The 71,842-nt window shown below is 43.1% G+C and overlaps 2 protein-coding genes and 1 long non-coding RNA gene across 3 annotated transcripts in view; 1 reads left to right on the forward strand and 2 right to left on the reverse strand.

The window, feature by feature from the left end:
- The window catches only part of POU2F3 (POU class 2 homeobox 3), an 88,956-nt gene extending 74,945 nt beyond the window's left edge, over nucleotides 1–14,011 (reverse strand). The window contains exons 1-2 of the mRNA XM_043991875.1: nucleotides 13,920–14,011; nucleotides 2,468–2,536 (exon numbers count right to left, since the gene is read on the reverse strand). Of these exons, the coding sequence (XP_043847810.1) occupies nucleotides 2,468–2,536; nucleotides 13,920–14,001 (151 nt within the window). The 5' untranslated portion in view covers nucleotides 14,002–14,011. The remainder of the gene's footprint in view (nucleotides 1–2,467; nucleotides 2,537–13,919) is intronic.
- A 19,210-nt stretch (nucleotides 14,012–33,221) lies between these two features.
- OAF (out at first homolog) lies at nucleotides 33,222–60,356 on the reverse strand. Its single transcript, XM_043991876.1, has 4 exons — nucleotides 59,578–60,356; nucleotides 37,131–37,265; nucleotides 35,671–35,851; nucleotides 33,222–34,316 (listed from the first exon to the last, which is right to left on the reverse strand). Exons 1-4 carry the CDS (start codon nucleotides 59,821–59,823, stop codon nucleotides 34,039–34,041), a joined length of 840 nt encoding a protein of 279 aa, XP_043847811.1. The 5' UTR covers nucleotides 59,824–60,356; the 3' UTR covers nucleotides 33,222–34,038.
- Nucleotides 37,247–42,813, forward strand: LOC122746345. Its single transcript, XR_006355534.1, has 3 exons — nucleotides 37,247–37,351; nucleotides 41,870–41,922; nucleotides 42,684–42,813. It is a non-coding gene; the product is annotated as an uncharacterized LOC122746345 (long non-coding RNA).
- Nucleotides 60,357–71,842: the final 11,486 nt, after the last annotated feature.

Below are 71,842 nucleotides of genomic sequence, written 5' to 3' on the forward strand. Positions count from 1 at the left end.
GGTTGTCATGAGATCTTTGCTTAAATCTAGCATTTAAACGTGAACAGTTGTCATTGACTATATTGTAGGCTCCATGGGGTGGGGTAGGGGAGGGGGATAGGAAGCTTGTGGAGGTTAGAGTTTATTCTTAGAATAAACTAGCTAAGAACACTATAAAATATCCCTATCCCTCTTTCACCCATCCAGGGAAAAACAAGCACCAGAGATTGGATAGGGGCTGAGAGTCAAGGCATTATAAGTGGAAAAACTCAGTTCCCTTTCCTCACTCCTTCCACTAGGTACCCCTTGGGGATTTCACTGAGCACAGAAGCTGTTCTCAGGGAGCGCTGGGGCTTTCTAGGTTGCTTTTGTTTATAGTTCCCTTAAAACCACCCCTTAATTCATGAATTGCTGGGAAGGTGATCCTGTCTTTTAAAAACCCAAAGGAAGCCTTTAAACCAAATCAGTAACCATTGTGACTCATAATAAGCCTTCCTCTGTTTAAAAAAAAAAAAGTCAGAATGACTTTCCAGGAAGTTTGGTTACTTTAATTAGCTACCTCTTTCCTCAGCCCTCAAAAACATGCAGTTAATTGGATGATCACCTCATTTTGGTTCAGCTCTGCCCTAGAGAGAAAAATCCTGCGTTCTAGAGGGCCCTCCCTATCAATTTTACTTTCATTATTACCCATTGGTTTCCTGGACAGTACAAATGATAACATCCTCCTAACAGGAAAGGAGAATCTCAGAATCATGGAATTTTGAGAGTTCCAAGGGACCTCTAAGGCCTTCTAGTTTAATCTCTTACAAGAGAATGCTGACCCCTTAAAGAGGACATGGGAGAATGAAGAAGAGAACTGCTCTGTAGCTAATAGAAGAGGAGCCCTGCTTAGCTTTTGAAACTCCAAAGCTAAGTCCCTAATGGCCAACCACTGCAGGTTACACATGACATTTTCTGATGGGATTGCATCAGAGAATGGGACATGTACCCCTTTATTCCTTCACTAAACTCCCACAGATTCTAAAGCTGTCTTTGAATTCTCTCCTCAAGCAGGAGCCAGAGTAGATACTTTCTTGGAAGAAAGAATGGCTTTGGAAAGGGTGCAAGGGCAATCAACAGATCCAAGACTGCAAATCTATTAGAAAAAAAAACTGCCCTACTACAACAAGGGTCCACACCTTGCCCAAGTACATAAAGATAAATCAAAAAGACTGCAGGAGTCTATACTTCAATCCTCCTCTCCTTTCCCCACCCCCACTTAAAAAAAAAATCAGAACATGAGACCATTCAGATGGGGATAAGGAAAGTTCATTTTCCTTCTAGATGCATCTCTGTCTCCTGATCCTGAGAGATGAGCTCTCAGAATGAAACTTTATGCTCAGAAAAAAAGGGAGGGGAGTACCTTGGGGAGAAAATGAGAAAAGATCTTAGGCCTAGGGACACCCAGGGGATTTAATAAACCTTTTTGGCTTCTTATTTCTCTGGGCCCTAATGATCCAGATGAAAGACTAATTGTAGTGTCTTTGAGATGCTCTAATAGTCCCATTACTTTACACCCACCATTTCAATCCATTTTAATAAACATTTATTAAGCACTTACCACCTGCAAGGCACTGTGCTAGGCTCCGGGAAGCAAAGACAAAAAAGAAAAGAAAAACAAAACAAAACAAGCAGTCTTCCCCTCACCCTTAAGGAGTTTAAGTTCTACCTCCTTTAGACTTAAACAAAAATTCTGTAGGAGTTTTGCAAATAAAATTTCTACCAGGAGTAAAAAGCTAAGAAGCTAGGAAAATGTATGCTCATTTCTTAGGAACCTTTTGGATGTCTTGATCTTGTTTAACACTATCACTGCTGAGCTGACTCTCCTCTATCTCCTGTGTGTCACTCTGAACACATTTGGCTCACTCCAGGTAGAAACAAAGACCAATGACAATCTCTCTTTTGCTCTTCCCTTGAGTTGGACCATCAGGCTATCCCAATTCTGCTAAATCTAGTTTTTCCTTCTTTGGCTAATTGCAGGCAGCCCGGAGTTAGGTTAGTGATGTCAGAGGCAGCAACTGAGTGTGAACATCATCTTTCACTGTTTTTTCCCCAGGTTTTGGCCTCTTTGTAAGACTAACAAACATTCCCTAACTCCCAAGTGACTGCCTTCCCATTCAGACCAGTGAAGAATCACTGAGAGACTTTAATGTTCTAGCACAGATCTCTCTCTCTGTCTCTCTGTCTCTCTCTGTTTCTCTCTGTCTCTGTCTGTCTCTTTCTCTGTCTCTCTGTCTCTGTCTCTGTCTCTCTGTCTCTCTCTCTTTCCAGGATGTAGTAAGTCTGTCTGACTGGTGGAAAAGAGCAAGTAAGAAAAGGGGATAAAATGCACACATTGTATGTTTTCTGTTACTTCCAGCTACTCTGTTCTTCCCCAGGCCTCATTGTCCCTTCTCCTCCACCCAGGCTGCTTAGGGATATTGGTACAGGAGACTGAGGATCCCCTTACCTGTCTCCACCTGGCTAAGGGTATTGCGAGTGTCCGTGGAATCTGCCACATCCCCATTCATCTTGATATCTGCAAAGAAAACACAGCTGATTTTAATGACAGGTCACAACTTGTCATGCAATGACATGTATGGCTTTAACTAAACAGCAAAAATGAATGTGTAATTACAACAACCATCAGACTTTCAAATGTCCTATTCCTGCATATACAACCATTAGAATATTCATAAGCTTGGGGTACAGCTCCCCTCCACAGTGGGTGAGCTGTGTTCTTTCCTCCTCTCTTTCTCTCTCTCTCTTCTTTCTTTTCCCCTTTCTGCAGAGCTGCTTTTGGGTCTCTCACCTTTTGTAACATTCATTTTCTATAACTCTTTATCACCAGGGCTCAGTTGGTAAATATTTTAAAAGGAGAGAGGGCACGAAAGGGGAAAGATGCCCTCTTTCTTCAAAATCTGATTCATCCTATCCTCTTCTGGGATTGGGGGGGGGGTGAGGATTGATTTTGTTTTTGAAAAAGGGGTAGAAAACATTCCTAGTCTTTCAAACCCCAGCTGCACAACCCCAGGCTGGAAAGTGATGTCTTATAGCACAATCCCAAGTGCCCTATCATCTCACCTCTCTGCCCATCTGCCCATGCCAATTCCTCCTTTGTCAGAAGAGGGTGACTAATATGCTAAGCCCCCAAATCCCACCTTGGCCCTCTCCCAGGGGATTTCTGTCCCCTAGGAGCATTCTGGCCTCTTATTGTCCTGCCCCCTTCGGTGTGTATGTGTGTGTGTTAGAGGTGTGAGGCCCCCAGCCCTATCTGAATTCCCAAAGAACAGCCATGAAATGCCTTGCCAGCTCTCCTCTCACTCCTTCCATTCATTCTCTCATATTCTCTCTCTCTCTCTCTCTCTCTCTCTCTCTCTCTCTCTCTCTCTCTCTCTCTCTCTCTCTCTCTCATTCTTTCCCTCTCTCTCTCCCTCCCTCCCTCCCTTCCTCCTCCCTCCCTCTAATAAATTAAACATTTACCCATAACTGACAGCTACCACCACCTATGAGACCTGAAGTCTCCTCCAAGGGTCAGCAGAGTGATGGGGAGAAACAACTTTGAACTAACTCACTGTGTCTCCTGGCTCCTCTCCTTATTAAGCCACCCAAATATTGAATTAGTTAAAGACAGAAGAATATTTTATTCAAATTATGCTGACCCCCCCCCTCCCTTACCCCCACCCTTTTCTCAGGGGCAGCATTTTAACTCTTTCCAACCAGGTAAACTCTGGGTGAGCTGATTTGCATATACCAGGCAGCCAATCCTAGTTGAGCAGACAGGCCTTATTTGCATCTTGTAATCAGGCAGTTAGCAGTCTGGATGTCTGTGATCTGGTGAGTGTTGGGACAGAGGGAGAAATATGGGACAAAGGCATCCGAAAGAACATGGAGAAAATGTAGCCTACCTGGCTTTATGGGGGGAAGACAGTGCTTAGTCATGTCAGCCATTGGAATGCACCATCTCTGAGGTGCAAGAGGTGGGAGCCAGTGTAAACATTGACCAGCTACTAGGGTAAGAGGAATCCCTACAGAACTAAACCTCTCTAGGAACTCCCAGGTAGGAAATGAAGTGGCTAAGTGGGGTAAGGGACCCTTAGATGTCATAGTGGTAGCTTGAGAGCTTTTAGAGTCAATGGATCATAGAAACCCAGGTATGGAATTTATACTGCCATAACCCTAACTCTGAGCAAGACCACAACAAAATTCTCTCCTGCATGCGTAGCAAAACAAGGCAGAGAAGACTCCAACATAAGAAGCAGCATGGACTAGTGGAAAGAGCTCTTATAGTCATGAGACCTGGCTCTGACAATGAACAACCTCAGGCAAGTCAAAATCACTTGACCTCTCTATGCCTCAGTTTCCTCAACTGTAAAATGGGAATTGATAATGTTTGTACTCTTCACTTCATAGGGTTGCTTTGAGGAAAGTACTTTGGAGCATTATTAATAAATATACATTCTCCTGTTCCCTTCCCCCTTTTAAAGTTCTGTATTCAAGAAGTTCTTTCTATTGTAAGTGAACATGAAGAACAGGAAGTTTTATTTCTCTGTACCCTTTGGAGAGATATCTCTTCCTATTGTTCCTCTCCTGCATGGGGCCAAGACCTTCTCAGACAATGAAATTAGCTTCTATTTCTTTCAGCCCTTGACCTGAACTTGAAGATTTGATATATTCCCCAACTCCTGCCCCTTTAGCTGAAGCTTCCCTATCAGAAACCCCAAGCAGCAGAGATGAAGGAATAGGAAGGGGGCGATCTCCTTCCATGGGGACATTTGAACTTGCGGTCTCTTCAGCCCCAATGATTACCCCCACTGCCTTCTTATATTTATCCAGTGGTCTTTGGTTCTGGTTGGCTGCATCATAATTTTCTTTAAAGGAAATAGGACATCCCCAAACAGAGCCTTTCAGGTGAAAAGCACTGTGAACTATTTCTTTTCATGAATTTATTTCAAACTCCTAGCTTAAGAAGAGTATAATGAAGGCAGCTAGGTGGCGCAGTGGATAGAGCACCGGCCCTGGATTCAGGAGGACCTGAGTTCAAATCCAGCCTCAGACACTTGACACTTACTAGCTGTGTGACCCTGGGCAAGTCACTTAACCCTCATTGCCTGAAAAAAAAAAAAGAAGAAGAGTATAATGCAATCTTGTGCTTGTGATTCTATGCCTTCACCTAGGCACATTTCTTCAAACTCTATTCAATTTGGAGTCAAGAGATTTGTATTCAAATCCTGGTTCTATGTGATGGAATAATAGTGTGCTGTAAGAAATGATGAGCAGGTTGATTTTAGAAAAACATGGAAAGACTTTAATGAAATGATGAAGAGTGAAATAAGCAGAACCACAAGAATGGTGTATACAATATCAGCAATATTGTTCAAAGAATAACTATGAACAACTAAGTTATTCTAAGTATTATAAATACTAAAATGAACTACAAAGGACATATGAAGGAAGATACTATTCACCTCCAGAGAAAGAACTGTGGGTTTTGTTTTGTTTTGTTTTGTTTTGTTTTTTTGCTGGGCAATTGGGGTTAAGTGACTTGCCCAGGGTCACACAGCTCGTAAATGTTAAGTGTCTGAGACTGGATTTGAACTCAGGTCCTCCTGAATCCAGGGCCAGTGCTCTATCCACTGCACCACCTAGCTGCCCCTGTGGTGATATATATATATATATGTATGTATATGTATGTATGTATGTATGTATGTATGTATGTATGTGTATACACACATATATACATATATATGTATATATGATTATCTGTCTGTCTATCTATCTATCTATCATCTATCTCTCTCTGTGTCAAATGGTGACCTTCTCTAGTGCAGGGGAGGGAGGGAGACAGACAGTTTGGAATTTAAAATGTAACGAAAAAATATAAATTAAAAAATTAAATTCTATTTCTGATACTTCACAAGTCAGGTGATTTTGAAAAAATCTCTCTGAAGCTCAGTGTCATTATGTGAATAATTGGGAAGAATCATATGTCATGCCATCATTGTGAGTGACCTTTAAGATCTGTTCTAACTGTTTCATTTTATAGGTGAGGAAACTGAGAAAGAGAATGACTTGCTCCAGGTTACATAGCATAGGAACCAGGATCAGAATCTAGGTCTTTTCATTCCAAATCCAACCCTTCCCACTATGCCACATTGTCTTCTAGGAAAGTACTATCCACCTCCTTAGGAAAGTACTTTAAGAACTTTCAAACATTGTAGAAACAGGATCCCCCCCCCCCTTTCTTTTTTAATACACATCCGGGGGCAGCTAGGTAGCACAGTGGATAAAGCACCGGCCCTGGATTCAGGAGTACCTGAGTTCAAATCCGGCCTCAGACACTTACTAGCTGTGTGACCTTGGGCAAGTCACTTAACCCCCATTGCCCTGCAAAAAAAAAAAAATACACATCCTCTGTTTCATCAAGAAATTAGGACTACAATAGCAGCAACATCACACTCGTTTTTTGGATTGGCTTAATATTTAGTTCTAGCTTGGCTATGGCTAAGAACACTTTTTGATGTGGTATCAGGCACACTTAACCATGACAAGGAAATGGGATTTTATAGGCATAGGATCAATGATAGGTGTGAAATAACTGTAGAGCCAGTCCCTACTGGGTAATGGGCCAATGTTAGTTAAGGAAACAACTTGTGGAGTCTCAGTCTGTGAAGGAGCCATGCTACAATTCTTAACCCTTTGCATGCAGGGCAGAATTTGCCAGGCATGAATTTAAGAAAGGTTCAGGTGCCCTATTCCCTAACTCTTCTCTTAGCACAGTCATCCATTGAGTGGGTGTCCCCAGTCACTCCTTTCCTTAGTCATGGTTAGGGAGAGATGACAAGGGGGAGAGGGTGGAGTTAGCTTCTTGACACAACACCCCCCCCCAGCTACCATTTTAGTCATCCTGGGGACATACTGGAGGTTAGTCACATACGAGCTGTCCTGAGAGCAGATAGCCACATTAGCCTCATTTAAAGCCCTCAGGAAGAGTTCTCTCTTCCTATATGTTTCTGAGAATACATATGCATTCTCTCACCAACACACAAACCTAATGAGTACCTGCCCCACCGTCCCCTCAGTATCTTATGGAAGGCTCATTTTCTAGCCCTTTTCTAAGTGGCAGGTGCTACCTGAGGTCTGAACTGCTCCTACTCCTGCAGACTATATAGCCTGTGTCTCCAGGATAGCTTGTCAAGCCCCTTTACTTTCAGGGATTACTGGAAGTAGTAAAAAGAACAGTGGATCAGGGGGCCTGATCTCAAATCCAAGCTCTGTTTCATATTACAGTCATTAACAAAGCCTCTGTATCTTTATCTGAAAAAAAATGAGGGGTTGGGAGGGGAAGGAATTGGGTGGAGTACAGACAGCAATCCAGCTGAACTCTCCCAACATTTCCCTCCAAACAACTCTAAAATAGTGCCTCAAATCAAATTTTGGAGTGTCAGAGCCAACAAAAGGTGGACATAAGACATTTTTCCAGTCTAAGACAACTTAGGAGGTTGACAGGAGAGGTCTGTGACAATGGGGGGTGTGGTGGGGGAAGCCTGGCTAGAGCACATGCACATGGTAGCAGCAGCTTTAGGAGGTGTTAGCCCAAAGATGGTAAGGGGGTCAGACAATTGGTCAGAAAGAGATTACAGGCAATCCTTTCTTGGCACTGGGTGTTAATTAGCATTTTGCCCATAAGCAGTTCTGGATTGTGGTTCCAGGGTAGAGAGGAACACTGGCAATTATTATTGTAGGAGAGTAGGAACCTGTTCCCAGTTTTGGGGCCAAGATGAACACTAGTGCTTGTGTCTACAGGGGAGCAGAAGCCCTTCTTGGGTTTAGACCGAGAGAGGAATGGTCATAACTCTCTCCAGATCATGGAAGCATTGAAAATTTTCAGACCCCCAAACTAACTCTGACACTAGTAGCATGAAAAAGCCTAACGTTTGGTAGAGTGCCTCCACACTCCAAAGTTCAAAGTCAAGAAATAGACTTGAAAATGAGCAAACAGCAAAAAAAGAACTTGACCATAAAAAGCTACTATGCTAGCAGGGAAGATCAAGACAAACTCAGAAGAACACAACATAAAACCAGCCACAACCAAAGCCTCAAAGAAAAATGCTGATTGGACCCAAGTCCAACAAGAATTACTGGAAGAAAGTTATAAGAACAATAGAGGGAAATTTTGGAAAAGAAATGAGAGTGATGCAAGAACATTATTAAAAGAGAGTCAACAATTCACCCATAAAATGGAAGTGGATAGCAGAATGGATTAGAAACTAGAATCCAACAATATGTTGGCTAGAAGAGACACTTGAAATGGAAAGACACACAGAGAGTTAAAATAAAGGGTTGGAGCAGAATGTATTATGCTTCAGTTGAAGAAAAAAGGCAGAGGTAGTAATAATGATCTCAGACAAAGCAAAAGCAAAAATAAACCTAATTAAAAGATTTAATCAGGGAAACTATATTTTGTTAAAAGTCACCATAGACGTGAATAAATAGCAAAAAATTTTACAGCAAGTTTTTCTGATAAAGGCCTCATTTCTCAAATAGGCAGGGAACCAAGTCAAATTTATAAAATTTAGAGCCATTTCCCAATATGAACAGGCAGCTTTCAGAAGAAGAAATCAAAGCTATTTATAGTCATATGAAAAAATGCTCTAAATCACTATTGATTAGAGAAATACAAATTAAAACACCTTTGAGGTACCCCCTCATATCTATCAGAAATGATAAATGCTAAAGGGGATGAGGGAAAATAAGTATACTAATGAACTGTTGGTAGAGTTATGAAATAGTCCAATCATTCTGGAGAATAATTTGGAACTATGCCAAAGGGTAATAAAACTGTGCATATCCTCTGACCCAGCAATACCACTACTACGTCTGTGCCCCAAAGAGATCAAAGAAAAAGAAAAAGGAATTATATGTACAAAAATATGTATAGCAGCTTTTTTTGGAGTGGTAAAGATTTGGAAATTAAGGGGATGCTCATCAATTGGGGAATGGCTGAATAAGTTGTGGTATATGATTGTAATAGAATACTATTGTGTTATAAGAAATTATGAGCAGGATTGTTTCAGAAAAAACATGGGAAGACCTATATGAACTGATGTAAAGTGAATTGAGAAGAACCAGGAGATCATTGTGTACAGTAAAAGCAATGTTAAAATGATGATCAACTGTGAAAGACTTGGCTACTCTGATCAATACAGTGATCCAAGACAATTCTAAGGATGAGAGAGAGAGAGAGAGAAAGAGAGAGAGAGAGAGAGAGAGAGAGAGAGAGAGAGAGAGAGAGAGAGAGAGAGAAGTGATGAATTCTAAGTGCAAACTGAAGTATAATTTTCTAGCTTTATTTTTTGTTGCTTCTTTTTGGGGAGAGAGCAATGACTGATATGGAAATGTTTGCATGATTTCATATGTATAATTGATATCATTTTGCTTGTCTTTTCAATGGGTAGGAAGGGGGCAGGAGGGAGAAAATTCAGAACTTGAAATTTAAAAAGAAAAAAATGTTAAGAGTAAATAATAATTTTTTAAGGGAGAGGGAAGGGATAGAAGCCATTACAGTCATAAATCAAAATGGAGACCGGTCAGTTGAGCACAATGATATATCCACTATGGCTGGACTGGGGGAATGGGTTCTTTGTTCTGCAATCCAATTTTATTTCAAAAGGATTTACATTGGGTAGGTGTTACTAATTTGTCTTCTTCTTGCTGAAATTTTATATGTGTATGTGTATATGTATATGTATCATATGTATCTTCATTGTTTTGATGTGGTAAGCTTTAGAAATTGTGCTGTGAACTACTCTTTGGCCTTCATGTAGATTTAAACTGAAGACTCAAAATAAGATATATAATTCTTCAACTAAAAATTTAGAATACAGTATTTTTAATCGTGCTTTAGGGACAAGGCGGCACCTAGGTGGTACAATGGAAAAAGCACCAACCCTGGATTCAGGAGGACCTGAATTCAAATCCGGTCTCAGACATTTGACACTTACTAGCTGTGTGACCCTGGGCAAGCCACTTAACCTCAACTGCCTCCCCCTGCTGCAAAAGGATTTAGGGACAAGAAAAAAATAATGGAGAGCATTAGGAGATAAGACATTATTCTTAAAATATTAGGGGTAAAGAAATTATATTAAATCATTTGCTTCTTCTTTAAAAAAAATGAGGGGTTGGATTGGGATGATCTCTAAGGTCCTTCCTAGCACTAAATCTTGTGAATCTATCAATGGCCAGAGGATCTCAAGACTTCTTCCCTCACCAGCCCTTCCCTCAGAAGGAAATCCCCTTGCCTCAACTCCCTGAGAAAAGCTAACTCCCTCCAGGATCCTCCCTAATTGAAGAGAATAGGTGAGGGGCACTTCTAGAAACAGAGTCAAACCCCTTAGGAAGGGACCTTCAACGCTTTGCTCTTCTATCATCCACTTGCCTTCCTCTGAGACCATTTTCCAAACCCTCCCAGGAGGAGAGCTAGGCAGTAAACCGTCCCAGGATGAGAGCTGGGCAATAAAAAGAGCAACTAACTTGGGTGTTTGGAGACCTGAGGTTTTGTCCTGGTTTCCCTGCTACCTGTGTGACCCTAAGCAAGTCATTTAACTTTTCTGTGCCTTAGTTTCCTTATGCGTAAGTAATTTAAGAACTCTGTAAGCCATGAACGGGGATGTGAATGTGAGCTATTATTAGAAGGGATCCTATACCCCTTGACAGTGTTGCCTTTCAGTCTGAAAGGCATTTTTGAGGTCTAACTGGCACTTCTCTGCTGAGACAACTGCTTGTCCTCTTTTGTTTGAGTTTTGATGGAAACAGAATAATTTGTAGTCTCAAGAGTGGGAAGAGGAGGAGCAGAAGTTGGAAAAAGCTCTCTAAAAGTGATGGAGGAAATATTGAACAGAGAGTCTAGAGACTTGAGTTCTCTCAACTCTACTACTAATAGTGACATACCTTTGCTCAAATCATTCTACTCTGGGCCTCAATGTTCTTATTTGTGCAATAAGATTAGACTAGATCAATTTTGGGATTCTTCCTGCTCTAAGACTGCAGGCTTCTCTGTTCTCTATCTACCTTCTCTGTGATTAGTTGTTTGGCGCCTGCTTTTCTCTGACTTGGAGAGAAGAGCCCCCCTTCCTTTGCCAGGGATGCTCCCAGGGCAGGTGACCTCATGCCTGCTCAGACTTTTGGGATCCTTTTGTGAGAGATATTCTATAAAGTACAAAGTCCGTAGGCCAGCCAAGGCTGCCGGGCTGGAGTGAATCATGGCTTTAACACTAGACTATCAGACAGAGCTGGGAGACTTTCTAGAAATGAGAAGAGAGAATGCTGGTATAGCAGGGGCTGACTCAGGGGTTACAGTTCTTTGAGTGGGGGATGGTTCAAACCTTTCCACCCATTCCCTCTAAATCATGTCCAAGACAGAAAAACAAACAAACGAAACATTCTGACTTTCCAAAATTAGCTAAAGCTTTGACAGAGGAGGATCTTCAGTGGGCACAGGAGCAAGGGAATAGAAAGGGAAATTAGCATTTACCTGCCACATAAGAAGGGCTTAATCAATGCTCTTTTGACTTACTGGACATTTACCAGGAACGATAGGATATAAGACTGTTGGAAAAGCAAAGGAGAACTTCAACCTGACTATAGACCTTGAGAAGGCACAGGAGCTCATCAACTGACTAGAGAGTGGGATAGGTTGTATTGATCATCCCAACCAAGAATACTTTAAAGTTATAGAGACCTCACAAAAGAGATGCCAAAAGCGAGGCAGACCCTGCTGATGGCTCCATAATCAGGGGGACTTCACAGAGGAGTCCTCCCATAGAAAGATATGACAAAGAATCCCATATTGTGAACCTCCCCCAACCAAAAAAGGGGGTTTGTTCATACAAAGAGAGATCTAACAAAGGGTCCCAAATGAATAAAGACTTTCCAGCGGAATTCAGACCAAGGGGCATCCCACAGAGAGTCATCAGACAGCAACCCCACAGAGGTCCCTAGATAAATGTAACAAAATCCAACCAATTCCACAAACATTTATGAAATGTCTACTAGACTCAAGACTTTGTAAGAGCCCCAGAATGTGAGAGGCCCCTATATAAGATCCTGACCCAAAGGGAATCCCACAGAGAGCTCAGGCAAAAAGTAACTCTATTAAGGGGGCCTATACTGAAGGAGATCTCACAGAAGGGCTTCCAATTGAGAGAAACCCCTCAGGCAGGAAACTGAATCAAGAAACCCTACACAGGAGCCTAGACAGAGAGGGCAACCTCACAGAGGGGTAGGTCCTACAATCAGAGATCCCACAGAGAAAATTTCATGCTTATGTTGCCTATTACTGATAAGAGCAAGAATTATCCAGGAATTCTGCACCAATCTGCACCACTTCTCACTTCCCTTTACTTCTCCTCCCTACTCCCTGTCCCCCCACCCCCATCCTCTTTGCTATGAGAAGCTATGGCACACTAATGCATGTGGAAAGAAGAATGAGATGAGAGCTCTCCTCAGGAATTCTAGAATGCACTGAATACAATGTTGTCTGTTGCTTGTACTCACTGGAACCTTCAATCTCCCTAGATCTAAGGTCAACCCCAGCCCTCCCACCCCTGATATGAAATGCCCCCAGTGTCAGCCTTGGCTCCAAGTTCTTGACTATTCTCCTCTGCTGCATCTTGGTTCTCCCTCCATCTACATATCCACTCAAGAGTCAAAGAGCTATATAAATATAGGCTGTTATCTACTACCACAGTTAGTAATCAATTATATGAGGAAAACCCTAGGAGGTCTCTAATTCTCACCCTGAAGATCACTACGGGGATTTCCCTGGTGACTACAGCCTACCCCATCTAACACTGTGATAGCAATACCTGAAGAGAATTCCAGCTTCCATTCCAAACAGAGGGGTCTTCATTTTAAGGGAGGTGGGGGGTAGATCTGCCTGCTTTCCTAAAGCTTACCCCATCGAATTAAGTGGAATCAAACCCCAAACATTCCCTGGCCACATTTTTGTAAACAAATGAAATGAAATATAGGGAAGTAGTTTGTAAACATCATGTGGAGAACTCTGCAAGTGCCAATAGGAATAATATTGTGATGGTGGTCATGTTTATTCTTTAGGGTCTAGAAACCACCCCCACCCCCAACCACCATCTGTCCTGGTCCTTGCTCTTGCTCAATTTCTACAAGCCAGCTCTGTGGAAGAGAAAGCGATTTCTGGGCTAGAATTACGTTTTTGTCCTTGGGAGTTGAGTTGGACTCCTTATGTTTTTTGTCCATGGGAGTTGAGTTGGACTCCTTAGTGGTCTTGGCTAGCTTGGCTTCTGGAACTCACTGACCATATCTCCCAGAGGGTTCTGAGTCTCTCCTTTGGTGCTTTACAGGTGAACCTCTCCAATAATATTGGGAGCTGTGGAATCCAGATGCCTTAATAACTTCCTTATTCCTGCGGCATGTGGAAAAAGGGCAAATGTCTTTTGTCGACTCTAATTTTCCACGCTGGGATTGAATAAGTGTCCCTCTGTACCCTTTAGGGCAGGGACAGATTCATCAAGAAGCTAGCTCTTCAAGCCCTGCAATTGAAAATATCATATAGTCCAGTCCCCCGACTTCCAAGTCAATGGCACTGGAGAATCAAAGGGGAAAATTGTTTGAGTTGGTATCTAGCTCTGTGCCAACTCACATTAAGATCTCTTGTCTCCTTGGCACTTTTCTCTTCCTGCCACTAGCCTAGCCTACGTAGGGGAGGAAGAGATCAAGGTGACTGGATTTGGGCTTGATCTCTCCAGATCCCAGTCACTGTTTACACAGCAAAAACTAACTCCAGGCTAAGCGTTCCCATTGACCCTCTGCCCCTACCCAAGTCATAGGAGACCCCGGGAATATGAAGGCCACCCCAGGACAGACAAATGGACACAAGTACCTACCCCACAGACCCATGTGCATGCTGTTCCCTAATCCGTGGCTCCGATCAGCTCCCACAGAGGACACAGACCCAGCCCAGAACATGCACACGGGCTCTTCGGCACCGCCATGCACTGAGCCTATCGAGCCAGCCAAGATCCCCACAGCACGTGGGCGGACACACCTCCCAACACATGCAGACACACCTCACACACATGTGCAGGCATCTTCTACCCCCGCAACCCACCACCTGACATATGGGCAAGCTCTTCAAGACTTTGCCCCGGGACACACATGTGGATTACAGTCCTCTGACATGTATGTATAGGAAGGGGCTGCAATCCAGTGCACATGCCTTGCATGCACACATGCAGATGCTCTGCCCTTTTGCAGATAGTCCCAGTAGATGCCCTCATCTCAGAAATGAGCACATATCTTCAATCCCACCCTGACATATGGGCCCATGACCTTATGAGTCAGAGGGGGTAGGTGGATTTCGTCTGTGTGCATTGGCTCCCAGCTTCTGAACCCCCTGAATCGTGTGAGCACAGACACACCTCACAGGTAGATCTCTCCCTACAGCTATCCCACACATCCTAAATCAGCCCATACAAGTGTCCAGGCAGTTTTCCCCCTTCCCTCCTGCAACATTCCCTCCACATTCTTTTTCTTGGCTCCCTTATCTCTTCCCCTGTATCTGTCCTTTTACAGTGTACTCCATTCCCCAATTTAAGTAGCCAAAGGCTGGGTGACACCATTACCCCAACTGGTGGGAGGATAAACCCTTGGCAAGTAAAGCTTTCTTTATGCCCACCCCCAGCCCTAGAGGGCTGCCCAGAACCAACAAGGAGCTACAAAAGGTGACACCTGTCAGATCCCATTCTTTCAGTCCCCTCACCTGTGTGCATGGATTCCAAATTCACCATCCTGCCTGAGATGGGGTCAAAGCCAGTACCCACCCAGGCCCTGTTTGTTCGCCCCAGCTGGTCCCCTTGGGCAGCCAGGATCCCCTTATCCTCCCAGCAACCCTTACGATCCGCTGCCGACCAACTGCTGCTGCTACCAGCCCAGAGCTGCTGAGGATTCTTCTCTAGGTGAACATGAGGCACTGCAGAAGGAGCCGCCTGCCGACTGACTGGGGCCACACCCTCCCTGGCAAGGTCCCTCGGCCTGGCAGGTGGCCCATGCAAATTGATCATTTGCATACGGGGAGCTGGGGGACCAGGTATGGGGATGAGGGCAAGGAGCTACAGTGGTGGAGGTTTAGACACCCTGGGCCAAAACCCAAGGCTAGAAGCTTGCTCTGTCTTTAAGATTCATTCCTCATCTCCCTAATTCAGGGACTCTGGATAGAATGAGAACTTTTGATCGGAGGTAAAGCAAATGTAGTAGAAAAAACAACAATGAATTTGGAGTTAGAGAATCTGGGTTCAAATTCTGGCTCTACCTCTAAATACTTGTGGTGCCTTGGACAAAATTGATTCCCATCTGGGACTGGGTTTATCTAAAATTGGGAGGTTGGGCTGGACGTGATCAGAGGTCCTTAACATTTTTATGTGTCATAGACCCCTTTGTCAGTCCAGTGAACCCAGGGACCACTCCTTAGAATCATATTTTTAAATGCATAAAATTAAAAAATGGGGTTACAGAGAAATCCAAGTCCAGTTATCTGATTTTTTTTTAACACAAGTTTATGGACTTCTGGACTAGATCTTGGCTAAGGAAACATTCAGCTTTAGATTTTCTATTAGAAAACAACCATGCAGCTCTTCCCCAAATCCCAGCTCCATCTTATTCTCTCCTCTCAAAGCCTTAAGGCTGAACTGGAAGGTGAGGGCACCAACTGCTCCCTGGCCCTGGGACAGCTGGGCCTCCTTTCTGTCCATAGTGGATTGTTAGGGACTGCTCATCTATTTCTCTTGTAGCTTCTCCCAGGACCAAGAACATTATAATAAAAATCAAAATAGATGACATTTGTATTTTGCTTTCGTTTGGGAAGCATTTTACATTGATCATTATTTTATCTCATCTGATTCTCACTTCTTGGGGAAGCAGATAGAATGCTACACTTGGAGTCAGGAAGACCTGGGTTTGAATCCTGCCTCTTAACTACCTGCATAACCCTAAGCAAGTCATTTAACATCTACTAGCCTCAGTTTCTCCAGTTATGAGGATTTGATTCAATGACCTCTGAAGTCCCTTCCAGTTCTAAATCTGTAAGTACAATTGTTGCTGTTTGATAGATTTAGAATCAAAACAAAACAAGTAAGGCTCAGCAAGGTTATGTGACTTATCCAAGATCATGCATCTAGCACATGTCAGTCTTTTGGTATCTTTAGAAGTCACATTCTTGCCAGATGCCTTAAGTAATGCTATCTTTTCCTCCCATTCATTCTCATAACCTGAGTGGGAGGTGAAGGGAAGAGAAAATAATTCTCCCATTAGTTAGGAGACAGAGAGTTAAAAAAAAAAAGGGGGAGCCAAAGATCATATGGAAATGTAGGAGGTTCAACATGTTTCACTTTGGGGACATGGAGGACCCAAGAGCCGTTCAATTTCTTCTCCCCTTTTGTTCTCCTACCAGTCCAAAGGCAGGCCCCCTTCTCCTGGACTGGCCTTTCTACTATTACTGCTGTCTCACAATTGTTAACCTTAGAAAAATGCCCCAAGTTCCTGATGGTGGCACTAATTTGCGTATAATCTAAATTTGCATGTCATTTGCATGTCAGAATTCACTGAGTGGCTACATCTTCAGTAAATTCTACTTTTGGCTCCAGACCCTTCTCCAATGCTCCCACCCCTTACTGGGTCAGCAGTGCTTTGGAAAAAACAATGAATGGGTTGGGCTCTGTCTGGGTGGGGCTGGCCTCCCTTGAAGGTGAGAGGGGCCGGTCATTGGATGGAGTGTTCCAGCCTGCAGACTGTTTTCTTGCCAGTTTGTTAAACCTGATGCCCCAGGGCCATCCTGACCAAGATAGAGTTAGGTTGGGACAGAGGTCAAGGTGGAATGTTCTCCCTACCTCAAACCTCACCCTTCTAACATGGCTATTGGCTTTGATAGAGAGGCAACATTGTATACTGAAGAGCAATGATTTCTTTTTTTTTTCTTTTCTTTTTTTTTTTTTTTTTGGTGGGGCAATGAGGGTTAAGTGACTTGCCCAGGGTTACACAGCTAGTAAATGTCAAGTGTCTGAGGTCGAATTTGAATTCGGGTCCTCCTGAATCCAGGGCTGGTGCTCTATCCACTGTGTCACCTAGCTGTCCCCAAAGAGCAATGATTTCAAATCAGAAGACCTAGGCTGGAATTCAGGTCCTACTATCTCTGTGACTTTGGGCAAATCCCTTCATTTTTCTGGGGCTCAGTTTCCTCATCTGAAAAAAAGAAGGCTTTGAGCTAGATTGGTAAGGTCCTTCTTAGCTCTGGGTCAGCCAAAGCACCAGGGTGTCAGAGACACACCCCAAAACTCAAGGTTAGGGATGTTTTATGAAGAGATGAAAGTCTTGTGGTGTTGAGCAAATGGATTCCTTTTTCTGGCCCTTAGTTTTCTCCTATATGAAAGGAGGGGATTGGAACAGATATCTCCAAGTTTCTTTGAGCTTAATGACAACTATTAGCTATTGAGGGCCAAGATTCTCTGACCCTATAATTATTTTACTTGATACAAATAATGGGAATCATCCTAACCTCACCACCCCCTTCCCCACTTTTTCCTGGACTGGAATTGCCGCGATTGTGGCCGCTCTAACCAATGACCCCTGTTAAGATCGACAAATGTGCCCTGACAGGGGGAGGGAAGAGAGATCTTCTAACCTCAAGTAGTGCATCAGAATAACAGCTAACTTTTACATAGCCCTGACTATGTTCCAGGCACTGTGCTAAGCACTTTACACTTATTTCCTTTGATTAGATCAACTAGCTGATAGCCAGGGCTCTGTGCTCTGGACAAGCTGGACTATTAGCTGTTTCCTAATGACGTCCTGCCTTCTCCCAACCACCTCAGTGCAGTCACAAAGGCTGTCCTTGAGACCTGCAACATATTTCATTCTATAACTGAATCTGTTGAGGTTTTTTCTGTCCCCTAGCACGCAGCTCGAGGGCCAACCACCTTCATGAAGTTTCCTTTGGTTCCCAATCCTCCTGTCCCCCTCCAACTGAAGGTGTTTTATACCTTCTAATTTCCCTAAAGTGATTGGTCTCTTTTTCCTCTTTTTTTTCTTTCACATACTATCTTGTATTATTGTTATCTGTGTTCATGTTCTAGTCTCCTAAATAGATTGTAAGCCTCTTGAAGGCAGGAACTAGGCTGTTCTCATCTTTGATTCTCCAGTGCCTGGCATAGTGCCTTAAATATAGTTTCCTCTTAATATTTTTTTCCTTTGCATTGGGATGTAAAGGAAGGAAGGGCAGAAGGAATGGGGTCAGGACTATCTAAACTCCTTTTCTTTAGTCAGGATTTGTCAGAGTACGTGAGGCACCCCCATCAAAGCAATGGGCACTGAACAAAGCAATGGGGAAAGGAGATGTGAGAAGTAAGGGAGATGGGGGCTGTACCAGATCTTCTCTGGGCATCTTTAATGATGCTCTCCTATTCCTGAATATCAAGGCCTACCTCTTCCTCCTCTTCCTTTTTCCAGAATCACAGGATTTCAGTATTGGAAAGAACCTTAGAACCCATCTGCTCCAACTTTTTATATATATATATATATATACATATATATATATATATATATATATATATATATTTGTGTGTGTGTGAGGCAATTGGGGTTAAGTGACTTGCCCAGGGTCACACAGATAGTAAGTATTAAGTGTCTGAGGCAGGATTTGAACTCAGGTACTCCTGACTCCAGGGCTGGTGCTCTATCCACTGTGCCATCTAGCTGCCCCCCAACTTATATTTGAAGAAGAATCCCCTGATATCCTCAACAAGTTGAAGGCCTCCAGGGAAGGGGAGCCCCTCACTTCCAGATACAGCCAATTTCATTTTTAAATTAGTTAGTAAGTTTCCCTTACATCTGTCTCTTCTCAATGTCCACTCATTGTACCTGGTTCTGTCCTCAGGGGCTAAGCATGAAAAACAAATCCCTACAAATATTTGTATACCGTGGTAATATCCTCACTTAAATCTCTTCTTCTTCACCCTCACTTCCTTCAAGGGATACTCACGTGCCCCAGTTTCAAGGCCTTTTATCATACTTATACCCCTATTATGGACAATTTTTTTTTTTTTTTTGCAGAGCAATGAGGGTTAAGTGATTTACACAGGGTCACACAGCTAGTAAGTGCCAAGTGTCTGGGACTGGATTTGAACTCAGTTCCTCCTAAATCCAGTGCCGGTACTTTATCCACTGTGCCACCTAGCTACCCGGATAATTTTTAGCTTACAAGTGTCCTTAAAATGTGACTCTCTGACGTGAACCCAATACTCCAGAGCAGAGGACACAGGTGGAGCATCCCTCCTCTAATCTTTGCAGCCAGGCCTCTCTCTTTTTTTTTTTTTTTTTTTTGGTGAGGCAATTGGGGTTAAGTGACTTGCCCAGGGTCACACAGCTAGTAAGTATTAAGTGTCTGAGGCTGGATTTGAACTCAGGTCCTCCTGAATCCAGGGCTGGTGCTCTACCTACTGTGCCACCTAGCTGCCCCAAGATATGCACATTTTTAATAGCTTTTTTTTTTTTGCAGGGCAATGAGGGTTAAGTGATTTGCCCAGGGTCACACAGCTAGTAAGTGTCAAGATTTGAGGTCAGATTTGAACTCAGGTCCTCCTGAATCCAGGGCCGGTGCTCTATCCACTGAGCCACCTAGCTGCCCCAGCCAGGCCTCTCTTAATGCAGACCAAGATTGCATTAGCTTTTTAGTTGTCATTTTACATCGCTGACTCATTTCGAACTTGCATTTCACCAAAACCTTTAATTCTCTTTTCAACCTGTGTTTCCCTCATCTTTTCTTCCCCAAGTCGATGTCTGCACTTGAGTGCAGATCTTATAAGATTTAGCCCAATGTTATAGCCTGTGGAGGTCTTTTGGGACCCTGATGCTGTGTTACCTATTGTGTTGATAGTGTCTCCCAGCACTGGGACATCTGCAAATTTTGCCAAGCATAAAATCTATGTCTTTAACCAAGCCTTGAATTAAAATCTTAAACCTAGATCCCTTTCTTCTCTTTTACCCTCATGCCCAAAGTGGTAGATGTGGCTAAGAGTGGGCTAGTGGAGTCAGGGTTTGAGAGGGCCTTGGAATCATAGGATTTTAGAGTTTGGTGGGCAGCCAGGTGGCTCGGTGGGTAGAGTGCTGGGCCTGGAGTCAGGAAGGCTCATCTTCCTGAGTGAAATCCTGCTTCAAACACTTAACTAACTGTGTGATCTGGGGCAAATCACTTAAAACTGTTTGCCTCAGTTTCCTCATCTGTAAAATGAGCTGGAGAAGGAAATGGCAAACCACTCCAATATCTCTGCCAAGAAAACCCCAAATGGGGTCACAAAGAGTGGAACACAACTAAGAACATTGATCAACAAGAGTTGGAAGAGGTTTTGTAGATAATTGGAATAATAATAATAATAATAGGAATAATCCAATTCCTTATTTTACAGGAAAGGAAACAGGTTCAGAAAGGTTAAATGACTTGACTGAATTATACAGCCAATAAGTAGCAGAGATGGGATTCAAACTGCGGTCTAGGTACTCCAAAGTCTGTGTTTTTCTGCTACGTCTGTCCATCCTTCCTCCCTGAACCACTGGTAGGGGCAGGGTCTCAGTCAGGATGGAGAGTATGGACAGGATTTGGAGGTGAGAATTAGCTATTTCTGTATTATTTTCCCCAAAGTTAAAATTCTATAATTGATTGTAAACTTGGCAATGTTTCCCTGGCTGTCAACTTCTTTCTCCTTCTCTTCCCTCCCTCCCCTCCCTATCGTTTTCTGAGATGATCATAATTTTCAGATCTAGATTGGAGAGATGTTTGTGGGCAAATCTAGTGGTAGGGATATGTAAGGTTTGGTACCTCTTCTTCATTTGGGATACTTGAAAGGGGAAAAAAACAGGAAGGGAAAAGGAGCAAAGGCTGGAGAAATTTCAGTGGATTTAGACATCAAAAGAGCCCTATGCAAATGAGAATGCAAATGAACATGCGAATAAGTGAGTATAAAAAAATTTAAGTCAATAACTGGAAGACTTTTTTTCAGAAAGGGACAGAAATGCTGGCTTCAGGACATTACTGATCAGACTTGCGATGACGTTTGACCCGTCTGGAGCTTTCCTGGTTCCTCCTTGGGACTATTAGTTCCCTAACTCCATTTCTTCTTTTCTCCCTTTGCTTTATCCCTTGCTGGTTGATGTCCTCAGAAAAAGGAGATTCCAAGAGACTGATCATCTCCTGCTTTGAGGCACATTTACTGGAGCAGCAGCTCTCTTCTAAGACGAGGGCAAAGCAAGTTCCCAGAAACCTCTCTCTCTCTCTCTTGCTCTCCCTCCCTTTCCCTCACAGTCACCCCATCTGGGAAAGCTGCCTGTCTTGGCCACTGGCCCCTGCCACTCATTCCCGTTTCCTGTCATGTCAAGTCGATTGAGTTGTCAGACCAAGGAAGGAGTGAGCAGGGAAGGGCCCTGGAAGGCTTCCCATGCAACAAGTCCCCTCTAGCTCTGCCAGTCTGCCAGCCAAACCCTAAGGTTGGCAAGTGTGGAGGTGGCAGGAAGGGGAAATCAACTCTAGCATAAGCGGGAGATTTGGGAGAGGGAGTCAGGACAATACGATCACCTTCTTGCAAAGGTGGCAAAGGAAGGTTTGGATGCCAAAAAGGACTTCCTCTTTGGGAAGACTGAGTGATTGGGGATTGGAGGTTCTAGCTCATGTTCTAATGGAAAGAATGCAAGATTGAGAATCAGAAGACCCAGCTTCTAATCTTAGTTCTGTCATTTATCTGCCTTTGGATGATTGGCCTTGTTTCTCTGGGCTGCACTGGAGAAAAAGCAGTATATATAGTGAATCAAATGTTGGACCTGAGTTCAGGAAGGCCAGGATTCAAATTTCTGCCACTTATTAGCTGTATGACCTTGGGCAAATAATCTTAGAGCCCCAGGTAATTCTCTTTTTCCTTTTTTTTTTTTTTTTTTTTTTTTTTTTTGCAGGGCAACGGGGGTTAAGTGACTTGCCCAGAGTCACACAGTTGGTAAATGTCAAGTGTCTGAGGCTGGATTTGAACTCAGGTTCTCCTGAATCCAGGGCCAGTGCTTTATCCACTGTGCCACCTAGCTGCCCCCTTTCTTTTTCTTTTCTTTCTTTTTTCTTTTCTTTTTTTTTTTTTGGCGCCCAGGTAATTCTCTAAGCCAGTGGTTCTAAGTGTGGTTTAAGGACTACTGGGGGTCTCTGAGACCCTTTCAGGGGACCATAATGTCAACATTATTTTTATAATGATGCTAAGATCTTAGTTGCCTATTAAAATATTCCTCCCTTTTTCCAGGTACATATCTGTTTGGGTTGGATTTTCTTCATATCCTTCAAACAAAACAATATATTGTAACAGCTCACATGCAGAAATAGATGTGGGGATTCAATTGTCTTCAAAGCCAGATATGAAAGAGATTTACAAAATTATGTAAAATAACACCATTCTTTTCACTAAATGTTATTTGGAAAATAGTTACTTTCATGAAAAATAAATTATTTATATGAACACATGACAGATTTAACATTTATTTTTAATAAATATGTATTTTTAGAATTTCAGTTTTAATTTCTAGTATAGTAAATTTTCTAATTTAAAATCAGTAATTAATAACTTAATAATTTCTAATACAGAAAATATCGATAGATATTTTGGAGTCAACTCAACCTGGCTCCTGAGAGCCAAGTGTGAGCATTTATACCTCAAAAATGAGTAAATTCTTCAAAATAGGGTTTCATTTATTGTTTTGTTTATTGTCTAGACAAGAGAGGGATGAAGAAAATGTTAATAATGCAGATCAAGCTTAAGTATGTGTCCTGTGTACATTTTTTTCCACAAGAGACCTGGCTGTTAAATATTTGACAGCACATCTCTGAATATAACCCACATAAATGAAAACTCTTTGGGTACTCAATAAATTTCCAGAGCATAAAGTTGTCCCAAGACCTAAAAGTTTGATAATTACTTCTCTATAGCATTTACTGACCTACCTGCCTTCCTGGCTCTCCTCCCTCTCCCTTTCCCTTTCCCTCTCCTTCTGTTTCTCTGTCTCTGTATCTCTCTCTGTCTCTCTGTCTCTGTCAGTCTGTCTCTCTGTTTCCTTCTCTCTGGCTCTCTCTCTGGCTCTGTCTCTCTGTCGCTGTCCCTTTCTGTCTCTCTGTCTCTCATTCCCTCAACCCCTATTAGTGGTAGGAGTTCCTGGACTGAGAAATTCAGATTCTTGGCTGATCAGTGTAGGGCAGGGTTTTTCTTTTCTTTTCATGTCACATGTACAGTCTTGAATGGTTCTTTAGGGGGAGTGATACAGAATGACAATCTGGAGACTTGGAGGTTTGAGGGGCTGAGGGGAGGAGGAGACAGTGCTCAGGAGGATAATTGTGCTGATATTGCCGAATGACTCTCTCAGGATTGTCAAAGTGGTTGCAGGGTATCTTTAGTCTTCGCTGAAGGCAGCCTAGGATAGTGGTAGAACACTATTTCTACCACTTACTAGCTGGGTAATCTTGGGCAAATAACCTTAAAACCCCAGGTAACTCTAAGGCAGGGGTTCTCAAAGTGAAATTCCAGTATCCCTGGGGGTCCCTGAGATTCTTTCAGGGGGACCATGAGGTTAAAACTATTTTCATAAAAATACTAAGATGTTATTTGCCTATTAAATACTTCCTTTACTTGGCCTCAAGGCCTCTGGTTAAAAAAATAAAGCAAATACCTGGGTTCATGATTTCTAGGAAACTGGTAATCAGGGAAACAATACAATCGTTTTATTGTTATGTGATGCATCAAGCAGGCAAAGAAATATATCTATATCTATATCTATATATGTATATTTCTAAATACAATGGATATATAATGTGTATATGCATATATATGTTTATATATGGTACCACTATAGCATACTATATATGGCATACACACATACATGTATATGTATATATATGCTCTATGGCACTATATATGTAGTGTATACAGTGGATATATGTATATGTATGTGTTCGTACATACACTATGACAATATAAGCAAACAGTCATTTGTCCCCACATGCAAGAAATTTACCCTGGACAGGAGGTGAGGGAGACATTTTGGGGGCAGAAAGTGCTCCAAGTTGGAGTTCAGGTGACAAGATCATACACCCTGAAAATGGGCTTGGTTAAGAACAGCTAATTGGTGCCAGATGTTGGAGAGGGTATTCTTAATCAGATCCAGATGTGGTGGAAAAATTCTGAGGGTCCCTAATCTATGTCAGACTTGGATGAAGTTCTGGTAAAGGGAACTCTCTTTGTCTTGACCACGAATTAGTGGAGGCTTTAATGTGAACTAGGGTAGCAGAAGGAGGATGACTCAAGACCCCACTGTAGTAGGTCAAGAGTTCATCCCATCCAAAACAGCAAGCCTTATCCATCTGTCATGGAATAAACAGAAGAAAAGTACAGTTGTCTGTTTTGCCTATGTGTTTCAATGGGCATTAGGACCACTTAGCCTAAGTGACTCCGTATTAGAGTCATATCATTATAATATGGCATCAAATAATAACCTCAAACAACATTAAGCTTTTAATAATCACAATACCCCTCACTTGAAGAGCTAGATTTGAATTCAGGCTCTGATACTTCCTCATCTTGTGACCACGGTCAACTTACTAAACTTCTCTGAGGCTTAGTAAAATGGCAAAAATATTTGCTATATTTCCTACCTTCCAAGATTGTGGTGAGGAAGGAAGGAAGGAAAGAAGGAAAGAAGGAAGGTAGGAAGGAAGGAAGGAAGGAAGGAAGGAAGGAAGGAAGGAAGCAAGCAAGCAAGCAAGCAAGCAAGCAAGCAAGCAAGCAAGCAAGGAACATGAGGCTGTTGAGGAAGACCCAGCTGGAAGTAACCTTAGAGAGCCCCTCATTTTATGGGTGTGGAAACTGAGGTCTAGACAGGCTAAGTGACTAAGTTTCTGGCATGTCTTTACTCTGGAAACCCCAAGCTCTGGCATTCCTTAGCCCTCTCAAAAGTTATATGCACAGGGGCGGCTAGGTGGCGCAGTGGATAAAGCACCGGCCCTGGATTCAGGAGTACCTGAGTTCAAATCTGGCTTCAGACACTTGACACTTACTAGCTGTGTGACCCTGGGCAAGTCACTTAATCCCTACTGCCCCGCAAAAAAAAAAAAAAAAAAAAAAAAGTTATATGCACATTTTCCATTGCATAATTGAAGATCTAGAAGTAGATCATGCATTTGAAAAGCTCTCAGGATTGGCTTTCGAGCTCCCAATACCATCCTCCTCACTCCCCAAGCACTTGGCTAATATAAGACTGGACACATTTTAGCAACAACCTTTGTTCATAGTGTTCAGGACAATCAGGTGCCCCCTTTCTCTATTCTACAATTTGATTGAAGCCATGTAGTACTTCATGGCTGCATATCTGGATTTCTGGTGCCCTCTTGTGGTATTTGGGGAAGGAAGATTCTGACTTGAGAATTCAGTGAACAAGATATTTTAGAGATTTTCAGAGTTGTAAAGAACTTTGTTGTTGTTTTGTTGACAGGTCCTTTTGGTCACGTCTGACTCTTTGTGACACCGTTAGGGGTTTTCCTTGGCAAAGATACTGGAGTGGTCTGCCATTTCCTTCTCTAGTTTATTTTACATATGAGGCAAACAGGGTTAAGGGACTTGCCCAGGGTCACACAGCTAGGAAGTGTCTGAAGCTGGACTTGATCTCATGAAGATGAGTCTTCCTGATTCCAAGCCCAGTGCTCTATCCACTGTACCACCTAACTGCCCAAGGAACTTTAGTATTCGTTCAATAATTAACAATAATAATAATAATATCTAGCATTTGTATGGTGCTTTCAGGATTGCAAAACTCTGTGATTTTATTATTGGATCCATTTGGTCCAACCCATACTGTAAAAAAAAAAAATCCTCTCTAAAAACTTCTTAAAAAGCAGTCATCCAGTGATTGTCTAAGGACCTCTAGTGAGAAGAAAGTCAATACCTATGGAAGCAGACCATTCCATTTTTGGTCAGCTTTAATAGAAAGACCAGAAATTAAGACTATCTCCAAGGACCAAGCTGTGTCAATTGATGCAGTGTATTTTTTTAATCTATAAAGCAAAGGAAATAGTGATAGGGTGAAAACTTTCTATTTCAAAGCAAAATTATAGTGAAGTTATGGCATCAACTTATGTCGCTGGTCCTTCCATTAAGTGTAAGGAAGTTTTTTCTTTTGTCAAACCTAAATCAGCCTCTTTGCAACACTTATGGGAATTTCTGGACCTACCTTTAATGTAGCTAAGGTAATTCACATCACTGTAGTTCTATAAATCTTACAAAGCTCTTTTCTTCTTCAAAGTAGACAGTACAAATATCAATGCCCCCATTTTACAGATGGTGAAACTGAAACTCAGAGATTAGCTCAGAGTTGCCCAACTTGTAAACTGCAGAGTCAAGATCCAAACCCAGCTCTTCTTGACTTCAAGTTCAATGCTCTTTTCAGTTACAATGCTACCTATCTCTAAACAGAGAAATGCTTGTTCTCTTAATGTGTCCTAGAATTTTTTTTTGGTGAGGCAATGAGGTTTAAGTGACTTGCCCACGGTCACGCAGCTAGTAAGTGTCAAGTGTCTGAGGCTGGATTTGAACTCAGGTCCTCTTGAATCCAGGGCCTAGAATTTTGAAGAAATTGATGGTGTGCATGTGAGCTCTGTTTTGTGGATGGGAGAATCTATAGATAAGGGTTCTTTTTCAAGTCATTGAGTAGTTGAGATAGCTAGCTCTTTTTGTGTGCATTTGAGTGTGTGTGTGTTAGAACTCTATTAATTCTGTTCCAATCTAGAAGAATAGATCATATATTTGGGGGACTTGAAAGGAAGCTGGGAGATCATCTCCTTTATCTTACAAATGAGCAAAGTGAGGAGAGTTGGATTGACTTAAGCAGCCTCGTGCAGCTTGCTAGTGGAAGATCCAAGGGCTAAGACCCAGGACCCCTGACTTCCCAGTCACAGGATCATCATGAAGCAAGTAATAGTATGATAATGATCACTACTACAACTCAAACAAGCATCATCACTATAATATTATTACCGCAACTCTAGAACCTGATGCTTTTCAAAACGCCATCCTTCCAATAAACCCAGAAGGTAGATAGGTAGAGCAAGCACTTTACCAATGAATACAGTGAGACTCAGAAACTTGCCCTGGGTCATATAGATAGTAAGTGCAGGAGCCAGGTGGCACAGTGGATAGAGCACTAGACTTGGAGTTAGGAAAATCCATAGCAAGTCACTTCACCCTGCTCACCTCTGTTTCCTCATCTGTAAAATGAGCTGAAAGAAATGACGAACCGCTCCAGAATCTCTGCCAAGAAAACTCCAGATGGAGTCACAAAGACTGGAACACGACTCAACAACAACTTCTGGCTTCAAGCTTAATGTTCTTCCCACTCCTCCCACTTTCCTACAGACTCAGAGTCTTGAGGCTGAGAAAGGACCTCTTATAATCCATCTAGTTCACAAGTCCTTTACTTTGTTGTGTCTTGTGTCCCTTTAGAAATCTGGTGAAGCCTATGGAGTAATGCACAAAATGAATAAAATACGAAATGAAAATACACAGGATTAAAAAGAAAGCAACTCATATTGAAATATAGTTATTTTTAAAAGTTCCCAGATCACTGGTTAAGTACCTCTGACTAGGGAACCTCTACCTAGATTCTTATGATGCAAAGGATTAGAGGCAAAGGATTTGGGTTCAAATCTACAAAACAAAGAGATTAGTTTAGTGAATAGAGTATTAGGCCTGGATTCAGGAGGACCTGAGTTCAAATGTGGCCTCAGACACTTGACACTTCCTAGCTGTGTGACCCTGGGCAAGTCACTTAACCCTCATTGCCCCACCAAAAGAGAGAGAGAGAGAGAGAGAGAGAGAGAGAGAGAGAGAGAGAGAGAGAGAGAGAGAGAGAGAGAGAGAGAGAGAGAGAAGGAAATGACAAACCATTCCAGAATCTTTGCCAAGAAAACCCCAAACAGGGTCATGAAGAGTTGGATCAGACTCAACAACAAAAGGGCAGGCATTCTTTTTTTTTTTTAAGTGGGGCAATGAGGGTTAAGTGACTTGCCCAGGGTCACACAGCTAGTAAGTGTCAAGTGTCTGAGGTCAGATTTGAACCCATGTCCTCCTGAATCCAGGGCCAGTGCTTTGTCCACTGTGCCACCTAGCTGCCCCTAGGGCCGGCATTCTTAACATTTTTTGTGTCATGACCCTTTTTGACAGTCAGCGGAAGTACTTATGGGCCCCCCCTCAGAATAATTTTTTTAATATATAAGATAAAGTATATGTGGTTCATCATGCATAAATTCCAAGAGACAGAGTTTTCATGTATTAAAATAAATGTATTAATTAGGCCAGCCAATAGTCAAGAAATTGATGGTTAGGGTCTCTTAATAATCAAAGACAAAAAGGCAGGATCACCACTCACTTCAAATGCTCATCTGTCTTCCTGACAGCACAGTAACAAAAAGGCAAATCTAATGGGTGGACACTTAATGAGGAAGTGGGCTGAGTCCTCAGCCCTTCCCAATTATTTCATTGCTGAAGAGGGGAGATCAGCTGAGAATGTGGCTCGTTTTGAGGGCTCTCTAACAATCTGGGTGCTTCACCACGATCTCTCTGGCCTGGTTTCTTGTTCATGAGCCAGGCCACCCCAAACTCTGATGAACGGACCAAGGACACACAGAGTAAACAAAAGCCAGGGTCGCATTTGGGTGGTGTCCAGCCCAAACTAGTATAGCGGCATATGACTTGGGGGCAAAGAGTGTTCACATTACTGGGTCATGCCCTTCAGAGACTGACTGGCCTTTTCAGGAGTAGGGGTCTTGATGAAAACAGGAGGAAAATGGATGAATCACAAATGAATAATTGGTTATTAATAAAATAGCATAATATTAATTTCCCTCAGATTATAAAGGAAACCAGTTGTATTGAAATCATTATAAAAACTTTTTTACAGAGTTAACAGACCCCAAATTAAGAACCTCCTTTGTGGTCTAATCCCCCCAACCCATTTTACAGAGGAAACTGAGAACCGAGGAGGCTTACCAAGATCATAGGAATAGTAAGTGATAGAGCTGGAGTTTGAACTCAGCTCCTCTAGCTTCAAATTAGAGCTCTTTCCATTGAACCATACTGCCTCCCCAGCCATTTTTTTTTCTCTCTGTGGTTCAGTGTTTTCATCTTCTAAAATGAGAATAATACTTATTTCTTCTACCTACTTCACAGGATAGTTGTGAGGATCAAGTTTGCAAACTATAGAAGTATGAGTTATTATGATGATGATTCTCATGGATGGGAACTCAAAGATCCTGGGTTCGAATGCTACCTAATTCTACCTAATTCACTAGCTATGTAACCCCGAGAAAAGCTATTTCCCTTCCTGGGTCTCAGTTTACTCTTTTCTAAAATGAGGGGGCTTAGATGAAATGTTCTCTAAGGTTCCTTTCAGTCCTCTTGAGTCTGGGGATGTTACAAACTGCTTTCAGCAGAATAGCTCAGAACAAATCCTTACACATACTGTCAAATTGTGCAGCCTCAGCCAGAGCCATATGTCCTGTAAGGTCCTAAAGTCCCTCCCACCCAAATATCTCTGCTTCCTCTTGTCTGATGCATGAGTAGGTAGCTAGGTTTTGTAGAGCAAAGCTTCTTAAACTGTGGGGTCATGTAATTGAACGTGGGGGTCGTGAAAACTTTGGCAACAATAAAAGGTTATGTATACATATTTTATGTACCTATATACCTGGGGTCGTGTAAAAATTTACCAAAAAGGGGTGGAGAGTAGACAAAGTTTAAGAAGCCCTTTTGTAGAGGACAGAGTGCTGAACCTCTAGTTAGGAAGGCATAAGTTCGAAACCTCTCTGAAACACTTATTACCACTAAGCAAATTAAAGTAGGTTTCTCCTTCTGTAATGTGAGGAGAACAATAGCTCTCATGCTTATATCACAGAATATTTGGAGGGGGGTGAGGATCAAATGAGATAATATATGGAAAGTGTTTTGGAAACAACCAAGCACTCTATAAATGTGTGTGACTATTAAATAGTAGCCTAGGACATAAAAATACTTAGCTTAAAAATACATCATACACTGCAGAATGACCCTTTCAGAGGATTCCCTTACATCTGGGCTTGGAAAATTTGTCCTTGGTAGATCTAGCCCCATTTTCCCGATCTCTGCCCTCCAGGTGATCGACTTACCTGCTGTAGAAGTTGGCAGGTTCCCCCTAGTCTGTTCCTGTCCTCTGGGATAGGGACTGGCACTTGGGTGACCTCTCTGGGGATGTGAGACCCAGAAGGGAGGAAGCTTTGATCTTCCTCTCTCAGTTCCCAGAGTCTTCCTGACTCCTTTGGGCCCAGGAAGCTTCCAGTGACCCCCCTCCCCACTGTCTGCCTCAGCCTCTGTAGGTGTCCCTTTCCCCCAGTCCCCACTATCCAATGTCCACATTCTAGCTCAGAAATTCTAAGGTAGCGACTGAGGTCCAGCAAGAAGGAACAGAGCCCAGAGAAGCTCTGACTGCCTGATAGCGTAGTTAGAATTGAACTTATAAAGAACCTGAGAATGCATCACAACGTGGGGAGACTGGAGGTAGATGCAAATGAGATGCAGATTTATGTTAATATAGCCAGGCCCCCTTGATGATTTCTTCCACCTGGATGCTACTCTCGGGGAGTCCCAGTGGAGACTGGAATCACCACACTCAGGTTCTGAGCCCCGAGTAGTTGCATAGGTTGGGGGGGGTGCGGTGCAGAGGCTGAAGGAAAGGGTATTATAGACAGCCCTACCTTGTCTATACAGGCTTTGCTTCTCCATTACCTTTCTCTTTCTTTTCCATGCTCTCCCCTACTCCAAGCTCCTAAATACAATACCCTCAAACTGGCCCCCACTATGGGGACATACCCCCCCAAACCCTGAATTATCCATTTTCCCCCTCAGGACCTTGATCCCTGCTAAGTCACAGCTGGCTAATCAGATAAACCAATTTAGGTTAGTGGGGGTTGGTGGATTAGTTTGTCACCTCTCCCAGGTAACGTACATCATAGAGGCACTTCTGGAGACAGTACTGCACTACCCAAGTGAATAACCCTACCCTTTAGACACCATAGCCCTTAGGTTAAAGAGAGGTTTGGGAGGGGGAGGGGGCTTTCCCATGCTATTGAAAACATTCCTTATAAATGGTTTCCTGCTTGGCTACATATAAGGTCGTATAAGGTCTGCCAGGGTGGCACGAGGAAAAAGTAGGGGCAGAATACTCGAGTTACTTGATATCACCTAAGGCAGCCCTATGTTTAGGGATTTCTGAGGCCCCCGGCTTTGAGTCTTCCCTTGTTTCCCCTCACCTCTCCTAGGCAATTAATTGGCTCTGGGGTCCTGAGATTTGTGATTGCTGTGGATTGGTCCATGGAGGGTACCAAAGAAATCCTCATACTCATCTGAACGGTCCTATGTTGGGTTGAGTGCCCTCTCCTCAGCCTGCCTTAGGCCTAGTTCCCCAGTTCTATTGCAGTCTTTATGCCTGGTAAGGTCCATGGTAGGCCAGCTTCCTCATCTGGGGGACCTTTAGAGGGTTTTTGTTTTTTGTTTTTTTGCGGGGCAATGAGGGTTGACTTGCTCAGGGTCACGCAGCTAGTAAAAATGTCAAGTGTTTGAGGCTGCATTTGAACTCAGGTCCTCCTAAATCCAGGGCCTGTGCTGTATCCACTGTGCCACCTAGCTGTGTCCTTAGAGTTTTTCTAAGCAGCTACTCTATATTCACCAGGGAAGAAGATGTGAATACTTTGAAGGTCCTTGGCATCATTGATGTGAATATTCACTCTGTTAATCCTGATTATATCCCTTTCAGATGGTTTCATCAGCCCGGGGCCAGAAGACCTCTCTTTAACATAGGCTGTGTGACCTGAGGCAAGTCAATTAGCCTCACAGGCCCAGGCAGCTCTCTAAGACCTCTTCGTGGCCAGTCTCCATCAGCGGAAGGCATTTCCATACCAAGAGCCACACTTTTTGGCCTGATAGTCCAAAAAACTCCAAACCCAAAACAAACATAAAAACTTTAGCATTTCATTAGGAGGAGTTAGATGACCATTTGTATTAATGCAAATAGAGCCTATACTTTCTCCCTAAAATCTGCCCTGTCTAAACTTGAGTGCAACCTATAAATTGCAATGTTTTTTTTTTCAATGTACACCTATATGTAAGCATAAAATGGATACACACACATCTACACGTGTGGATTACACACATGTATGGTACATAAGCACACGTGTGCACAGTCTCTATATACTTTTTCCTCTTTCACATGGATTTCAAGCATTGGCTTCAGAGGCAGAGGGCCTGGATTGGAATTCCAATTCTGCCATTTACTAAGTTGGGTGCTTTCCCTACTCTGGAGCACAGTTTTCTCATCTTTCAAATGATGACTAGATGACTTCCAACTCAATCTATGATCCTCTGAGGAGAGCCCATCTTCAGCCCAACATGAGACATCATCTTGTGTTGTTCACTGCTATTTCACCAGCAGCTCCTGCTACTGTAAAGTGGGGATGCTAATGGCTCCTACCTCTCAGTTCATGGTGAGGATCAAATGGGAGAATATTTGCAACTCACTTGCTAGATGGCAGTGGGTAAGAGCACCTGGCTTGGAGGGAGAAAGAGCTGAGTTCAAATAGGCCTCAGGCACTTATTAGCTGTGTGTGACCTAGGCAAGTCACTTAATAATGGTTGCCTCAGTTTTCTTAACTGTAAAGTGGGGAAAATAATAGCACCTACCTCCTGGGATTGTTGCGAGGATCAAATGAAGTAATAATTGTACAGTGCTTAGCCCAGTGCCTCAAACCTAGAGACACTATATAAATGCTAGCTATTATTATAATTATAATCTTCCAAACTTAGAGCCCAGATGCCTGCTTAAACTTCCTTGTGTATCTTATATAACTCCTAGCACAGTGTGGGCACACAGTAGGTTTTAATAAAAAAAATAATAAAAATATTTCATAGTTGAGGAACTTTTTTTGGCTCAGCAGCAGGTCTGCACAACATTCTTTGAACACCAGGTGGCGGCATTGGCCCAAAGTTATGTCAAGTGTGTGTAGAAACAATGGGAGAGACTCCACCCAAAAGTGTACAGATCAATCATATTGATAAAGTAAAAACTTCATTTATTTCTGGTACAAATGATAAATACTTTGCATTAAAAATCTGGAATTCAACCCTTCCCCTCCCACCCCCCATTGTTACAAAAATAATTTTATGCAATGGAAAAAAATATTGCTGGTAATCACACTGGTTAGCTGGAGGATAAAGGCACTGTGGTTGGGTAGGGGCAGGACTGGGGAGATCTCTCCACCCCACCTTACCCCTTGTACCCATATTCCTGACTTCCTAAGGGGTGGGGGCTATGGCTTGTGATCCACTCTGGCCCTCATCCCTCTTTCCTTCAGTACCACTGAGTAACTCTTTGATATCACCTGCTACCCCTACTCCCATGCCTTTAGAGGGGGGTGTCCCCAAAAGTTCTCTTGCTGGGGGGGGCAGAACTGTCAAACAGAAGCTCCTTGAGGAACGGATTTGTATGGGCTCCTACTAAGGGAGGGAGGAGAAGTATGAGTGTGGGGAGAGAGGGGCAGAGCAGATGGGATTTGTTATATTTCCCTTTCCTCTCCCCCCACCTCAGCAGGGTTTTCTTGAAAGAGGTAAATAAAAAGAAACGGTCACATTCTGGTTACTTGAAAATGACATACCTTAAGGGAAAGGGACTGGTATGGGCTCTTCCCCTTACCCCAGTAAAGGAGTGGGGAGCAGGGACTGGGGAGAAGGGGTGCTCTGAAATCAGCTCTGGTGTTCACCTCATCCCTTTGACAGTCAGAGAGCAGGGACCTGAGGCTCCAGCTGGGATGAGTGAGCCTCTTTCTCTGCCTCACCTCACCCCTCCCCAACTCAGTGCCCTCCCCCACCCTGGCTAGGCATCCTCATCCCAAAGGCAGAGTTGTTTCTGGGGCACATAATAGTCAAAATTATAGCTCTTCTGGCAGCTGCGGATGCCACACTTATAGGAGGAAAGGCGGCCACTAGGTTCCCGACTGTGGCAGTACTTGAGCAGGCAGGGGTACCAGGCCAAGCTGAGTCCGTAGTGACAGAGGCAAGGCTTCCATCGGTCGCCTACCTGGCGACAGCGTCGGAGGCTAGAGAGGTCAGCGGGCTGTGAGGGCAGCATTTCAAAGATGGAGCCGTCCACACCTGTGAGACAGTGGGATGGAAAAGAGGAGGAGGAGGAGGCTGTGAGGAGAAGGGCCTTCCCTCCACCCACCCCCAGTCATTTCCTGGTCTTCTTTTATATACCAACATCAAGGCTCCAGACCACCCCCACCTCAGCCAGGAGTCCAGAGCACCGATTCAAAGGAGGGGGGAAACTGACCTATCACCTTTGTGTTAGGGAGCGTCTAACTCAACCCTTGCCCTGAAAGCTGAGGTGTTAAGAGTCCTGAACTGGGAGTCAGAAAACCTGAGACTGAAACCTGGCTCTTATCTCTCACTCCCTCTCACGCTCCTCTTTCTAGTTTTAGATCCTATGAACTCCCTGAACAGCCAGATCCTGAATGTGAGGAAGGTGGGGGTAACTCGGACTTACAATTGGAGTTAGAACTGTTGCCATCTCAATGTCTCTTTTGCCTCTCTATGGAGAGAGGAAGGTAGCCAGAATCTGGGGCTGGGGTGAGGATGTGATGGGCACCCAGAAATGCTGGGAGGGTTTAGAGACAGGAAGAAAGGAGCTGAATTCAGAGAGGTGGGAGCAGGGAAAGATGGGGTTCAGTGGGGGTGATAAGAAGGGCCTGGTACCTGCTACTCTCCAAAGGAGTGGGTTGGGGGCAGCTAGGTGGCACATTGGATAAACCATCAGCCCTGTATTCAGGAGGACCTGAATTCAAATCCAGCTGTAAACACTTGACACACTAGCTGTATGACTCTGGGCAAGTCACTTAACTCTCATTGCACTGCAAAAAAGAGAAAGGAAGGAAGGAAGGAAGGAAGGAAGGAAGGAAGGAAGGAAGGAAGGAAGGAAGGAAGGAAGGAAGGAAGGAAGGAAGGCAGGCAGAAAAAGAAAGAAAGAAAGAAAGAAAGAAAGAAAGAAAGAAAGAAAGAAAGAAAGAAAGAAAGAAAGAAAGAAAGAAAGAAAAGAGAGAAAAAGAAAGGAAGAAAACAAAAGAGTGGGTCAGTGAAGTCTCCAGCCACAGTGAAGGTAGACATGGTCCCTAAGGTTCCCCACAAGTCACTGCTCCCACTTGCAGCAGCCTACTAGCACATGTCCCTGTTGTCCTTCTGAATCCTGCTCAACTCTTTCTCTAAGAAGCATTGTTTTCTCCTTTTTTCCTCCCTAGGCACTCACTCTATGACCATCTCCTTAGTACTTAGGGACTGTTTTTGTACTTTGTCTTTCTGCATGAATTTCACAAGTCTCTATTGTTCTTGATTTGCCTGGCTGCATGTATAGTCCCCACCCTTGGACAGAGAGTCCCCTGTGGCCTCCTTCCTTGTTTTACATAGCCTATGACTGGAGCTCCAGGCTCAGTGCTGGAGAGGTGATCTGGCTGACCTCTCTGTAGCCAGAATCTGACGTCCTCTTCCCGAGTGTAGATGGCCTCTCGGGCTTCGGCACACACGTTATGGATATGGGGGCTCAGCCATGCTCCCATGGTGAAATTGACAGCCATGTCCATGTGGAGTTGTTCCAGACCCCGTACCTCTTCAGCTTGACGTACCGCTCGAGGATTTTTCTGTTGGGGGTGAGTGGGATGGGGAGCAAAAAAGTGGGGTAAGGGTATCTGTGGTCTCACATGGTCCCTTTTCCTTTACAGAATTCATACATCCTCCCCCAAAAGCCTCATCTGTGACTCACCATCATCTCTCACCATTTGGATTCTGGGACTTCAAACTTTCAGGGGCATAGTTCAAGGAGGTAATGTGGTCCCTTCTCCCTGCTACTCCTCTTCCCTAGACTTGGATGGGTTTTGGAGGGGGAGAGAGGTGAAGTGGGTTGGACACCCCCAAGATGAACCTATTCTCAATATATTAGGTCACTAGTGGGATTTATAAGAGCTTCTGATGGAGTTGGAAAGTAAGAGATATTTCTACTTCCTTTTTTTTTGCCCCACATCTAAATAGCCTGGAGAACCATCTCATTAGACACTGAGAGAAGATTCTTATGTGTGGTCCTGAGGGTTGGAGAAGGGCTTGAAGGAAGGATCCAGGGATTTGAGAGACTAAAAAAGGATGGACAGTAGGGGCATTTGGTTGAAATTAGGAGTATTGGTTTATTTATTTATTTCTCTTAAACTCTATTTATATGTTTGTTCATTTATTTATTTATTTAGAATTTTCCCCAAGTTACATGTAAAAAACAAATTTTTTCACATTGATCTTTTAAAACTTTGAGTTCCAAATTTTCTTCTTCCTTCCCTCCCCACCCCTTCCTAAGAAATCAAGCAATTTAATAAAAGTTCTACATGTGCAGTCATGCAAAACATCTCCACATTAGAACTTTAGAAAGAACTAAAAAAAAAATTATACTTCAATCTGTATTCAGATACCATCCGTTCTTTCTCTGTAGATGGATTGCATTTTTCATAAGTCCATCTGATAGCATCCTGCTCATCATTTCTTTCACAGTTACTACTGCTAACTGTATTACCCGCCATCCTAGGTTTTTTTTTTTAATTAATTAATTAATTAATTAATTTTTTGGTGAGGCAATTGGGGTTAAGTGACTTGCCCAGGGTCACACAGCCAGTAAGTGTTAAGTGTCTGAGGCCGGATTTGAACTCAGGTACTCCTGACTCCAGGGCTGGTGCTCTATTGACTAGCTGCCCCCATCCTAGTTTAATAGTAGAAATGAGGACTAGAGTATTAGGATAAACTAGATTGAGGGAGAAGTTTGGGGTCCCAGGTTTTGGGGACCAGGGTGAGTTGGAAGGCTGGGCCTGGGTGGGTAGTTGGGCTGTCATGGATCTGGGCTCTGGTTAGTGAGGCAACAATAGTCTGGATTTGGGCTCTTACCTGCCTAAGTTTAGCCATGGCCTCACTGGGAATAATCTCGTTGTGATGTAGCCTTGTGATGAAGCAGAGAGCCTGGAACTGACTCTGGCCCTTCTCCAGCTCACCCAGGATCAAGGCTCGGAAGATCTTTACATCCTAATTGAAGAGAGGAAGAAGAGGGTGGGAAGAGAAAGGTAGAGGTCAGTGGGCCCCATCTTCCTTCTCCTCCTCAGATACCCCAGGTGAGCACCCATTTCAACACTTGGACAAGGATGTCCTAGGGGCCAGAGAGTGGTCCCTGCTCAGCTGTAGGAGAAGGCGCACATCTTGTCCAGCCTAGCTAAGTCCCAAGAGACTCCTCACTAGGTTGATCAAAGGGTGATGCATTTCTTAATGACAGCAACTTATGAAATGGTTTACTGAGGCGGGGGGGGGGGGGCGGCGGGGAGTGTTATGATCTGCCCATCCAGGCAAATTCTATTTGAAACAAGAGCTAGAAAAAACCTTAACACTTCCAAGCACTCCAGATCCTCCTGGGCCAGACCACGCCACAGGCTTTTCAGTCTGGAAATTTTTCCAATGAAATCATTTAAGAGGGCAAAGCTTCCAGCAGAAGAAAATATTTCATTTTCCAAGTATGTTCTATTCCATCATTGAGACAATCTCTAAGGTCCCTTCTGGTGCTAAAATTCTATGACTCTATAACTTTCAATTATCTGCATATCAATTATTCATAGCAAATTCATTCACTCAACAAACATTTATTTTACTCGGGGATTGGGTTCCCCACCTCCCTTCATCACCCTGCTCAATGTAGCTGGAGGGTGAAGAGAGGTCAGGGTGTCTTAGGCAAAGGGCAAGACAGGGTTTAAAGTGCAGAGACGGGCAGGTGTTGCAGTTGCTGCTTTCCTTCCAGCCTTGATATCAGAGTCAGTCACTTCAGAGACAGAGCTGGTATAAATGACCCTTCCTTCTCCTTCTCCTTCTCCTTCTCCAGACGGGGCTGTTAAGGGCATTAGCAGCAGGTCAAGAACTCTTTCCCATTCCTGATTCATGGTCTGAATTGTGACCCTGGATAAGGGGCAGAAGAAGGAGGGCATAGCTAGGGGCTACAATCTCAGCTTCTTAGCCTGACATTCAAGCTCCAGCTCACTTTTTCAGCCTTGACAGAAACTACTTTCTTACATAAATCCAGATTTTCTAGCCAAATTGGTTTATTTTCTCCAATATTTTCAGTGTATTCTGGCCTCTGGGGCATCATTCATACTTTGAATGTCTCCCCCTCCACTCGTCTGAATTCTAGTCATCCTTCAAGGCCCAATTCAGGTCCACCCCATCCACAAAACATTGGCCATTTTCCAAATCTTTGCTGAGGCCTCATTTCTGGTCTCCTTTGTCATCCTTGTATGTACCACAGATCTGGCCTTTAGCACAGGGGATTCATAGGATTAAGACTTAGAAGGGACCTTCGAGGTCCTCTGGTCTAAGCTTAGAGATGAGGAAAATGAGATCCAGGGGTGTTAAGAAACTTACCCAGGGTCACAAGCTAGTAAAACCAGGGGCAGGATTTGAACCTCTGTCTGCCTCATTTTCCTCATCTGGAAAACGTGGATAATAATAGTACCTACCTCACCAGGGGCTTTGTGAGGAAAAAAATGAGATAATATTTGTAAAGTGCTTTGCAAACCTTAAAGGACTATATAAATGTCAGCTATTATTATCCTTACTGACCTTAACTTCCCCACAGACTCATGTTTTCTATGACCATATACCCTTTCCCTAGCACTATATGCCTTTGTTCCAATGCCCCAGATCACTTCCTGCTCAGATCTCACCAAGCTCACCCTGTGCCAACATTTGTGGGCATGGGCCCCTCCAGACCCCTAGATGCCGGGTTGGCACAGCTACTCCCATTGATTGGCATCTGTAAGGAACCCTGGACCTTCCTGTCTGTCCCGATGCTTAGTGTCCTAAGGAATACTGGGCCTTTCCATCCAGTGCAGCTAAGCTCTTCCCTTATCTGTGCTGTCTTCCCTGATTAGAATGTGAACTCTCCGAGAGTGGGAACTGTCTCATTTTTCTATTTTTATTTCCAGTGCTTGCTTGGCACACAGTAAACACTTAATGAACGCTTTCCCACTCCATTCCACTGTGCCTAGCATGCCCTGTGAAATGATTGTTAATGATGATTCCATAGGAAATGTCAGTGGGTGGGGGAAGAGACAATTACTGTAAACCAGTGAAACCTAGTTTATTTCTTAAGTGCTATTCACTTCGGGGCTACTTTTAACCTCACAACATTCCTGGGAGTGTGGGAGCCGTGACTTTTTTTTTTAATTTTTTTTTTTTTTAGTGAGGCAATTGGGGTTAAGTGACTTGCCCAAGGTCACACAGCTAGTAAGGAGCCGTGACTTTTTAAAAACAGTTTTAAAGACGGTGAAACTGATGGCCAGCCAGAGTTCCCTTCCCTCTTCCCTCCCAAGGCATCCTAGCCAAGACAATCTGTCTCATACAGAAGCAAAGGTTCCAAGTCCCTCATGATCCTGGGGACCTGAGAAGAAGGTGAATCAGAGCTGAGGCTTATCCTGGCCTCCTCTCAACAGGAAATCCTTTCTCTGATAACCAGCTCCTGGAATCTCCCTGTCCAGCCAGGCTGAGCCATCTGATCTATCTCTCTCTCCCTTCATTCAGATCGGCAGGAGTGGCAAACAGGGGCAAGCCACTTGAGATGGCTAGATTTCATTTCCAGGGCTCATCTCTTGCCAGGTGAACACAGAGCCAGATTTCCTATCCTAAGACTTAGGCCAGAAGGCTATACCAAGTGGTATCAAAAATCCATCTCAGCATTAATTTCAGTTCCTTCCCTTTAAAAATAACTTCTCAATATATTTATAGCATTTTAAAATAGTGCTTTGGGTGCATGCAAATCATCTGAGGCACAGGGAATATGGACTGACCACATCTCTTTGTGATATCATCCATCTTTCCCAGCCTGGAAGAGGCATCAAATGAATTTTAGATTAGAGGGTGCACAGAAGAAACTAAATTGTCTTGTTCTCCTGTTTTGTTAACAACTCTTGCAGAAAATCTTAGCCCCCTTAGGACTCTGCTGGGGGCATAATGACATTTTTTTAGGGCAATTGGCCTTTTCTTTTCCTAACTCTAATTTAAGATATAAATCCCTAATGTTATTGACCATATAGCCTTCTGTCTTTATGTCCTCTATTGTTCTGTGTAAATTATTAATAATCTCACATGTACATAGTACTTTTTTGTAGTACTTAGTACTTAAAGGATTATAAAACATATTGCTCACAACAACCTCAAAAGGGGCTCAGAAGGGTTAAATAACCTGTTCAAGGTCACACAGTTAATAAGTGTGACTTGAACTCAGCTCTTCTGTTTCCAAGACTAGTTCTATATCATGGTGAACTTAAAAGTTACTATTTGAGTATATGTATATTGAATAATTCCCCAATTAAGTACTTAGATGAGGATTCTGAGGAAGATGAGACATCCCAAAATGTCTCTTCAGAGAGAGGACTACTTGCCTCATTCTAATTCTACTTCCTCCCCTAAGCCTTTCCAAACACTTGAAGCCATTCCCTTTTCTCCTCTCTTCCCCAGGGAACCAGTGATTCCCCCCTGAAGAACAAGGCAGTTACTGCTTTTAAGGGAAATAAGTTTGGGATCTATGCCTCGCCATCCTTGCTTGTCTCTGAAGCCTACCACCCCCTTCCCCCATGAAGTTTTCCCTCCATCACTAGTACTAATTTCCTTCCTCACAAAAGGACCCCAGGGACACTCAAAATATCTGGCTGGATGAAGATCTTGCTTGGTTCCCAGCCTCCCACAGGGCTCCCAATTTCCTTCTTGATGGGGATTTCCCAGGGCTGATTTGGAGGGAAGTAACCCCTGAAGCCCATGCCAGGTAACACTGATAGAAGAAGTGGGTGGTTTTTATCACTAGAATACAGCAGATAGTGTGCTAATTTTCTACCTGACTGTAAGGAGAACACACCTGTAGGCAGGTGGGAAGGGCTCCATTAGCTCTCGTTTCCCAGACATTTCCAGTCTTCTCCATAACAGAACCATATGGACTTTGTGTAATTGGGAAAGACTACCAAGGGAGTAACCAAATCAAAGCAGAGGATGGAAGTGTAGATTTTACCCAGGGATGAGGTTGGGTTGTTAGGTATTATCAGTATAATGGGAGTGAATCTCCCCTTAATCCCCCATCAGTGTGCTCTGCAAGACCATGCCCTGTGGAGGCCATGTGGAGCTGAACTGAATCACCTGGAGGAAAGACGGGAAAGGGAAGAGAGAACAAGCATCTATTAAGCACCAGTACTGTGCTAAGCACTTTACAAATACTACCTCATCTGATCCTCACAATAACTCTGGGAGAAACTGAGGCAGAAAGAGGCTAGTAAGTATCTAAGGCTGGATTTGAATTTGGGTCTTCCTGACTCCAGGCCTAGCAGTAAGTACTCTATCCACTGCACCACTACCTAGCTATCTCCCTGGGTACATCAAGGGGTCAGGAATTCTAGTTCAATGCTGAAGGACTTGGTATTTCGGGATGATGAAATGATACCCTTATAATGGCCACTTAGCAAAGAAGATCCACCTACTTAATAGATTTTAAAAGGAGAGAAAGCTCTTGCTTAGATCTCTTCTTCATGTCTCTAGAATATACAATATGGAACTGTCTCTCTGGGAATTCTCTGACCTTCCTTCCTTCCCCTACCCCCCACCAGGTTTAACTAAGGAGCCCTCTTGTACTTGGTACCTAGAATATATGCAAATCCAGGTGAGTCCGAGTTCAGATCTCAAGGCTAGAGCTATATTTTCTGCTTTGTGTCCCGCCCCCCCCACCGCCCCAACAGAGGTGATTAAACAGTGATCCTGAGATCAACATTTCCATCTTAGAAGGAAAGCTCATGAATTTGAGGTCTGGAGCTTCTGGGTCCCTCATTCAGTACTGGCTTCATTGTAGGAGGTATTCTCTGTAAATATTGCAAATTTCTCAGAGAACATGACAAGAGGATGAGCCAAAACCCTGATATTTATTAAGCACCTACTATTCATTCATTCATTCATTCAACATTTATTAAGCACCCACTATATGCTAAGCATTTTACAAATATATGATCTCATTCAATCCTGGACTCTGAGGAAGTTGTTTGGACAGTGAAGAGTTGTTGTGAAAGTGAAATGCCTATTTGACAGTGCCACTAAATGTCTTATATTTTAATATTTTAAGTATCAACCTCAGAGGAGAGTATAATAAGAGTTATAGGTTACTGTATTGTGTTTTAAATCTTTTTTCAATGTGTGCTTATGAATCTTTTGTGTTTTGAGCATTTCTTTTTAGTGGAGGAAATAAATAACTGTCCTCTGCCTGATCTATATCGTACCTTGGGTACCTCGCTAATCCCTTTTAGGAGGGAAAACCATAGACAGGAACCAAACCTAAACTTTCTTTAAGTGATATTTCTTAGGACTCCCAGGGTGGGGATGCAAAGAGATGACAAGAAAGAAAATAACTGCTTTTTTTTTTTTTTTTTGCAGCTAGGTTTCACTGTTGATTGAACTTGGTCCAAACTTGCACATAGAATGGGGGGCTGCTCAGGGGACCAGCCCTGTGCTCAGCGCTAATCTGTTTATGCAATACTTTAAATGATGTTAAATAGGGGAGGGGATCATAGATTTAGAGCTGAAAGGAACCTTAAAGACAATTTCATCCAATACCACATTTTATAGATGAATAGAGGTTCAAAATGTCAAATAACTTGACCAAGGTCATATAGGTAAAATGACTTTTAAAACCAGGTCCCCAGATTATAAATGAAGGCCGCTTTAGAGTATACCAAGAGGTATATTCTAAGAAATGCAGTTCTCCTTACAGAAATAACATATCTCTGCATTTCTGCTGCTTGGTTCTCAAAAGTTAAAAGCACATGAATTGAAATAATCATCAAATCTATTTCCAAAAAACCAGGAGTTCACTGAATTCCATTGAATTCCAAGAGTTCAAAGAGGTCCATCAATGGGATCCAAGAAGAAAAACAGCTGGGGGCTAAGCACTCCTTATTCTTATAAGAATTATTGGGGAAAATGGAAAGCAGTTTGAAAGCAATTAGGTTTAGAACAACATATTATACTACACACCATAATAAGCTCCAAATGAATATATAACCCAAATTTAAAAGGTCACATGATTTTAAAACATTATGAGGGATGCTGCACCACCTCAGGGAAGATTTCTTAAACCAAGGATAGAAGAGATCATAAAGATAAAATAGACCATTTTGGTTATCTAAAATTAAAGAGCGTTTGCAGGAACAAAATGCTGTCAAATAAGAGAAGAAGCTATTGATTCAGAAAAAATCTTCACATAAAAATCAGTTAAGGTCTGCTATCCAAAATACTTGCAAAAGGGATGAATTTAGAGGGGAAAATAATGACTTGTGATTATAAGAACAAGAAACATATTCCCAGGAGATAAGCAAAGAATATAATATTTTTCAGAAGAAGAAATGTAAACTATCAACAAAGAATGCTCCAAACTACTTATAATAAATTAAAATGAAAACAATTCTAATGTTTCACCTTCATCCATAAGATTGGCAAAGAAGAAAATTGAAAATGAGAAATGTAATAAAAATGAAGACATGTAGTAACAATGCACTGCTGGTGGTGCTGGGAATTCGTTCAACCTTTCTGAAAAACAATTTGGAACCATACTAGAAAAAGTCACTGAACTGTACATACCTTTTCATTCCTGTGATATTAGTAGTGGACATATATCCCAAGGCAGTCAAAGACAGAGGGGAACAGTCCAAGGGGGTGCTTATCAAATGTGGAAAGGCTTAACAAAGTGTGGTTTATGAATGCAATGGAATATTATTGTGCTGTAAAAAATGACAAATAAAAAGAATTCAGAGAAACTTGGGGAAACCTTTATGAACTGATACAGACTTCAGTAAACAGAACCATGAGAACAATTTATACAGGATTATGAAGGAAAACAACACTGAAAAATATCAGAATTCTGATCAATGCAATAAACAATTACTGACTCCAGAAGACCGATGGTGAAACACACCCCTCTCCTCTCACTGGAGAGGTATTTGACTCTAAGTGCAGAAAGAATCATAGGTTGTAAGATGACTTAATGTGCTGTTGATTTGTTTTGCTTAACTATATTTCTTTGTTATAGGAGAGGGGGGATTCTATTGGCAGGGAGAGGGTAGGATGGGGGTGAGGGATGTCATTGGGAAGTGATGTAAAACAAAAAGAATCAAAACAACTTTTTTTTTAAGTTCACAGACCTTTGCCTTCATTACAGACCTTCAGTAGGAGCAACTGAAACTCAGAGGATAATCAACATGGCACAGGTCACACAGTGAGTCCGTAGTCCAGAGGTGAAAACACGAATGTTCAGTACCAATAACTCAGATTTCCATGGTGTTTCAAGGTTTATGAAGCACTTTGCTCACAACAATCCTGTGAAGTAGGTGGTTCAAGTATTTTTGTCCTGGTTTTTACAGATAAGGAAACTGAGACTCAGATATAAGAATTAGGTACCACAACTACTAAGTGTCAGAGCTGGTAAATGACCTCTAAGTTCATCTCTCTTTCTATTATGCCATTCTGTACCCTAAAGTCCAGGTCTCCACAGCAAAATGCCTCCCCCCTTTTTTGTGATAGACAGGGATACCCATCACTATGTTCAACCATTCCTTTCCATTCTGGCCATGTAGACTTATCTAACCCACTGCTGAACTTACAGCCCTACAACACTCCCAATTTCCCCACATGTCCACCCTTGCCAAAGGGTGAGCAGGCTCAGATCATTTCAGTCTCCGTGAAGAGGACTCCTTCCTGACTCTTTCCTTTCTGTCAATATTCTAGTGCCTTTCCTAAAGCCTCAAAGCTAGCAGTCTCACAGTCACCATTACATCTTGTTCTGCCATCCCTTCCTGCCCTGAAGCAGTGGCTTCATGGGATCAATCCCATGCTCCCAATATGGGGAGAAGCTTTCTCATCTCCTCCAGCCTACAACAAGCAGCTCTGTATCAAGGTCTTTCCCAGTTCAAATGAACTTGCTAAGGACATGGAGTCAACTTCTTCCATCTTTTCTGCACTGAAGCTCTTTTCTTTTTTTTCTTTTTTTTTTTTAACGGGGCAATGGGGTTAAGTGACTTGCCCAGGGTCACACAGCTAGTAAGTGTCAAGTGTCTGAGGCCGGATTTGAACTCAGGAACTCCTGAATCCAGGGCCAGTGCTTTATCCACTGCACCACCTAGCCGCCCCTAGCTCTTTTCATTTTTAGAGTAGAGGCTATATTCTGGATCAGCCTTTTCACAAAACTGCTTGATAAACTCTTACTGCCTTACACATGAGCACCCATGTGCATGTGCACGCACACACACACACAAACGCACACACACACAGAGTAACAGAATCTGTGTCTCCATCTTTGTCTATCACACATGCACATAACTTTTTGTTGATACCTTTTGCTTTCATGCCACTTTCATCTTTCAATATTTCCCTCTCCCCAACTCAGAGAGCCATCCCTTTTTAATAAATAATCAAAACAAAGAGGAGGGGAAAAAAGCACTTCAGTAAAATGAACCAACACATCAACTGAGTCTGACAGTCTCTACAGTATTTCACACCATGGTGGCCCCTCCCACCTGTGCAAGGAAGGGAGGGAGACCCACGCTTATCTACATGCTCTCATAGCCATGCAGCCTAACACAGAAGGTCTCTAACGTTTTGTTTCAGAAACAGTCTTGCTTCATCCAGTCTCTCTCATGAATGGATTCACGTTAATAGCCCATCCACGATTCTTTCACCCTCCTACAGATAGTCTGTTTCATGTTCTTTCTCAGAGATGATCTCTCTCTTGCACGAGTTCTCTCAAAGCGTTTCTCTCATAGTGTCTCAAGCACACACTGCCTCCGACACAGTCTTTCACATGTAGTCTTTGTTGCAAAATCTCATATAACTTCTCTCTCTCAGTCTGTCTCATGCACATTCTCTCTTCTGCAACATCTCACTTTCAAAAAATTTATCTCAGTGATAGATTCTCTCAAATACAACTGGGCACTCTCAAATACTTTTTTTCTTTTATGGTCTCATCTAAACATCCTTTCTCCTCTTTCATACTCTGACTCTTCTGTCTTCCTTTTCAAATACCCCCAGGTGCTCCCAAACATACTTTATTTCTCAACCGGTTCTCTCTCAACTGTCTGTCTGTCTCTCTCATTCCATTAGTTCCACTCAAACAGATCTCTCAGCCCCTACACCTGTCCCCTTACTCTGTTATCACCTCCCCTTGCTTGGAGCTAACCCCTCTCCCTGCCCCAATTATTCTCCTCTTTCCGAAAGTCCATTCTAGTCCCAATCCTCCAGAAAACCCATTCTGATAGACAATAGCTGGAAATAGGGTCTGTCCACCATAGATACATCATCTCACAAACAAACTTTTGACAAAGGAGTATCAGATAGAAAAGGGGTGCTTGGAATGGGAAGCCCAGGTCAACTTGCTATAGTCCATCTTGGGGAGTATGTGTGTGTGTGTGTGTGTGTGTGTGTGTGTGTGTTTGTCTGTGTGCATGCACATGTGTGTCTCCCTACTTACAAGCCACCATTTGGTACTGAATGCCTGGGTGGGCTGGGAGCCATCATGACAAGGCCCCCACCATGCATTGGGCCCAACTTTCCTTTCCCTCCCCCTCTTCTGTTCCCCTCCCCCTCCAGCTTTTCAGCAGCAATTCTCTCCCCCTGGGAATCTTCTTTGCTGTCTTGGGCTCCTTCCCATCACACTGGAGCGTGTGATTTCTGTGCCAGAGTTGAGCCAATCTAAATATTTATTCACTCTTTTCTGGGCTGGGGCTGCTTTATAGGCTGGAGAGGTAGAATGGCCAGGGGCCTCTCTTGGGGTAGATAGCTATAGTCAACCTAACTGGGTGGTGACAGGGAGGTAAGAGGGAGTCCCAAGTACAGTCCTAGGCAGAACTGAGAGACACATGGGACTCACTGAGTGATGGGCTGGCAGTCAGTGGGGATGGCAGCTGAGTTGAAGAACATAGAGACATCTTTTCAGATAGTTCTGCTCAGCCCTTTCCAGAATGGATAGAATGAAGTTCAGGACAGATTGCTCTCCCAAGGATGCCAGGCTACTAGGACGAGTGTCTATGAGCTCAGGTCACTCCTCATCACAAAGCACAAATGTCCACACAGCCTCGGGCAGTCTCACTCTGGACAGAGGCTCTTTGTAAGGAGGCTGTGCCAGGATGAGTGGTGTTTCAGAGACAAGGGCCTGGAGTGGTGCCCCCTGGCCTCAAAAGAACTTCCCCACCCCCATACCCCAGTGCTCTGTCAGCCAAATCCCAAAGGTCGCTACTGTCCAGACTGCTTTGTCAAACAATGTAGGGCTTTATGTGGATCAATTATGCCCCATTGTCTTGCTGACTCAGGGCTTCCCAGATCAAGGCCTTCACTTTTCTCTCTTGCCCAGATTCCCAGCATGGAGGCCCCATGCATTCCCTGCTGAAGTGACTTGAAAATTTCCAGTTAGGCAAATCTGACAATTTGTTGATCTAACCAATCTCTCACCATCCTAGAGGATGAGCCAAACAATTCCAGAAAAAGAAGCTACAACTTCTAAGGTCCGCATCGACCACATAATTGCCAATAAATGGCCTTTTCTCAGTCATCCTCTGCTATGCCCTTTCGGTAACATCTGATATATTTACCACCCTATTTTTACTACTCTCTTCTCCTTTTGGTTTTGACAAAGCTGCCTTCTCCTGGCTCTTCTATCTGTATCTTTCTTGTCCTCATTCCTTGGTTCATAGATCCTTTAATGTTAGAATTGCAAGAGGCCTTCTAATTTTTTTTTTTTTTTTGGTGAGGCAATTGGGGTTAAGTGACTTGCCCAGAGTCACACAGCTAGTAAGTGTTAAGTGTCTGAGGCCAGATTTGAACTCAGGTCCTCCTGAATCTAGGGCTGGTGCTCTATCCATTGTGCCACCTAGCTGCCCCCTGTAAGAGGCCTTAAAAATCATCTAATCCGACCCCTTTATTTAACTTGACCATTATTAAGCATCTTTTATGCGCCACACAGGGTGACAGGTGCTAGGTATGCCTAGAAAAAAAGGAACTTCCTGCCTGCAAGAAACATACATTCTAATAGGGGAAATCACATGGACACAGATATATTGGTACAAAACATATGGAAGGTGACTATAAAAGCATTTTTTTTTTTGGTGGGCAGAAAGCACTAACAACTGAGTGATCAGAAAAGGTCTTATGTAGGGGGTGGCACTTGAGCTGAGTCTCTAAAAAAACCCCTTCCACATTAAATATGTTGTGATTTTTTTTAAAGTAAGAAAAATAAAGAGAAAAAAAGAATATACTTCCATCCAGACTCTGAATCTATCAGTTCTCTTTTTTGAAGGTGAATGGTATTTTTCTTCATGAATCCTATGAAATTATTGTGGATCATTGTATCAATCAGAGTACCTAAGTCTTTCACAGTTGATTTTCATTACAATGTTGCTGTTACTATGTACAAAGTTCTCTTGGTTCTGCTCACTTCACTCTGCATCAGTTCATATAAGTCTTTCTAGGTTTTTCTGAAACCACAATGCTCATCATTTCTTACAGCACAGTAGTATTTTATCACAATCATATACCATAACTTGTTCAGCCATTCCTCAACTGATAGGCATCCTTTCAGTTTCCAATTCTTCGCCACCGCAAAGAGAGCTGCTATAAATATCCTTGTAAATAGGAGTCCTTTTCCTTTTCCTTTGATCTCTTTGGGATCTGGACCTATTAAGGGTATTGCTGAATCAAGGGGTATGCATAGTTTTATTGCTCTTTCATCATAGTTCCAAATTTTTCTCCAGAATGGTTGGACCAATTCACATCTTCACCGTGTGGTAAAAAATGGAAGTTTTAGCTGAATCAATGCTCTTATATCCAATTTTAAATCTCACAGTCAATAGTGTACTTCCCACATCCCTGCCAGAATTTGTCATTTTCCTTTACTGTCATCTTAGCCAATCTGATGGGTGGGAGGTGATACCTCAGAGTTGTTTTAATTTTCATTCCTCTAATTATTAATGACTTAGAACATTTTTTCACTTGACTATTATTGCTTTGACTTCTTCTTCTGAAGACTGCCTGTTCATATTCTTTGACTATTTATCAATTGGGGAATAATTGAGCTGAGCCTTGGAGGAAGATAAGGCCTCCAAGAATCAGAGGTGAGAAGAGAGAGCATTCCAATCATGGGAGACAACTTGTACAAGGACATAGAGTTTGGAAATAGACTATCATGAACAAGGCCAGTAATTAGGATAGTTTGGCTGGAAGGGAGAATCCATGAGGGGAAATAACAAAAATTAGCCAGGAAACAGTTTAGTGTCAAATCATGAAGAGCTTTAAATCATAAAGGGAATAGGGAGCCACTGAAGTTTTTTTGAGCAGAGGAATAATATCATATGGCCTGTGCTTTGGAAATATCAATTTCTCACAGTTAGCATTTATATACTGCTTTAAGGTTTTCAAAATGCTTTACATATGTTATCTCATTTGATTCTCACAAAAACTTTGGGAGGTAGATGCTATTATTACCCCAATCTTACAGAAGAGGAAACTAAAGAAGAAAAAAGTTAAATGACTTGCTTAGGGTCATAGCTAGTAAATGTCTGAGGCAGGAATTGAATGCAGGCCTTCTGGACTATGGGTAACTAGGTGGTATAGCAGATAGAGTGCCAGGCCTGGAGTGAGGGCTCTCTGCCTTTTCAAATTGCCTTCTATTTTTGTATCTTTGTGGCTCTCCCCATTAAAATGTAAACTCCTGGGGGACTCTTGTTTTGTTTTGATATCCCTGGAGATTATCTCAGTGCCTTTCACATATTATATATGCTAAATAAATGTTTGTTGAAGTAGAATAGAATGGCGGTGATAGAGGAGGAAGACATATGGGAACAAGAAGGGAGGAAGGAAGTGTGGAAGGAAGAAAGGGAGAAAGGAAGGGAGAGAGGGAGGAAGAGAAGAGGAAAAGGAAAGAAGGGAGAGAAGAAAGAGAGGGAAGAAAGGATGCAGGGAAGAAATAGAAGAAGAAAGGAGAGAGGGAGGAAGGAAAGAAAGGAGAGAAGGGAGAGAGGAAAGAAAGAATGCAGGGAAGAAATGGAGGAAGGAAGAGAGAGAAGGAAGAAAGGAAGGAAGGAAGATGGGAAGAAGGGAGAGGAAGGGAAGGGAGTGAGGGAGAAATGAAAGAAAGGAGGGAAGGAGGATAGTAAGAAAGGGAGGAAGGAAGATTGTTATAGAAGCAAATTCTAATTCCTTAGCCTGACATTGGGGGCAGCTAGGTGAATCAGTGGATAAAGCACCTGCCCTGGATTCAGGAGTACCTGAGTTCAAATACAGCCTCAGACACTTGACACTTAATGGCTGTGAGACCCTGGGCAAGTCACTTAACCCCCACTGCCCCACCAAAAAAAAAATCCTTAGTCTGACATTAAAAGTCCTTCCATCTATCTTCCCTGAAGACAGAACTAGAAGCAAAGGGGGAAGCTTCTGAGGCAGATTGACTCCATGCTATAGCAAAGGGAATTCCTGGTCAGGTAGAGGTTGCATTGGGCAGGTACTAAGGTCCCTTCTGACTTTGAGATTCAGTGACTATGTCATACTTTTCTTTCCCCCTAGGGTGCCTAGTACAGTGTCCTAGAAGCTCGTTAAGTACTTGCTGATTGGGAAAAAAAAAACTGTCCCAGTTTCTCTTCTAAAGTGGATGGGGCAAAGAATTTTAATTATCGCTTTTTCAAATGCCCAGAGTACTAAACACCACTGGGATTAACATGGGCCAGGAATGGGACCTGCAATAATGATTTGTTGGAACAACTCTTCCCTTATACAGTGGAAAGACTTCTGCATGTATAGTCAGTAGTCCTGGGTTCTAATCTCATCTCTCATACTACCAATGTAACCTTAGACAAGTCCCTTCCTCTTACTGGGCCTCTGTTTCTTCATCTGTAAAATGAGAGGGGTTGGACTAAGTAACTTCTGAGGCCACTTATAGTTGAAGATCAATGATCACTTGATCCCAGACAGAGGGGAAAGTCTGAAGGGTGCTGAAGGAAGTCAGGCTATAACTCTCCTTGCCTTGTTCCAGTCTGTACAGAATTATGTCAGCTGAGGCTCAGAGGAGAAACACATCTGAACTCCTTGAGGGCAGGGACTGTTTCATTGTAGTATTGGTACCTAGCACATAGTAGACATTTATTTATTTATTTATTTATTTATTTATTTATTTGTTTGTTTGTTTGTTTGTTTGTTTGTTGCGGGGCAATGGGGGTTAAGTGACTTGCCCAGAGTCACACAGCTATTAAGTGTCAAGTGTCTGAGGCCGGATTTGAACTCAGGTACTCCTGAATCCAGGGCCAGCGCTCTATCCACTACGCCACCTAGCCGCCCCCCATAGTAGACATTTTAAAAATGTTGGTAGAATTGAATTCCCCCGAAGTTGGGAGAAGTGGCTCTCAAAGTCACCAACTACAGGACCTTGGAGAGGTCACTACAAATTTTTCAAACCTCAGGTTCCTCATTTGTAAACTGGTAATAATAATATTAGAACTGCTGGAGAAGGACCTGGCAAACTACTCCATTATCTCTGCCAAGAAAATGCCTAATGGGGTCACAAAGAGTTGGACAGAACTGAAAAAACGACTGAACAACAATGTTGGAACTGCCTGCCTTATGCATGTCACTATAAGGAAAGTGCTTTGTAAACTCAGAAGCCACATGTGAATGGGAGCTATTTTAGACAACAACGAGAACAATGTCAATGGTGGTAGTGTCATGACTGGAAAGTCTTCCATGGTGAGCTACTCAGGGGAATTCTTCCAGTCTTACAATTCTGAAAATCTCCTGAGATATACATAACTTATTTCTTGCCTTAAGTCTTAACATACGCTAGGGGCTCTGGTCTTGGAATCAGGAAGACCTGAATTAAAATCCCACTTCAGAAACTTCCAAGCTGTGTGACCCTAGATAAGTCACTTAACCTCAATATGCCTCAGTTTCCTCATCTGTAAAATTGGGATAATATCACCTACCTCCCAAGATTGTTGTGAAGAATAAAAATTTCTAAAACACTTTGCAAACTCTAAAACATAATATAAATGCTAGTTATTATTTTCTATCCATCCCAACTTCCCCTTGGGGAGTGCTACCTACACACACACACACACACACACACACACACACACACACACACACACACACACACACACACACACACACACACACACACACACACACACAGCCTTTCCCCAATTCTCCAGCTGTATTCTCCACTCATCCTGGGATTACTTTAGTGTACTTTGTATTTACCTGGGTTTATGTTGTAGTGTTCTAGCCTTCCTCCCTGCTTTTCCCCCCAGTAGAATTGAAACTACTGAAAGGACAGCTCCTCTGTATTACCGGGCATACATAGTGCCTTGTACATTATAGGCAATTAATAAACTGAGCTGAATTGAATTGAATAGGGGAAGCTAGAGTCTATCCTGGACTTTCTTATCCCAGACTTCTTTGTGCCTCTAGTCAGTCCCTTCCAAGCTGTCTCTCAGTATTCTGTACCTTTCTTTCTGTTCTACCAGCACCCAGTACCTGCTACCCACTTTGCCTTTAGCAGAAAATGGCCTAATGCTTGAACCAGGAAGAGTTGTTAAGAATCTGCTTACTCCAGGTTTTGGTCGGGGGAGGGGGGAAAGGGTGGTGGTGGTGGGGATGTCAGGGTGTGGTGGTAGGAACAATGCCTGCCAAGTTCCAAGGAACAAGCAACTGGATCTCACTGCCTCCTGTAGGGCTGTGGAGGTTTTCCAAAACTAACCCATAGAAATTGTAGCAATAGGGGCAGTTAGGTGGCACAGTGGATGGAGTACTGGCCCTGGATTCAGGAGGACCTGAGTTTAAATATAGCCTCAGACACTTGACACTTACTGGCTGTGTGACCCTGGGCAAGTCACAACCCCAATTGCCTCACCAAAAAAGAAAGAAAGGAAAGAAAGAAAGAAAGAAAGAAAGAAAGAAAGAAAGAAAGAAAGAAAGAAAGAAAGGAAGGAAGGAAGGAAGGAAGGAAGGAAGAAAGAAAGGAAGGAAGAAGGAAGGAAGGAAGAAGGAAGAAAGAAAGAAAGAAAGAAAGAAAGAAAGAAAGAAAGAAAGAAAGAAAGAAAGAAAGAAAGAAAGAAAGAAAGAAAGAAAGAAAGAAAGAAAGAAAGAAAGAAAAGAAATTGTAGTAACAATTGGACAAAAGACCTTGCCATACCTATGGCCTGTTGATTTCTCTTTGGGAGGAAACTGGGTGTTCCTTTCTCTCCCTTCATGTATGCTGATTGCCAACCCCGTGTTCTGAGCCACCTCACTTCCTCTAGAGGCAGTTGCCCAGAAGTCCTGGGCTTGAATCTCAACTCTGTCCTTTGCCCCCTATTTGACCCTGGGTAAATCACTTAACTTCTCTGGATCTTATTTTCCTATAAAACAAGAGGTGGTAATAGATGACCCCCAAGCCCTTTCTAGCTCTAAATCTAGGATCCTGTAATCAGGTGTCCAGGACCTCATGCCCTCAATAGCTCATCCCATATATCCTGTCTCATTGTCTAATTTATTACATATGAGTTGCCAAGGAGGAAATGGAAAGTGGAGGAAATATCCCTACTTAAAAAGCAAACAAAATCACAACCCCCAATAAGTCTAGCCCATTAACCTATCACAATGTAATTTTGTTTGTACCCCTATGAACATAGGTACTCAGTTTGTATTATGTTAATTTTCCATTCAGAACTAGAAATAACCTTAGATACCATATAGCTAGTTCTCTTGATGTTTCTGTTGTTTAGATTTTGATTATCTCCTGTACTTTCCAACCCTTTCCCATCAGCTAAAGTTCCCCAAAGGCAACAACCATTTGTGCTTCCTTTCTCTGATATATGTATGTGTGTATACATGTATATATGTATATATACATACATGTATATACATATAGGATATAGGATAGTATATAGTATAAAGATCATAAAGACCAAATGAGTTTCCATTCTCCCTGGGTCACTCGACAGACCCTAGCCTCAATCTGGCCTAAGTGACATCCACCATATGTCCCTTTGACTTTGGCTTCATCCCTGGTCTCTTCAGTCAGCTGGCCTTAAGAACGACCTTTTGGAATTTCAATAAACCCTCTTCCCTAGTTATGCAACTCCTGTGCCTCTGTCCCACCCATCCTTGTCCAGTTAGCCAAGCTGGGACATGACTCATACCCTTGCCAGAAGCTAGTCCCATTGCCCCCTTGGAGGGGAAGGTAGGGAGGGTAAGGAGGCCAAGAGCCTCCAAAGGATTTACAGGAAAAAGATGAGTTGGAGGCCCGAGGATATGCCTGTTATGAGGTATGGCTTATTAGATCTGTATATAATTACACACACATGAGTCTGATTACATAAGAGGGTTATTATGAGAGGAGTATATATGTTATGAAGTGGAATTATGCTACAGAAAGGATTTAATTTAAGGCTCAAATCCTATAGGGTCTTTATATGAGGGTTATTGTATGTAGGACAACCTTCCCCATAGGCTTTGACTATATTTCAATTTGGATTAACCCCATCCATAAGTAACATGTATTCATATCTCATACAGAAGGAAAGCTCAGCTCTAACTCCCATGATCTTACTCTCAAAGTTCATCCAGCCCAACCCATATGTGAGCAAGAATCCCTTCTAAATATTTTCAACACATGGTCTAACCAAATCTTTCCTTGAAGGCTGAGAGATGGGGCAACTCATTCATTTTTGGACAGCTCAAATTCATAGGAAGGTTTCCCTTATCTTGACTTGTCTCCCAGTAGCTTCCACCTACTGATTCTGCCCCCTGGGGCCGTGCATTCCAAGTCAACTCTTCTTTCATTGGATAGTCCTTAATATCCTGGAAGGCAATTCATGTCTTCTCTAAATTTACCTTGGGTTAAATGTTCCCAGTTCCTTCATTCAAGTCTCATTTGGCATAACTGAGTCATCTCACCAGCCTAATCATCTTCCTCCATCTATCCTCTAGCTTAACAGTCCAAATCTAGTCTCCACTCTTACTATTCCTACTTTTTTCCCAGTCACATGAGAGGATAAAGAGATCACTATCAACTGAGATGTCATAGCCATAGATAGGGTCTCAGTGTTGAAAGGGACCTCAGAAGTTATCTAATCTCACTAGTATCTGAAACATTAATCTCCTCTAAAACGTTTTTGACATGTGACCATTACACTTGTGAATGAATAGTTGGGAAAGTGACTACTTCCAAACAAGTCCATTCTATTTATCATTAGGACAGTTCTTTCTTAACACCAGGCTCACATAACACAAATATCAGCCTGCAGCCGGCAGTAAGAATGTGAGGCCATGGAGTCCAATCCCATCGTTTTACAGATGAGGAATCTGGGGTGCAGAGTTTAAATTATTTGCCCAGAGTCACAGCTAGTAAGTGTCTGAGATGGGATTTGAATAAAGGTCTTCCTGACTCCCAAGTCCGGAATGTTAACTATTGTACTTTGATAACCCTGGAATTCCTAAGAGAACCAAACAAAAATAGAGAAATGAGAAACAGGGCACTTCATTTTTCTTCAGATCCAGTGTTGACTATCCATTAGGTCCTTGCATAGGATCATAGATCTAGAGCTGCAAGGGACCTATTTTAACACCCTCATTTTATACAGGAGGAGATTAAGGCTCAGAGAAGTTAAATGACCTGCCTAAGGTCACATGAATAGCCAGTAACAGAAGAAAGGTTAAAACCTAGGGCCTCTAACTTAAAATTTAAGTATTCTTTCCACTGTTCATATACTTTGGACCTGGGGCATAGGACCAGGCCTTATCTTCCTTGACATTCCAGGTTACATATGATAAAGGAACAATTATGATTATATTGATTCTAAGACATGGCACAACAATTATTGCATAAATTCTGGGGTATGCCAGATAGTAGATTGATCATTTTTATTATACATGGGCTCCAGAAATTCACAGAAGCCTTGAGCTAAAACAGGATAGGACCTTGGAGGTCATATGGCTCTTTCTCAACCACCAGTTTTATAGATAATGAAACTAAGACTCAGGCAGAGATTCAGTGACTTTCCCAAGGTCATACAAGGGGTGACAGAACCAGTATTTGAACAAAGCTCTTTTGACTCCAAACCAGCTCTTTCCCCTTTACCCCAAAGTTTATGTTATATGTAGTGTGATGGTTATGAGACTCATGCTGCAATACTGCCAAAGATCTATAATCTCCCCTTATACTCATTTCGTGAACTGCCTTGAAAGGAAAAAAATATTATTCTTCAATTACTAACTAGCCTTCTGGTGATAAGCCTTTATGAGCTGAATCTATCATCAGATCTATATTTTCAAGCTTTCCAAGTTGGGCAGAACTGCCCTACTAGAATAGCCTTTGTACCTCTATCCCACCAAGAGGCATTCAAAGCAGTGTTTGAGTGGCGATATTAGAATTTTAAAATGAAGGAATGCATCACAGGTGAGCAGAGTGGTTCTGACATTGAGGAGGGCCCTCTCTGGGCCAGGAAGCAGTCAGAGGAAAATGGAAAATTGGGTTCACTATACTGAGGGCTGTGATCTCATGGTGCCAACAATCCAGTGGGGTTTCTGTAACTAAACCTAATAAACAAGAAGAGATTTTGGCAAGGAAGAATTTGTTCTCTCTTGTTTTGTTGGGACTAAAGTAATAGGGTGAGATTAGAATTACTCTTAAATTCTTCTAACCTTAATTGCTGACTTTGTTGGTTGACCTTGGTCAATCACTCAAGCCTCTCTGGCCACAGCTAAAAGGGAAGGAAGGTGCTTTTTTTCTTTTCTTTTCTTTTTTAAATGCTTCACCGTAAGTTGCTACCCCCATTGTTTCTCAGCAGTTTGGGAACTCTTAAACACAACTTCCAGAGAGGTGTGCATACACAACAAAACCCAAATATCCTCGTGGCTTTTTCCATCAGAGAAAACTATTTCTCCTGGACAGAACTTTCTACTGAACAGTTTTGACTCCCCACCTCCTCCCCCACCCCACCCCCAAAAAGGACGAAAGGGGTTAGAGACTCTAAGAACCAAACAAGCAATAAATCCTAAGAAAAAAAATCAACCATCCAGCTTCAAGGGAGAGAGTCCAAAGTAAACATACTTCCATAGCCAATGGACAGGGGAAAAAAAACCCCTGGGCTTCCACCACCAGCCCGACTAAAGTGTACCTCAGTAAGAGAAAGCTCAGTCTCCTGTTCCAGCTCTCTTCACTCTAAATTCCCTTACTTGCTAATGAAACCTGAGCCGCCAAGTTTATGGAGCACCAATCTCTAGGTCAGAGGCTAACTTTGAGAAAGAGACTTCGTAAACCTGGCCAGCAAAGCCCCAGGCTCAGGGGTTGCAGCACGTCAGGGGTTAAACAAGCTCAATTCAGATGGACTCTGCAGCTGGGCCGGCGGGCTCTCGGGGCTACTTCCCCAATTCCCTGCCCCCTGCTCCCATCCCATTCCTGCAGCCTCAGCCTCCACCCCCACTCCCTCCATTCTCCGGGCCTCTCCTCTCCCTTCCCTCCGGGGCAAAGCAGTAAAAAGATTAAGTGTTGGCAGCAGCTAGTGGTTGTAAAAAAACTAGGCCCAGCTTCCCCATCCCGCCCCCTTTCACCTCGGCTTCAGTGCCTTCCCCAAGACATGACCGCTACGGGGAACGGGGAACGGGGAACGGGGAACGGGGAACGGGGAACGGGGAACGGGGAACGGTGGGCTCCGCTGCATCGGAAAAGCCTCTCTCTAGCATTCCTGGGCTCGCAGTGAAAAGCAACTGGGAAGTTCCAAGGCATGAGAGGAAGCTAGCAAGAGGGCTACAGCCCTCTTAGGAGCCAGCCAGTGGGTCAAAGAAGGCTCAGAGCCAGACCTGAACAATTGATAGAGAAGGAGGGCCAGATTCTGTTGTTTCTCAACTTCAGAGAGGTCCCACCACTCCAGAGCAGAATCCCCCCAGGCTAGCCATCACAGGGCTTTTCTTTCAAAGGAAGTTTGAAATGGGCAGCTTTGGTGGAATTTTCCCACTTCCAACTAGCCTGCTTGGTCACTGGAGATGCAAGGCCCTTAGCTATGCTATCTCACCCCTCATGTAGTGATAGGGTCCCACGAGGTCTTCATTTCACATAGTCAAAGACCCATGAGTTATGGCTTGAGGAGGGGTCGGGAGGGATGGCCTAAGACTCCCAGCCTCTCCCATCATCTCTTGGATCCCAAGGAGCTTCCATGCCACACGGAGTGGGGAGATGAGAGGGAACCTCACTTTTCGACCTATCTCTCCACCCTTTTTATTTTTGTTTAGATACCATAGCTAAGCTGACTAATTTCTTCCCTCCTTCTTTCCCCCAAATCCTGTTTCTTTCCAATTTCAGGGTCAGGTCATTCTAAACCTCTGCTCCCCCTCCCCCCCCCCCACTCAACTAAGTCTCTTGTCCTAGGACAGTGCCAATGGGGTATATCACCCCAGGGCAGGAAAGCTGAGGTACTATGGACTGCCCAGTGCCTCTCCCTGGTAGAAAAAAAGAGAGAGAGAGAATGCTTCTCCTGCTGGAAAAAGGGGCAGAGTCTGGGACCCTCTTCCCAGGGGCAGTAGCTGGCAGAATTAAAGTACACTGCCTTAATTCAGAACAATATAAGAAAAAAGTGTATCTACTCCTATGAATAAATTCAGGAAAGAACTATGAGAGAGAATTATAGACCATTCTTAATCTCATCCAATTTCTATGGATAAAGAAAATGGGACCCAAAGCACCTTGTCTAAAGTCAAAGACCTAATAAGTGTTATATTCAGACCAGCAATGGTCTGCTGAGTCCACTCTCTGTGCCCCCCACCCCATCCCATTCCAACTTGATTGCTCATCCAAGTGCTTGACTGGATTTCTTATCCAATTCTAATACAGTTATAGAAATTAAGCACTGAAAGAGACCAGAGATCCTTTAGATTAACTCCCTTATTTTACAGATGAGGAAACTGAGACTCAGAGAGATTAAAGTGACATTCAGAATGTCAAACAGCTAAATTGTGGCAGAACCAAGGTTGGAACTCTTGTGCTCAGCCTTCGGCTTCACCACCCTACTCCACCTCAAGGGTACTGAAGGAAGGGATGGGGGGCGTGTTTTAATGGGTGAGTGGTTGTGGGGGGAGGGCATTTAGAAGGGAGAGGTCTCTTTCTCCAGTCCCTGGAGGGAATGCGTGTGTTAGGGTTACGGCAAGGAAGCTGATGAAGAAGCAGGAGAGGACGGGCTTGAGTTTAAGGAGAGGAGAGAAGAAGTGAATGGGAAAGAGGAGACCCAGGTGAGAGGGAGGAAGTGCTGGGGGGCCGGTCCCTCACCCTCTTGAAGTCTGCAGTGAAGGAGATGAGGGTCCCGTCGGGCTTATGCAGCTCCAGGCTGATGCAGTCAGCATCACTGTCAGCCTGCAGGGTTTCCTCTGTCACCTGGCCATCTGGCAGTCGCACTCGGACCTTCAGCTCGGACAGCCCCGAGGACCCCCCGGCCGGCGCCTGCAACCCAGGGATCAGCAGCAGCAGGAGAAGCAGTTGGGCAGGATGCGGGACTCTGCGCCGGAGGGAGCGCATCCCCAGGGGCGGCAGAAGCGGAGTCCGCCGCTCCCCTTCTCAGCCCCGTGGGCCCCCTCCTCACCCCCGACGCACCGGTCGGGGGAGGAGGAGTTGCCAAACTTTGGCTGAAGTTGGTACCAAGTTTGGAGCTGGGGGTAGGGAGGGGAGAGCTGGACCCCCGAGGAGACTCTGCCTCTATCCAGCGGTACGCGCTGGGCACATGGGCTGAGCCTGGGAACGCTGCCAGTGCCGAGAAGCCGCGCGGCGTATCAGAGCGGGAGCCCCCAGGGCATGGCCAGTTGGCCAATCTCGCCCGGACCCAGCTGTTCCCTCGGTCCCCGACTCCCGCCCGCTTTAACTGGGTTCTGCACTTTTCATTCAATCCCCCCGTCACTTCCTTCAGAAAACAGAAACCACAAGGACCTGCCTTAAAGAGACAGCGCACCTCCTAGTCCTTAAAGGGCCAGCTCTGGTCCACGTAGCTGCTCCCCAGAGCTTAGGCAACCTGCGGGAGGGGAGAGGGATACGGCTAGGGGTGAGTGTGCCGATAGGGCGGAGACTGGGAGGGGGCAGCTGGAAATAACTTTTCCCACAGAGCTTTCTCAACTCGTCTCCCTCCCCAGCGTCCCAGTCATCTACTGGGGCGGTGTCAGGATTTCACTTTTTTGGCAAATCTTTTCCTTTCAGCCTGGGCGGGGCCGGTGGATTCAGCTCCCCCCCCCCCTCCGCCTTAGGACAGCGAAATATTAATAAATTCCTCCCAGGACAGACCTTTGCAAACTATCTGCCTTCATCTCCCTTACTGTACTCTCCTTGACCCTCCCATATTTCCCTGGCCGCCTCCCGTCCCCGTTACCTTCTTGCTCAGTTCACAGTCTTCCCTATCCCCATCTTCCTCTTTTCCCCTACCTTGGGTAGTACTACCCGCGATTCCCAGATAAGGGCATAGAATGAATCGAAGAGCTGTCCTAGAACAAGCTGAGCGTACCTGGGCAAAATTCAGAGATGCCAGGCTAGGAGGCGGGATTTCCAGGGGTTTGGGCAGCTCCCGATCCACCCCCATCCCGGGAATTGGAAAAGTACTCAGTGGCAGATTTCCCCCCAGGCTTCCAGGAAAACCTCGGGTTGATTTTCTGTGTACTTTCACTAGTAACTAGACTAAATGCCTAGGTAGTAAAGTCCTAGTTTGGACTTCGCATCTTTCTAGCTATGTCTCGGTTTTCTCATGTGTAAAATTAAGGGGGAAGATACCTGCTCTGCCTACAGTTAAGGGCAATTCTGAGGATGAAAGGAGAATCTCTATTAAAATGCTTGGAGAAGTTTAAAGTGCTGAAGATTAGTGGAAAGAGCACTACACTTGGGCTTCAAGTCCTAAGTATGACATATACTAGCTGTGTGGCCTACGGGGGAAGTCTCTCATTTTCTCTGAACTTTAGTTTCTTCATCTATTAAATGGAGAGAACAACACTGCACCACCTCTTTGGATTATTTTGAGGAAACCATTTTCTAAAATGTAAGCCACTATATAAGCCTGGGTGATTATTATGAGACAAATATAAAGGATTATCCTGCATCTCTGCATTATGGCAACTACAAGGCACCTTCCCTGCTCTTAAGGAACACAGTCTAAGGAGTCAAGACTAATGTATATGAAACTATGCTAGGACAATCAATAGAAAGAATATAACTTAGTACCAGAACGTGATATACTTTGAGGGAGTCCTACTCTTGGTTGGACAACTGGAAGATGGAGACATTCTTTCACTTTTCCTATTATGCAATGTCCCAGAATCCCCAGAGCAAGGGAAAACATGGGGAAAGAAATTGACCAGAGCTCCTAACAATGAAATCTATTTTTTTCCCCTTCTGGAAAGTACCAGATTAAGAAGAGGCTAGATCTGTAGAACTCCTCTATTTGCCTACCCAGCCTTGGAAATAGGATTTCCTGAGTGTATCTACACATGGACCTAACCCACATTTCCTAATGTCTCCACCCTCTCCTCACAATCCTTACATTATCAGCATCTCTAGATAGCTGTTTACTTTACTTTTCTCTGGAATACAACCTGATGTGTGATGACTTCCTGCAGTGTGTGTGTGTGTGTGTGTGTGTGTATGAGAGAGACAGAGAGACAGAGATGGGGAAGGGGAGTGTTAAGGGCTAAAATTCTAGCTAAACTGTCTAAAATATCTAATGAGTGGTTGCCAATAAATTACAAGCTTTAGCAAGAGTTAGACTTTTAAGCATTTATTAAGGAGAATAAGAATTTGGTAAAGAGAGAGAGAAAGGCCTAGATTCCTATCTATTAAAAGGAGAGCCCATTTCTAGCTCCCCTCTCCACCAGCTTCCTCAGGAAAGAGAGCAAATCAGAGCGCCCAGATCTTCCTTCTTCCTCCCACTAGCCAACGTCACTTCCTGACGCCAAAGAAAAGACTCCTGGTCTTGCCCTCAAAGACCTTCGCTTCATGGGCGGAACTCTTCTATGGTAAGTCTCCAGCAGGTGGCGTGATTCCAAATATTACAGGAGAAAGGAAAAAGGGAAACAAAGAGAGGAAAGGAGAGGAGGAAGCGGAGGAAGAGAAAAAGGGAGAGAGGGAAAGAGAGACAGAGAGTTATTAGGGAATTCTGGATGTGGGAACACCCTCCACCAGATTTGCCCAGGTTCGATCAGTCTGTTCTTGAGAAGGTCCTCAAACTACATGACTACACTTATAGGGTTATTGACCATAATACTATAGATAGAGGACTACAAAGGGAAAGATAGATGAAGAGGATGTTATGGGCCCAGGGCACCCCAGAAGTTCTCTGGGGTACATCAAGGAACCTTTTCCTTGAGAAGCTAAACCATAGGACTCACCTAAAGAGATAAGTGGAACCAGATTGGACTGAGCTAGCTTCAGGACCTCCACCCTTCATTCTAGTCTCCCTTACCCCTGGGGAGATAAATTTGGGTGTGGCTGCTTCCTTTGTGTCCTGAGGAGATGGCTTGAGAGATCTGCAGCCACCCCTCACCCAATTCCTCCAGCCACCACCAGTGGGGGATGGTCCTCCCTCGCTAAAGGAACTTTCCACAGTCACATGGTCACCCCCATCAGTCTTCTATAAAAGTACCTGCCAGTCTCCTGCTCGAGGAGATTGGTATCTCAGAGCCACCTCTGTGACATGCCTTTCTCCCCATGAGAAGTACAAGGATTTCTCTCATGGTTTTCCTTCCCTTCCCCTGCCCTAAATAAAGTACCATCTTATTCTAATTGCTTTTGTGTGCAAGAGGGTGTGATTCTTTAAAGAGGAATTCCTAAAGACCCCAAACCTCCTAACCCCTTTCCAAACCCCTACCCCTACCCAAAGCCCCTACCCCATTTTCCCCATGACAGGGACAGCAAAGATAGTGAATGAAGTGAAGAGCATGCTAGTGGCAATCCATCCATGACATAAAAGATGTTTTTAGGGAGCTGCTTGAGACATAAAAGATCCTGGGTCATGGCTGGTGTGTCTGTGTGTCTGTGTGTGTGTCCTACATATAATGGTTTTTTGTTTTTGTTTTTTGTCTATCTGGATAGGTCAGCCCCAGGGCTGGTGAGATTAACTCCCACAAAATGAGGAGAAACCAGAGGTAGGCTTTGACCTAAGGTCATGACTGTTCCTGTCTCTATTCCATGATCTCTTTCCTTTTCTCTTCACTTGGTCTCCTTCTTCCTTCTACCTGACCACTCTACTTTTCCATAACAGTCATAATAAGTTGCATTTATATAGCACCTACTATGTGTCAGGCACTGTGCTAAGCATTTTACAAATATTATCTCATTTGACCTTTGCCACAACTTTGGGAGGTAGGTGCTATTTATTGTCCTCATTTTACAGTTGAGGAAACTCATGCAAACAGAGGTTAAGTGACTTGTCCAGGTTCACACAGCTAGTAAGATTCTGAGGCCAGATTTGAAGGTAGGTGTTTCTGACTCCAGGGCACTAGCCCTGGCTTTATCTATTGTGCCACTGGCTGCCCAGATGAGTCAAACATTTACTGTACATGAATGTAATAGAATGTTCTTGTGAAATAAAACATGATGGACATAATGAATAAAGAAGGGAATGGGAAATTTTGTATGAACTGATACAAAGTAAGCAGAACCAGGAAAACATGTATACAATGTATACAATGACTACAATCATGTAAATGAAAGAGAAATGAAACAATTGAAACTAAATGCAGTAAAATTATAATGACTGAGCCTGGCCCCAAAGAAAAGATGAAAAGGAAAGGCACTTCCCTTTGCATTCTCTTTGTAAAACACTGCATATAATGTTAGACTTTTTCAATATGTTAGTAAGTTTTCCTGAACTATTTTTTAGCAACTAGGTTACACAGTGGGTAAAGCCCTGGACCTGGAGTATGGAAAATGGACATAATAATAGTGGTGAAAGGAACACATTGGAAAATGTAGGTAATATAAAAACAAGAGGTATCAATAAAACTGGATTTTAAAAACAATTCCAGTTCTCCCAAAGTGGAATGGGCTGCCTTGGAAAAGAGTAAATTCCCAGTTACTGGATTATTCAAAAAGAGGAGAAGGCTGATTTGTTGGAGATAGTTTCCAGGGGCTTCTAGCTTCAAGCAGGGGTTAGACTAGATAACTTCTGAGGTCTTTCTGATTGAGGTTCTATCATTCTAAGACTATTCTAGCTGATAGTAGTCTCTCACAAACTGACTTATATTGTCAGCTGACTTTTTCATGTGAGTGATTCTTATCTTCTCATTGAGATTATAACTGAGTTGGAGGGCAGGGGTGATTCACAGAACCCTGCCTGGGTTTCTTCAGCCTGTTCTTGAGAGGGTCCTCAAGCCTAGCCTGTGCTGCCTCTTAATGGGATCTTAGACTGTGATAGGATGGAAAGGAGAGAAAGAATGGAAACAGAGAGACAAAAGACAGATAAGAGGGGGAAAGGAAGACCAATGAATGGAGAAGTGGAGCAGAAAGGCAAGGGGAGGCAAATAGTGGAGGACTGAGGAGGAGATGAGGGCAAAACACTTGCCAAAATTGCGTTTGCAAAGACTTCTTGGCACTCTCAATGAACTAAATTCAATTTCCCTGAATGAGTAGTCTTCCCCTAAATCATCCAAGACTCAACCATGTCTAATCTGCCTTCAAAAATCCTCAAAGGAAGAGACCTCAAAAACTTAATTATCCAACCTAGGGCTCTTTGTAAGAATTTCTTTATGCTTACCCTCAATCTATATCTATCTATCTATCTATCTATCTATCTATCTATCTATCTATCTATCTATCTATCTATCTATCTATCTATCTATCTATCTACCTATCTATTTACCCTCAATCTACTATAGCTAGAGTCAGTCAGAACAATTATCATATTTTAGAACCATAAGGAGTATCATCCAATACTCTCTTCATTTTACATATTTGGAAATGGAGTCCCGGAAAGGTTGAGACTTGCCCATGATCACATGCAAATTGCAGAGCTAGGGCTTGAACCCAGGTTTTCTGATTTCAAATGCATTACTCCTTCCACTATATCAGTTCTCTCATCTCACTAGGGGGGGGAGGAACTACTGATTACCATCCCCAGTTACAGTAACTGTTATGGACCTGTCGTACCCCACAACAATAATGATTATCAAGTCAACCTTCTAAGGCACTGAGTACTTTGAGTTAGAAATCTCTCTCTCTCTCTCTCTCTCTCTCTCTCTCTCTCTCTCTCTCTCTCTCTCTCTCTCTCTCTCTCTCACACACACACACACACACACACACACACACACACACCCACACACACCCTACTCTTCTTGGCTATGGTTACTCCTTAAATCTTCTCATTTTCTAAGTCAAAGGAAGTGTTGTGCCCATCACCCAATCCCTAGGGGATTCAGAGCATTCTGAAAAAGGACAAGAAGGAACTCTGAGGTACCTGACTAATAGGAAAGATGAAGTATGTATGTGTGGGGGGAGGGGGTGGAGAGAGGAGGAGATGGGGGTAGGGGATGGGTGTCGGGGGAGGATAATGCAGCTTCATAACAGCGCAAATACTTTTTTTTCCTTTTATTTTTTGTGGTTTTTGTGTGTTTGTTAACCTTCTTACACTAATCATATTACCATTATGTCTTCACAGTTAGTTTGGCCTTTCTGGATTGGTGAAAAGGAGCGGAGAGATTTAAAGCTTGGAGAAAAGGGGGTGGGACTTGCCTTTCTGACACAGAAGCAGGCCCCACGTTTCTGAACACTTCACTGTGGCAGTTAAAGGGCAAATTAGTTTTATTAAACATGGCACAATTTTTTATTACACACAGTGTAATTATCTAGTTACATGAAAAGATAAAAACTTCAGAGGGAGAGAGGAATAGGAAGGCTTGGGAAGGAAGAAAATCTGACAAAGGCTATGAGGCTGAGAGGGGGTCAGGAGACACTTCACTGTCCCCACCCAGGTATCCTCCCCCCACTTCCCCCCACCAAGGGGAAGTTTAAATAACGGTGGGGTGAGTCAGTGACTTCCAGGAACAGAGGAAGGATGTTTTGTGTCAGACTTATTTTTGGCCCCTGCTTTATCTCCTCCGGGAGATTATCAACTTCTTGTAGACAAGAACTGTGTCCCATTTACCTTTGTATCTCCCAGAGTGCCAACTACAGGTTCTTGTCTTCAGAAAGGACTTACAATGTTTAACTGAACTCAACTGATTCCTCATGGAGTTGGAAAGGAATCTCTGGAGGTCATGGGATTCATAGTGTTAGAAGGAAAAGGGAACTTAAGAGATATGATTCAACCATGACATTTTACAGGCCTGGAATAATAAAGTGAAACGCAGGGTCACACAGCCTGTCATAGTAGAGGTATGACTCTAATTTAGACCTCCTGACTCCAGGGCATTTTCTCAAGGACACAATCTTTTGATTTGACAGGGCTCAACCTGATAGGACCAGATGGAAAACAACTTCCCTCTTTACCAGTTAAATTCCTGGACATCTTTTAAGTCACACCTTAAATACCACTTCCTCCCTGGAGTACTCTCTGAGGAAGCACCCCAGCTGCTAGTGCCCTTCCCCACCTAATTATCTCATTTATTTTATATCTACTTATATTTGTACATGTTTAACCTGATAAAGTGTTAGATCCTTGAGGGTAGGGACTCTTTCTATACTCCTGGCAATTTCTTAGAGGGAAGTACTGACAAGATTTGAAAGATGACAAGGGAGAAAGATGAGAAAGATTTGAAAGATGAATAATACAAATGGTTATTGGGCACAAAACCCTTTTCTTTAAATAATCAAAAATTTAGTGAAAATATTTTTGTTGTTTTTTTTTTTGTTTTGTTTTTTTATTGGTGAGGCAATTGGGGTTAAGTGACTTGCCCAGGGTCACACAGCTAGTAAGTGTTAAGTGTCTGAGGTCGGATTTGAACTCAGGTCCTCCTGAATCCAGGGCTGGTGCTCTATCCACTGTGCCACCTAGCTGCCCCAAAATAGATCATGCCTTTTTAAAAAAATCTTTTTGGGGCAGCTAGGTGGCACAGTGGATAGAGCACCAGCCCTGGATTCAGGAGGAACTGAGTTCAAATCTGACCTCAGACACTTAACACTTACTAGCTGTGTGACCCTGGGCAAGTCACTTAACCCCAATTGCCTCACTTTAAAAAAAAAAGGCATGTATTTTAGCTCAACTGTTTATTGTTTTTGTAGATTGTGGGTCCTTGATATGGCTACATTATTGTTTGAGCAAGGAAGCCCTATGCTTTGACCTGTGATTTTGGGAAATGTGTGTGCGAGTGTGTGTGTGTGTGTAAGTTTAGCCTGTATGATGCACATCATTATTTATTCTTTCTTTCTCTGCAGTCATCGAGTTGTCATTCTGCCCTGACACAGACGCAACAAAGTTCAGACTAGAGAGATTAAGTATGTGGTTTAAGTCCTCACCCTGAGATTTTAGCAGACCTAAGACTAGAATCCAAGAGTTCCAGTCGTCCTTATCTGTCTGAAAAGAAAATAATTCCTACCTATTGTGTTGAAAAATATTTTTAAAAAGAGATCAGGGGGCAACTAGGTGGCACAGTGGATAAAGCACTGGCCCTGAATTCAGGAAGACCTGAGTTCAAATCCAGCCTCAGACACTTGACACTTACTAGCTGTGTGACCCTGGGCAAGTCACTTAACCCTCATTGTCCTGCAAAAAAAGAAAGAAAGAAAGAAAGAAAGAAAGAAAGAAAGAAAGAAAGAAAGAAAGAAAGAAAGAAAGAAAGAAAGAAAGAAAGAAAGAAAACAAAAAGAGAGATCAGGATTCGATTTAGTTACTTTCTATAAAAGTTGAGCTAGAGTCACAGAATGTCCATTGAAAGGTCACTTTTTGACCTGCTCAAGATCCAACCATCTCTCTTCTTTAATGCCAATGAAATAAAACAAGACACTCTACAACTCCCGTGTGTGTGTGTGTGTGTGTGTGTGTGTGTGTAATCCTAGGGTCTCCATGCTTCTCAAGACAGGAAATTCTTTTCAATGAAACCTAGAATCAGATGGTCAGATTTGCAAAGTTAGACCAGACCAAAGTTGTCTTGTAGAAAAAAAAAAAGGTTTAAAAAATACTTAAATATAAAAAAGAGCATTTCCATATACACAGCAGAACACAAAAAGAGAATCCTCTTTGAAACTAAAAATTTCCAATTCATACTGCTTGCTTTTGTGGAGAGTATAGTCTGAGAATCACTGTCTCAAAGTCAGCCTGGCTATAATTTCCCCCTTAGGGTTCTAAGGCTTCCCCTTAGGGGTGGTGTCTCTTTAACTACATTGGCTTAAGCCCCCATTCTGGGTGTGTTTCTCTTACTGTTTTTTTTTTTCATTTTTCTTTTCTTCCTTCCTTCCTTCCTTCCTTCCTTCCTTCCTTCCTTCCTTCCTTCCTTCCTTCCTTCCTTCCTTCCTTTCTTTCTTTCTTTCTTTTGGTAGGACAATGAGGTTTAAGTGACTTGCCCAGTTTGACACAGCTAGTGTCAAGTGCCTGAGGTCAGATTTGAACTCAGTTCCTCCTGAATCCAGGGCTCGTGATTTATCCACTGCGCCACCTAGCTGCCCTTATTTTTGTTTTCAATCTTAAAAGTATTTTTTCCAGTTACATGTAAAGATAGTTTTCAATATTTGTTTTTATAAGATTTTGCATTCCACATTTTCAGCTTCCCTCCCTTCTCTCCCCCATACCCCAAGACAGAAAGCATCTCTTACTATTGGATATGATGACCAGCCCCCCAGTTCCATTTAACTGAATAACATCACTTAGCTTTTAGAAGTAGATGTTTGCTTCAAATATATAGTAAGAACAGAAGGATATACATTTCCCCTCAGTACTCAGCACATTCTCCAGCACCAGGATCTCCAAGGAGACTGGCCCAAAACTTAGCATAATTTCTATATAGCATTGCTCCTAGGAAGTTCACATTTAAATGAAGCTTTGACAATGGATGAGTCCTTGTCTCAGCTACTGTTCTCTTTTCTTTTCTTTTTTCTTTTTTGCAGGGCAATGAGGTTTAAGTGACTGACCCAGGGTCACACAGCTAGTAAGTGTCAAGTGTCTGAGGCCGGATTTGAACTCAGGACCATCTGAATCCAGGGCCAGTGCTTTATCCACTGCACCACCTAGCTGCCCTCAGCTACTGTTCTAAAGGTCATTCTTCTGGGCCTTGATACTGGGTTGGCTGCAAAACCCAATATAGATTCTATCTACTTTTGGACTCCCTGAATACCCAGACTCCCAGGTTCCTGGATGGCTCAATCTCTTGACCTTTTGAAACTTCAATTTCTCCACGTAAAATGAAAACACAAACCAAAGATGGGGTAAGGAACTGAGACTCATTCATAAAGCCATATGTAAGCCTTGGAAGAAGAGGGCTTAAGGCCTCTCCCCTTAAAATATCAACTCTCAACAAAACCAGCAGCATAGGAGTCATATCAAAGGCAGAGATCAACAAAAAGAGAGGTAGGGGCTCACTAAGGCCTTTTGATGGCATCCCCATTTCTGCTTCCACAAGTGCACTAATCAAAAAGGCTAATGCCATTTACCAAGTGGTTTGCAGACCTGGACTAGTTACACCTGCTCCAAAGATTCTGCAAGGCATTTCAATTAAGCATCATCAAGACTCTTCTAGAAGCAGGATCTATCTCCATGTAGGGTGTTATATCAGTGACTGTGTAATTTGGTTACCCGTTATTCCTGTTTTTTTTTTAAAGTACATAATAAATTCTACGTTACTTTAAAAACTGTCCTGCTTATCTCTGCTTCCTTCTGAACTTCCTTCTGTTTTCTTCTGTGCACTTAAAAATATTACAATGAGCCTCATTTTTTATCACTATTATTATACCCTTCTCTCCTGATAATCCTCCCCTTTTTCCTATTCCACAATAAAAAGGGAGAGAAAGAAAAAAAAAAAAAGCCTAACCTTGTAGCAAAAAACATAGTTGGCAAAACAAATCCATGCAGTGGCCACGTCAAAATATTTGTGTATCTTTCTGTACTTCATGGTTTATCACCTCTCTGTCAGGATATAGGCAACATGCTTTAACATAGGTCTTCTGCAGACATGATCAGTCATTGCATTGATCAGAATTCTGAAATCTTACAAAGTTATTTTTCTTTGCGGTGTTGTCCTTGTAAAAACTGTTCTCCTTGTCAGTTCGTGTTACTCAGTATTCTCTGAAATTGTCTCTCTTGTCATTTCTTTGGTGCAAAAATATTCCCTTACATTTCTATACCATAATTTGTTCCGCCATCCACCAACTGTCTAAAGGGCAATCTAAGGCACCCTCTTAGATTCTAGTGCTTTTCTTTTCTTTCCCCTCCCCCCTTCAATCCTCTCCATGATCAGGAAGTTTGTTTTGCTAGTAAATGTTTCCTCCCAGATATTATCCTACTTCTTGAGCCCCACCCCTCTCCCTATCCCAGTTTGTTTCCTCCTTGAGTTTGATGTATTCCTATATCAAATTTTGCAAGGGTTCAACACTTCTTTGTTTGTTTCAGATAAGACTAAGATCCATCCCAACCTCCTTCCCCATGTTTGCATACTTTCCTCATGCTCTCCAGCTATGAGATATATGCTCTACACCCTTCTTCCTCCTTTCTAGACCAGTATATCCCTCTCTTCCTTTTTGCTTCTTCAAACTCTCAGAACAAAACCAATCTACCCACCCCCCAGGAATTCTGATTTTTCTTATTCTAGTCCCTCATTACACTTTGAAGACATTAAGGTTCTGAAGGGACACAGAGGGTTCTCCCTTTATGTGAGTTCTGCCCACCTCTGTATAAAGGATTTTTTATGCAATTCGAAGTGTCCAGAGATATGGGGAAGGGAGGGAGGGAGGGAAGGAGGCAGGAAAGGGGCCTCACAACCTTGGAGGGAGGGGGCTAGCACTCTACTTTTGGCTTGTGGGCTATGTATATCAATGATGATTTCCAGTTACTGACTGGGAGGCTACTCAGCTCCAGTGCTGTTTTTGCTGATTAGGGCCCCCCCTTTTTATTGTGTTCAGGTATCTGGCTGGCCTCTTGTACAGATTGAGGGTTAAAGAAATCATAGATTGTAGTTTTTTATTGCATTATGATGATGATGATGATTTGATCTTGTATGATTTTAGGTTTTTGCTGGCTTAGGCATATTGGAATTGGTAGGTTTGCTTTCTGCTCAGTGGGTCATCTTGGCAAACGGCCTCAGTCATTTTCTAATCCCATGAATACCTAACTAGGAACCCCATCCACAGCTGTTATTGTTCAGTTGTGTCTGACTTTTCATGATCCCATGTACCGCATTGTCCATGGTGTTTTCTTGGCAAAGATACTGGAGTGGTTTATGGCAAACAGAGGTTAAGTGACTTGCCCAGGGTCACAAACCTAGTAAGTGTCTGAGGCTGGATTTGAACTCAGGTCTTTCTGACTCCAGGCCAAGGGCTCTATTCACTGAGCTACCTAGCTGCCACCTCCATGACATCACTGATGAATTTAGCTTCTGAATGAATTAAATTCAACAAACATGTATTAAGCATCTACTATGTTCAAGGA

This window comes from Dromiciops gliroides, chromosome 3 (assembly GCF_019393635.1).
Source record: "Dromiciops gliroides isolate mDroGli1 chromosome 3, mDroGli1.pri, whole genome shotgun sequence".
Classification (NCBI taxonomy): Eukaryota; Metazoa; Chordata; class Mammalia; order Microbiotheria; family Microbiotheriidae; genus Dromiciops; species Dromiciops gliroides.

Bases quoted from the DNA above. Each gene is read 5' to 3' on its own strand.
- OAF (XM_043991876.1), bottom strand. From the start codon at position 59,823: ATGCGCTCCCTCCGGCGCAGAGTCCCGCATCCTGCCCAACTGCTTCTC. The intron at 37,266-59,577 runs GTGAGGGACCGG...CTCTTCAATTAG, and splicing joins TCACTGCAGACTTCAAGAGG to GATGTAAAGATCTTCCGAGC. The intron at 35,852-37,130 runs GTAAGAGCCCAA...CACCCCCAACAG, and splicing joins CCATGGCTAAACTTAGGCAG to AAAAATCCTCGAGCGGTACG.